The sequence below is a fragment of the Hibiscus syriacus genome, unplaced genomic scaffold (genome assembly GCF_006381635.1).
Source record: "Hibiscus syriacus cultivar Baekdansim isolate YM2019G1 unplaced genomic scaffold, ASM638163v2 tig00111099_pilon, whole genome shotgun sequence".
NCBI classification, from domain to species: domain Eukaryota; kingdom Viridiplantae; phylum Streptophyta; class Magnoliopsida; order Malvales; family Malvaceae; genus Hibiscus; species Hibiscus syriacus.
This window is the reverse complement of record NW_024062984.1, coordinates 1,261,994-1,333,395: the sequence shown is the minus strand read 5'-3', so window position 1 is coordinate 1,333,395 and position 71,402 is coordinate 1,261,994. Positions and strand designations below refer to the sequence as shown.

At 33.6% G+C, this 71,402-nt stretch overlaps 6 protein-coding genes and 3 pseudogenes across 8 annotated transcripts; 6 read left to right on the top strand and 3 right to left on the bottom strand.

Annotated features, from left to right (window-relative positions):
- Positions 1 to 13,156: 13,156 nt before the first annotated feature.
- Positions 13,157 to 14,245, top strand: LOC120153348 (annotated as a pseudogene).
- Positions 14,246 to 16,315: 2,070 nt separating this feature from the next.
- Positions 16,316 to 21,578, top strand: LOC120153196 (casein kinase 1-like protein 6). The gene is made up of 14 exons (XM_039165200.1): positions 16,316 to 16,816; positions 16,941 to 16,981; positions 17,586 to 17,655; positions 17,911 to 18,059; positions 18,142 to 18,237; positions 18,428 to 18,498; positions 19,192 to 19,253; positions 19,361 to 19,424; positions 19,582 to 19,666; positions 20,165 to 20,291; positions 20,430 to 20,503; positions 20,581 to 20,644; positions 20,844 to 20,977; positions 21,119 to 21,578. The coding sequence occupies exons 1-14, from the start codon at positions 16,741 to 16,743 to the stop codon at positions 21,386 to 21,388; spliced, it is 1,383 nt and encodes a 460-aa protein (XP_039021131.1). The 5' UTR covers positions 16,316 to 16,740; the 3' UTR covers positions 21,389 to 21,578.
- A 343-nt stretch (positions 21,579 to 21,921) lies between these two features.
- LOC120153347 (protein EMBRYO DEFECTIVE 1674-like) lies at positions 21,922 to 23,793 on the top strand. The gene is made up of 4 exons (XM_039165321.1): positions 21,922 to 22,201; positions 22,270 to 22,343; positions 22,720 to 22,864; positions 23,236 to 23,793. The coding sequence occupies exons 1-4, from the start codon at positions 22,088 to 22,090 to the stop codon at positions 23,791 to 23,793; spliced, it is 891 nt and encodes a 296-aa protein (XP_039021252.1). The 5' UTR covers positions 21,922 to 22,087.
- Positions 23,794 to 26,911: 3,118 nt separating this feature from the next.
- Positions 26,912 to 28,030, top strand: LOC120153269 (CRIB domain-containing protein RIC7-like; the record flags this gene model as incomplete). The annotated part of the gene is made up of 4 exons (XM_039165256.1): positions 26,912 to 26,991; positions 27,155 to 27,260; positions 27,469 to 27,547; positions 27,607 to 28,030. Coding segments are annotated over 4 exons (615 nt in total), but the record flags the coding sequence as incomplete, so codon positions are not given.
- A 7,584-nt stretch (positions 28,031 to 35,614) lies between these two features.
- Positions 35,615 to 36,431, bottom strand: LOC120153183. The gene has a single exon (XM_039165185.1). It carries the CDS (start codon positions 36,328 to 36,330, stop codon positions 35,893 to 35,895), a length of 438 nt encoding a protein of 145 aa, XP_039021116.1. The 5' UTR covers positions 36,331 to 36,431; the 3' UTR covers positions 35,615 to 35,892.
- A 4,507-nt stretch (positions 36,432 to 40,938) lies between these two features.
- On the top strand, positions 40,939 to 44,943 carry LOC120153205 (annotated as a pseudogene).
- An 8,885-nt stretch (positions 44,944 to 53,828) lies between these two features.
- LOC120153166 (BRCA1-associated RING domain protein 1-like) lies at positions 53,829 to 57,833 on the top strand. Of its 3 annotated transcripts, none has more exons than XM_039165163.1 (13): positions 53,829 to 53,983; positions 54,073 to 54,126; positions 54,219 to 54,286; positions 54,613 to 54,908; positions 55,085 to 55,229; positions 55,350 to 55,417; positions 55,500 to 55,600; positions 55,793 to 55,979; positions 56,100 to 56,242; positions 56,474 to 56,564; positions 56,851 to 57,016; positions 57,157 to 57,275; positions 57,363 to 57,833. In XM_039165163.1, exons 1-13 carry the CDS (start codon positions 53,889 to 53,891, stop codon positions 57,714 to 57,716), a joined length of 1,887 nt encoding a protein of 628 aa, XP_039021094.1. In that variant the 5' UTR covers positions 53,829 to 53,888; the 3' UTR covers positions 57,717 to 57,833. The 3 variants fall into 3 exon arrangements, with proteins under 3 accessions (XP_039021094.1, XP_039021092.1, XP_039021093.1); XM_039165161.1 differs by having other exon boundaries at positions 55,308 to 55,417; positions 57,363 to 57,832; XM_039165162.1 differs by having other exon boundaries at positions 53,830 to 53,983; positions 55,308 to 55,417; positions 57,366 to 57,831.
- Positions 57,834 to 57,940: 107 nt separating this feature from the next.
- LOC120153167 (protein NRT1/ PTR FAMILY 5.2-like) lies at positions 57,941 to 60,563 on the bottom strand. Its single transcript, XM_039165164.1, has 4 exons — positions 60,318 to 60,563; positions 59,930 to 60,147; positions 58,920 to 59,491; positions 57,941 to 58,850 (listed from the first exon to the last, which is right to left on the bottom strand). The coding sequence occupies exons 1-4, from the start codon at positions 60,460 to 60,462 to the stop codon at positions 57,956 to 57,958; spliced, it is 1,830 nt and encodes a 609-aa protein (XP_039021095.1). The 5' UTR covers positions 60,463 to 60,563; the 3' UTR covers positions 57,941 to 57,955.
- A 4,193-nt stretch (positions 60,564 to 64,756) lies between these two features.
- LOC120153346 lies at positions 64,757 to 68,911 on the bottom strand (annotated as a pseudogene).
- Positions 68,912 to 71,402: the final 2,491 nt, after the last annotated feature.

Genomic DNA, 71,402 nt, shown 5'->3' with positions numbered 1-71,402 from the left:
AAGTCTATGACTTAGTGAGGAATTAAATTTATAAAGGAAACTCTAAATGCTTAAACATGTATGAACATATTACTTCATGATGTTACACAATCATTATATATAATATAATGTACACATATACATATCACACATTATTTCCATCATTAATCTTATTCTATTATCCACATTATTATCATTTATATCCTTTAATCATACTTTTCATCAACATATGACTCATTCAAACCATACACACATCATCATATCAATCATATAATACAATTCATATCACAAAAACATATACTTCACAAGTATCATCTTCATTGTTATCTCTTTGTTTAGCCTATGTACACTTTTGAGAACTATAGATATGTGAGTCTATTGAGGTTGTACACTAATGTTGTCACCACAGCTCGTATAAATGCACCAAAGTGTCGCGTAGAATTACACCAAAGTGCCATATAAAATGTCCCTAAGGACCACGTAGAAAATTCCTTAAGAATCATATATATATGCAAAGGATCAAGTATGTGTCTCAAAAGACATCACACATGTTCCAAGGAATACATATATATCCCGAAGGATCGCGTAGACCCTCGACACTTGGCATGCCAACTATATCCTTAGCTCTCATGATACATAACATGGGCATTATTATTTATGTCATTTCACGTATTCACATAGACACATAATTCACTTTCACCTTTCACGTATCTTAGGTCATATACTTGGATCACATATACATATAATCACGTAGATCACTTCCACACAACTTATATTAACTTTACACGTCACCTTGCTTATATCTTATTCTTATGTTTTCTCATAGACATATATTCATATGTTCATATAAATATGTACTCATTTCATTTCACATATAGTCTCATAATTTATCCTAGTATAAATCATATAACATTATTCCAACTCATAGGCATATATATATAGTTATATATATATATATATCATTTTACCTATACTTATATTCACATGGTTTATGTTCTTCTTCTCATAATCACATATATCGTATTTAATAACTTATATAATATCATATATCTTAAGCTTCATTCTATTATATTTACCTATATCATGTAATCTATGACATACTTATAAACATGTATCACTTCTATCATTTCACTTATATATATATATTAATCTAATCTATTTACTTAGTTCAATTTCATATAGCTTATATGTCATAATTTTATTCAAGTAAATGAGTTTTCACCTTATAGCTTATCTTATATGTTCGTATTATCACTTATGTTCAAGCTTCCTAATTAATATACTATCCTCATTTCATTCAATGGTCAATCTTATTTAGCTTATCTCAATTCTTATTAAATTATATAATTATATTATACTAATGCATATAAATGATCACCTAATTATGTACTTACCCAATTCATGTTTCTATTGTTCATATAACTTTTATACATGCTTACCCAGTTCATATCGCTTTTCATAAACTCACTTATATCATATTCTTCTATTTTTACCTAATCGATCTTATATACATGTATTCACATAGTCTCATATTTAATTGTTATATGGATTATATTTTATTCTCTTATTTCTCTCTATGTACATATATTTACACGTCTCACCATTTATATGTATTTTACATTACATTTTCATATATCACATAATATTATTTTACATAAATCATATAGCACATACAAAAACATATCAATACATATAATCATGAATACATACAAATCAGGAAATTCACATACTTATATTCATGACTTAATGCACTACAACTATAGGAATTAGACTTATCGCAAGTCCAATTTCCACATAATCCTATATTAAAATAAGATGCACTCACCTTGGCATCACTTGCTATCAATTACTCCTATGGCTTTCTTTCTTTTCTTGATCAATTCTAACCTTTCAATCATTACAGAACTTGCTCTCGATCGATATCTACACAATCATGTATTTATACTATCAGTATCCCATTTGATATACTTAATCTATCCTTTCATAAACTAAAATAACGATTTATTCCATTTCCCATTAAAGTGCATCGATACATTCTATAGTGTATCGATGCATCCCTTAACATGTGCATCGATGCACTACCCATGAATCGATACACAAAGCACCTTCGTTGTTTTAATCTTAAGGGGGGTGTATCGATGCACTCCCTATGCATCGATGCACTAATTGCATTCGATATTTCCATTTTTAAGGGGTGCATCGATGCACTTCATGTGCATCGATACACACTGAACAATTTCTGGAAATTTACCCTTGATGCATCGATATAAGTTGAATGTGTATCGATGCACACTAGCCTAGAATTTCATTTCGTGCATGAAAATCCACTCAAATCAACTCAAATACTTCATCTTTCATCCTCTTTCATGTTCTTAACTCATATACACATGCTTAAACCAATTTATATCCATATAAACCATCTTTACCTTCAAAATTCTATTCCTCATATGTAACTCAAGAATTATACCAACTTTGCAACATGTTTTAATTCCAATTCTATGGCTTCTAACTTCTTAATTAGACCCTTGACAAGTCAACTTTAACTTCCAATTTAACTTATAAATAAAAAATCTTACTTAAAAATCTTACTTGTCAATTGACCATTTTACCCTTTAATTCATTCAATTAATTACCAAACAAACCTTCAACTATATTTCAATAAGTCATTAAACTATTAAACTATTATACTTTTATCACCAAATTTAAAAAATTCTCATTTTAATCACTGACCCGGATTTCGGGATGTTAGAAATCTCCCCTCTTTTAAAGAAAATTCGTCCTCGAATTTTCACTGAACATATCAATAAGAACATATATTCTAATGTTATCATGTTGCCTCCTTTACTTAACATTTTTTTCAACTACCTTTTTCCTTTATACATTCATTTACTATCACTTATCATTTAAACAACAACCAGTAACTTCAATCCATTTTTGTATTTCCTCTCCTTCTATTTGTATTTTCCTTTGACCATTTCTAAAATTTCATATAATGTCACCAATCACCTAGACAGTAACATCAATTTCCATCACTTAACCTCATAAATCTATCTCTAATTACCTTATAACAATAACCAAACTCATTTTCCATCATCATTTGACCAAGAACACAACCCTTAAATCTTCTTCAAATATGATTAAACATACACTTTAAAGAATCTTTTCACCTCACCTTGCACACTTTTCGTACTTCTATATCGAACTTATCATCTACACTTTCATACAACCTTTATCATATCTAATCCCTTAAACTCAATCATTTTCATTTCTTTATTCCATTATTCCTTTATTCATTCCAAATTGAAATCTCATTATACATAAATCATATTTTTCCTTTCATATTCATATTCTCTTGTCCTATCACCTATACTCATCTCTGTGTACCAATCTTCATTGTATCCTCGTAACCTTAATAACCCAATTTACTTATACAGAACTTCATTCTTTACCATCTCTTATACTTGTATTTTCCTTCTTTAAAGCTCCATACAATTACTTTTCTCCTTGTCTACATCATAGTTATCCGATCAGAATACACAACTATATTCAGATTCACATCATAATTAATTAATTCAACTTTATCATTTCTTCAAATCTTATAACTCTATCACCTTTACTCTGACAGCTAGTCAATAACATCTGTCCAATCTAGGCACAAGCCCTAGTCAACCCATCATATACATCATTTCCAATTGAAATTATTTAAAAATTAGTTTACTTAACTTATCAATTTCACCTTTATCCTCATACATCCGGTAATATTCGTTGTTCAAACTCAACATGCTGACTTCCTTTGTCTTATAAGCTGATCATTGATATACACATTCTTAAACTCTTCTGATCAATCCTTAACTTGTATCCAAATCCACTTCATATCTTTTATCTTAACCTGACAATATCTTATAATTTCGGTACATTTTTATCACATACTCTGGTTAGCCAATCGCTAACTCTTTCCATCTTAATTGCAAATCCTTATCATATACACACTCTTGCTTATACACAATATTATCCCTTCATTTTAAACCCATAAGCTTTGACTTTATACATCTTATACGCTTGTAACTAATACACTTATTCTTGAACTCTTCTACCAAATCTCACTGCATCATTTGATCTTTTAACGCTCTTATGGTAACACTTGTTCACCATATTCTATCTTATCCAAGGAATAATAAGAATACTTTACATCACTTTTCTGATTCAAAACTTGGAAAATCTTCTATCATTATTCTAATATGATTTCGACTTCTGAAATCAACCTTTGATTTTATGAGGCACTTCCTGGGGTGTCCATTCTTCATCCTGTTTGGCCAGGGCAGGTGAATAACTATAACAATCAGGAATATCACCTTTCATTTTATTTCAAAATTATTATAATCATACTTCTATTATAACTTAGCAATCTAATTCTATTAGCAAGACAACACACTCCTTACACTATTATATCATAAATTTTAACTTTATGTTGGCATGTACACATTTTTAAAACTCATTTGACTTCGGTTTAAGCCTAGAATCGGCTAAACCTTAGCTCTGATACCATTAAATATAACAACCCCAAATCATACCCGACTCGAATACGAGTCTGAGGTGTCACATTGACTTTTCAAACTTTGACTCTTGACAAAATTCAAAGAAAATTTAAAACTTTCATTAAAATAAAAGCGGTTTATTTACATAAATTGACCAAAATAATCAAAATAGATCATAGCATATTCAACTCCATCAATTAGTACATGCCAACTATATTCAAATTAACCAAACACATTTAAATCATCTATTTTCTGATCTGAAATTTTGTAAGGGAGATGCTGACATGTCTTGCTCTTCTTCGCTTCTTTAACCTACGTGTGAAACAATTACACGCTAAGTCTATGACTTAGTGAGGCATTAAATTTATAAAGAAAGCTCTAAATGCTTAAACATGTATGAACATATTACTTCATGATGTCACACAATCATTATATATAATATAATGTACACATATACACATCACACATTATTTCCATCATTAATCTTATTCTATTATCCACATTATTATCATTTATATCCTTTAATCATACTTTTCATCAACATGTGACTCATTCAAAGCATACACACATCATCATATCAATCATATAATACAGTTCATATCACAAAAACATATACTTCACAAGTACCATCTTCATTGTTATCTCTTTGTTTAGCCCATGTACACTTTTGGGAACTATAGATATGTGAGTCTATTGAGGTTGTGCACTAATGTTGTCACCACAGCTCGTATAAATATACCGAAGTGCCGCGTAGAATTGCACCGAAGTGCCATATAAAATGTCCCTAAAGGCCACATAGAAAATTCCTTAAGAATCATATACATATGCATAGGATCAAGTATGTGTCTCAAAAGACATCACACATGTTCCAAGGAATACATATATGTCCCGAAGGACCGTTAGACCCTCGACTCTTGGCATGCCAACTATATCCTTAGCCCTCATGCCACATAACATGGGCATTATTATTTATGTCATTTCACTTATTCACATAGACACATATTTCACTTTCACCGTTCACGTATTTTAGGTCACATAACTTGGATCGTATATACATATAATCACGTAGATCACTTCTGCACAACTTATATTAACTTTACACGTCATTTCACATTTCTTATCACCTTGCTTATATCTTATTCTTATGTTTTCTCATAGACATATATTCATATGTTCATATAGTTCACCATCTCATCATATAAATATGTACTCATTTCATTTCACATATAGTCTCATAATTTATCCTAGTATAAATCATATAATATTATTCCAACTCATAATCATATATATATATATATATATATATATATATATCATTTACCTATACTATATTCACATGGTTTATGTTCTTCTTCTCATAATCACATATCATATTTAATAACTTATATAATCTCATAGCTTAAGCTCCATCTATTATATTTACCTATATCATGTAATCTATGACATACTATAACATGTATCACTTCTATCATTTCACTATATATATATATATATATATATATATATATATATATATATATTAATCTAATCTATTTACTTAGTTCAATTTCATATAGCTTATATGTCATAATTTTATTCAAGTAAATGAGTTTTCACTTTATAGCTTATCATATATGTTCGTATTATCACTTATGTTCAAGATTCCTAATTAATATATTATTCTCATTTCATTCTATGGTCAAACTTATTTAGCTTATCTCAATTCTTATTAAATCATATAATTCTATTATACTAATGCATATAAATGATCACATAACTATGTACTTACCCAATTCATGTTTCTATTGTTCATATAACTTGTATACATGTTACCCAGTTCATATCGCTTCTTATAAACTCATTTATATCATATTCTTCTATTTTTACCTAATCTATCTTATATACATGTATTCACATAGTCTCATATTTCATTGTTATATGGATTATATTTTATTCTCTTATTTCTCTCTATGTACATATATTTATACATCTCACCATTTATATGTATTTTACATTACATTTTTATATATCATATAATAGTATTTTTACATAAATCATATAGCACATACAAAAACATATCAATACATATAATCATGAATACATACAAATCAGGAAATTCACATACTTATATTCATGACTTAATGCACTACAACTATAGGAATTAGACTTATCGCAAGTCCAATTTCCACATAATCCTATATTAAAATAAGATGCACTCACCTTGACATCACTTGCTATCAATTACTCATATGGTTTTCTTTCTCTTCTTGATCAATTCTAACATTTCAATCATTACGGAACTTGCTCTCAATCGATATCTACACAATCATGTATTTATACTATCAGTATCCCATTTGATATACTTAATCTATCATTTCATAAATTGAAATAATGATTTATTTCATTTCCCATTAAAGTGCATCGATACATTCTACAATATATCGATGCATCCCTTAACATGTGCATCGATGCACTACCCATGAATCGATACACAAAGCACCTTCGATGTTTTAATCTTAAGGGGGTGTATCGATGCACTCCCTATGCATCGATGCACTAATTGCATCCGATATTTCCATTTTTAAGGGGTGCATCGATGCACTTCCTATGCATCGATACACACTGAACAATTTCTGGAAATTTACCCTTGATGCATCGGTACAGGTTGAATGTGTACCGATGCATACTAGCCCAGAATTCCATTTCGTGCACGAAAATCCACTCAAATCAACTCAAATACTTTATCTTTCATCCCCTTTCATGTTCTTAACTCATATACACATGCTTAAACCAATTTATATCCATATATAAATCATCTTTAACTTCAAAATTCTATTCCTCATATGTAACTCAAGAATTATACCAACTTTGCAACATGTTTTAATTCCAATTCTATGGCTTCTAACTTCTTAATTAGACCATTGACAAGTCAAATTTAACTTATCAACTCTCATTCAAGATTTCATTTAAAAACTTCTAATCTTTAATCTCTCTTGACTCCTTTATCTTATGGTTTTAAGATAAATTAAGCTTTCCTTAAGCTTAATTATCATCTAATGATCAAAACCCCATCTTAAATTCGACTAAATATCAACCAACAAGAGATCTTACCTTTGCTTATGGCTTCACGTGAAGAAGAAGAAGAATAAAGGAGAAGAAGAGAACTCTGGAGAAATCTCTCCTCTTCCACGTGGTTCCCTTATCTTATAAAGGGAAATAAAAATCTTACTTGTCAATTGACCATTTTACCATAATTACCAAACAACCTTCAACTATATTTCCAATAAGTCATTAAACTATTTAACTATTCTACTTTTATCACCAAATTTCAAAAGTTCTCATTTTAATCACTGACCCGGATTTCGGGATGTTACATATACGGGTTGGGGGTGTTACAAAGGGATCGCCTGAAGAACGAACTTAATAAACACTTTTTTACCTCTCTGTGAAAGGGATCGGATTCACCACCCCCTAACTCTACTTTGAAATCTGTTTCGAATATAAACAAAGGCCGTATTTTTATTTCTACCCACTATGGCCAGTAACCCCATATATTTTTCTGGGTTCAAAGTACTCGAGACTCCCATTATACATCGAACATCCCAATTATTTTCTTCAATTACATTTGAGCTAAAGAGACCAGACTTATCAAAATTGATTGCCTGACGTGAACACTCTGTATCATGAAGAATTTCTTTGATTTAAACAACCACAGTTTTCACTACCTCGCCAAAGATTATACTGTCATCTGCAAGTAACATGTGAGAATCGACAAGGCATATCTATTAATACGAACACCCTAAAACAAACCCAATTCATAGATAACGAAGCAGAGAAGACAAACCTTCACTACAAATTACAATAAATATGGATGAGGGGATATCCCTGTCTCAAACCTTATTGTGGACTAAAAGAAACACCGACCACCCCATTTAGAACAACTAAGTATGTAACAAAACATAAACAATTTCTTATCATTTGCACCCAATGAGTGGAAAAACCCATTTTGTCCATTATTGCCCACAAAAAACACCACACCACAAATTACAATTTTTTTTTCTCAAACGATGAAAAATATTTTACAATTATTTACTACTTTTATAAAAATATAATTTTGTATTCATTATCTATCCGCTACTCACAACGGGTAAAATTTTTAAATCCACACTCTCTCAAGTGGATACATTCTCAAATCCATCCTCGTAACCATTATCCAATTGAATACTCACCACCCATCTCGTACTCATTTTGTATCTACCCTTACTCTTCAATTTGAGATAGAATAAATGACGATATTCAATTCTAAAAATATTTATACCCTAACAGTTAAATTACAAGTCATGTCTAATAAAATATTAAGATTTACATAACAATCTCTAAAATTATACCTAAATTCATAATGGACCAAAATTTATATAGTGAGTAGTTAGTGGGTGGAGGGATGTGGGGCTGTTAAGGTCTCAAACCCATCAATTACCCACTTCTCACTGTGTGTATGACTTTTTTATATCCACACCCGCCCACTACCCACTAAACTTATACCCATTCTCGCTTCAATTGGAGCAGGTAAAGTGCGAAATCCATGAAATTATACCCGTCTACATTCCTAATTTTGATTGGGTGATGGCTTGAAAATGGGGAAACTAATACCATCAATTACCCACTTCTCACTGTGTGTATGACTTTTTTATATCCACACACGCCCACTACCCACTAAACTTATACCCATTCTCGTTTCAATTGGAGCAGGTAAAGTGCGAAATCCACGAAATTATACCGTCTACATTTCCTAATTTTGATTGGGGTGATGGCTTGAAAATGGGGGAAACTAATATCTACAAGTATAAGCATCGTTGATTAAGCAGCCATGGATGTGATTGCGTAGTCGTAATAGCAATTCCGACAATTGTATTTCATAAGCTATTGGTAATCTTCCATTAATTAATTATCATTTTAGGTAATACACTGATTTAACTTGAAAAAGAAAAACTATCACTCAGCCATAATTACATTAACATACAATTAAAGGAGCAAAAGAGTTTAGGGTTCGGTGTAGTGATTGACGCGTATACGACCAGTGGTGATGTTGCATGCTTGATTTGGCTACAGCTGGACAGAATAATAATATGTACGATAAACGACAATAATGATTGAGATAGAAAATGAAATGAAGAAGAAGAAGAATTAGCAACTGGGGTTTGTTTGTTTGGTTTTATTATTGCAGAGGTGGCGTGTATGGAGAGAAGGTTTTAGGGTTCGTGAGGTGATTTAACTCGGTTAAGACGCCATCAATATTTTTAATTCGTTGAGCGCTGCAAATGTAAACGACATTGACTCGCTGAGAGGTACACCATTTTTGGAGTTTTGCCTTTTTTTTTGACAAAGGCAGAATCCCATGCATGAGCATAACTATCACATGAAGAGTTCTTAGTTTTGAAGCATAAGCAATCTGGATATTCCGGAGAAATTGACTAGGGGTTTACTGGATCTTGAAAACTATCCTTCACCTACATATATACACGTATGACTCGCTGAGTCATTGGCATCCGAGCTGTTGTTTTCACCCCCTAGCCCTATCCCTAGCCCTAGCCTTAGAAACTGGACTTAAACCCAGACATGTTCTTTTCATAAATAATTCGGCTTAGTAAGGATGTTATGAACAATTGATCCAATTATATGTATCCGTGAAGTTTAAGCTAAGAAAGATCATTAGTCTTCACCCATTTTCTTCTGTCAGCTCAAAGGGTTTTCTTTTTCCTTTTTAAAGATGAAATTTAATTATAATTTTCATCAACTGTAATTTTGTAGGTGAAAGACAAAGGAAGACGCGTGTCTTGGTTGTCAATAAACACCGACAAACAGTAACGGGATGTTCTTTTATCACAAGCAAAACGATTATGTCAATCAATCTTAAGAGATTCTGTGTAAAAGAAGCATCCATGAAACCGGAGGGACTATAGCTATACAGCTTGATAACATCTGCAGCTCTTTGATTGCACTTTGGATTTAACTCTAGGATCCATTAATCTAAACCACAAACCCTTATTATTACCCGAAACTCACCCATTTCTTACTTTCTTACACCATTAATGCTTTGTTTTTGGCAGATAGCTTCATCATCACATTCAATCAAGCTCGACTTCTTATCATATGAATTAGACTCTTTAATCTTGTTAGGGTCTTTGCTTTATATGATTAATTAAGATCAGTCAAGGTTATTCGTTATATAACATTAGAACTTAGGAGTAGGGATGTACATGGGTCAGGCAGGGCCGGATTTTCGGTCCACTCGACTCGACCAAAAAATTATAAATCATCCACTCGATCCGAAAATATACACCTTTCACCTGACTCAAACCCTACCTGTTTTTTAGATAAAACCCGAACCCAACCCGAACCCAACCCGACCCGAAATAATATGTTTATTAAAAAATATATTCAACATTATTCAAAGTATTTGTCAAATTTAATAGCTCCCAACATTATTCAAAGTATTTTTGTAAAGGAAAAAAAGCATTATTCAAGTATTTTGTGAAGTGCAAATGGAGGAGAACAAAACCTATATCATCTTCGAATGCCTATACCCCATCCATGAAAAGATAATGCTAGTTTAACTGTTGAGCAAAGACAACATAAAATCTTAGGTTGCGGAATCACGTTCTAAACTTGTATGAAGAAAAAAATTATCAATATGGTGGGAAACACACACATTTATCGGGCTCGGGTTTAATGAGCGGAACGAGGCATTTGGTTTTAACGTGGCTTTGTAACGGGAACGGCGAGACTAATGAGTGATTCTCACATCGATATTTCTCCCGCTGTTAATCATAGATTGAAGGTAGAAAACTTTAGGAATAGTCAAAACCCTTGAAATCGATGGGTCTTGACTCGATCTGATTTAGTAGGGGAGGTTTTCTTTTTAAAATTTTGGGGATTGGACGAGACGGGACCAGATTTAAGGTAAAAAATGACCCAACTCAACTTGGTATAAATTATTATTTTATCTTTATTTATATATAATATATATAAAATTATAGGGATTTTGATTTTTATATTATTAAAATATATTCTTTAATTATTAAAAATATAAAATTATTATAAAATATATTATTTTAAATTATTAATATATTCGGATCGAGTCGGATCAGAATTTTAATCTTAAATTCGAGACGAGATCGAAGCAAAAAAAATCTTAAATTTATCAAAACAGGACAAGATCGAATTTTTTTTGGCCGGCCTGCCCCGCCCTGTGCCCGTCCCTAGTAAACTTTCAAGTAGTAGTTTATATCTTAATTTTTTTTACTAACTATAGAATGTGGCTTGATTTTAGTAAGTGTTTAAGTTTCTTGGGCTGCAATTTGATTGATTTGAGAATGGGGCTTCGAGGTTGGTGTTTATCGACTTAATATTTTGGAAGACGTATTTTTTTTTGGCATGCCAGCAAAGGGAAAAAAATTTATCAAAAAATTATTTTATGAAGTAGGATGAATGCTACAGTAATAGTCAAACTCATACTTACGATTTCAAAGTAGCTCTACTTTATTTCGTCAAAACTTCATTTATGGTTTTGAAATCTTCCTGGTGGCGTCAGAGTGTAATGCGTCTGTAGTGTGTCGTTAGAGTCCCATGCGTCTTCGGTCATCTATTGTAACGTTCACCCATTTAATAAAATATTTTTTTGGATGTACTATTTTAGAATTTTTTTTTCCAGATGCATTATTTGATAAATTTAGCCAAGAACAAACACTTCAGTTGATGCTTATTTAAGAAATCTAGACGGTTTGAGTTCAACTAATGTATGGAATTAGTTACGAAACTAAAATAAAGATATTTTGGTACTTTTTCAAGAGTGGTTTGAGAATAACAAATATGTCATATTCATTGTTAAACATAGGATCACTTGTTCAATTGCCAAACATACCTAGAGCGTAGGTGTTCATGTTACTGTTCAAGCACTCTCATTTACAGCTGCTTTATTCTAAGACCAATATGCCATGTTCGTTGTCTAACTTGGTAACATTTAATATTGTATTAGAGAGGTGCCACAATCGTATATGCTACCCACATTTTTGATGGGCTGGAGACATGGGCAACGCACCTGGCTTACATCCAAGATGGTCAACTGAAGAGATCTTAGAAGTTAACCGAAACTAAGGAGTTGCTCTTTGTTGTTGAAGCCTGGCTTCGCTCTGAAACCAAGTCTGAGAAGAAGAAACCGTCGGACACCCTAGCCCAAGTTCGGAAGGCCTCGCCTCGTGCCACTTCTCCTTTCATGTCTTCGAGGCATGTGGCATACTACCATTGATCTCTCTGAATCCAGTTATTCTTCTATAACCTTTAAAGACCACAGCCAGGTATAGAATTAGCAAAGTTCTTTTGTATTCATCTTCTACTGACGTATAGTTGGCTCTGCCTCTGCTAGAAATTTTAAATTATGGTGTTATAATTTAAAAAATTAAAACATTTAGATAAAGTCATAAATTAATGCATAATATTAATACCCCGTAAATTGATGTATAATATGGCTAAAATAGAGGTGTAAAAGAATAAAACGTTGTTCGTGAATCGTTCGTATAATATTTGTTTATATTCATTGATTAATTTAAATAAATGACTATGAATAAATTTTTTATGTCCATTTAATAAATGAACGAACAAAAAATATGTGTTTAGTTCGTTTAGAGTGTGCTGCTGCTATCTCCATCGACAACCTCGGGGAAGCTCATAGAATGTTGCTTGAATTGACCCAAACGGCTTCTCCTTATGCTCTTTCTTGTGCCGAGAGGGTTGTCGCGTATTTCTCCAAGGCCATGCTAATATGGTTATTAATTCGTGGTTAGGGCTTTGCTCTCTGTTGATAAACTTCAAAAGCACTCATTGTGCTCTCCAAGTTTTCAACAATGTCTCCGTTTATCAAGTTCGATCATTTCACCTCCAACCAAGCCATCCTCGAAGCGTTAATTTCATCAACGCGATCGAGTTCATATAATAGACCTCGATATCATGCAGGGTTTGCAATGGCCGGCCTTGTTTCATATCCTTGCGACTCGTATGGAAGGGCCTCCGCATGTCATGATGACCGGCTTCGGCAGTTCGATTGAGCTTCTCGTGGAGACGGAAAACAACTCTCGAATTTCGCTAAACGCCTCGGGATGTCGTTTGAATTCCACCCGGTCGCGAAGAAGTTCGGAGAGATCGAGGTTACGACGGTACAACACGGAAGAGGGGAGACACTAGCTGTTCACTGGCTACAACATTCACTATACGATGCGACGGGACCCGATTGGAAGACAATGAAACTACTCGAGCAATTGGATCCGAAAATTATCACGTTGGTGGAGCAAGATCTGTCCCACGGTGGATTATTCTTAGACCGATTCATTGGGTCTCTCCATTATTATTCCACCATGTTCGAGTCCCTCGGGGCGTACCTACTGGCCGACGACCCCAACCGGCATCGCATCGAGCATTGCCTATTGTATAGGGAAATTAACAAAATATTGGCAATAGGAGGACCGGCTAGAAGTGGGGAAGACAAGTTCAAGCAATGGAGAAGCGAGCTCGCAGCGAGTAATCGCTTCGTGCAGGTGCCGATGAGCAGCAACTCGATGTCGCAGGCACAGCTGATATTGAACATGTACCCTCCGGCTCATGGCTATAGGCTCGTACTCGGAGACGGTACACTTAGGCTGGGCTGGAAAGATACTAGCTTGTGCACTGCTTCGGCTTGGACATCCCACTCCTCTCCATAGCTTTGTAAAATTCTCCTCCTCGTTCTTCAATACAAAAACGTTATTTAACGATTATTCTTTCACCAATCTTGTGGCTTTCATTTTTCAGCTTCCGATTCTCTTGCAGTCGGTCTAGTGGATGTAGTAAGTGATTGGGACGTGACGGTGAAATGTGAGGAATTGAAAGGCACAAGACGATGAAATATATATTATCTGCATAATTGGGGTTTTGAGAGGGAAAAAAACATCCCCTTTGCCTTTAAATATTGGATTTTTCGAATTCCGACACAACACAACACTCTCCACTACATAGTATTGTTTCATTCAACACTCCAATCATTAAAAAATTATAAAATGATTTTTTAATTAAAGGATATTATTTTTATAAACCATTCGACTATTAAAAACTATTCATTGTGATACAAACTTGTCATTTTTTGTTTAAAAAAATGATGGTAGTTTGAGCTGGATGTTAACCTATTGATTGGGATATGATAGTCATTTAAAATTCTGTGATCATATTACATCATATATCAATCAATAAATTAACGTCTAACTCAAATTATCATCAATTTTTTTATGAAAAAAAGAGATTTTAAAACACAATAAATAATTAGGAGATTATTTTATAATTTTTAATAATAATAGAATATAAAATATAATATTTAAGATATTTTACAACTTTTAATAATAGAAATATTCAATAAAACAACATATACTTTACCTGCAATTAAGAACTTGAGGTAAATGCAATATATTATAGGACTTCGGCTTTAGACAAATTGGGAATCTATGTCTACTTAGATATTGATGATTGTTTACCACCGCCAAACTGCTTTGTCACAATAATGTGTTCACATGGATATGTTTCAATATTTTGGGCCAAATTATGCTTTAAAACAAAATTTAAATTTTAGTAATTTAAATTTAAATTTTAGTAATTTAAATTTAAAGTAAAATTTAAATTTTAGTGCCAATATTTTTATTTTTTAAAAAATAAATCTTACTAATTAAACTTATAAATTTAAACTATTTCTCAATTAAAAATATTAGTTGCTTTTATGTATATTTTAAGCCTTACAGATTAAAACAATAATAATATTATTTTTTATTAAGTTAAGATGATTACAAAATAATATATGTTTTAAATACTCTCAACCATTTGAAGGTGAACTCTCAATCACTCTCATGTAGTCACTGGTGCTTGAATACATAACCTCTAAGAATAACAATAATTTTTTTAATAACGAAGTAAGTTGGTTTGTGCTATCATTTCAAATATATAAAATGTGGTGGTTAATAATAAGGGTAAATTACAAATTTGATAACTAAACTTTTTCGTCTCTCTTATTTCACTCACTGTACTTTAAATCTTTCAAATTTTCTTACTGAACTTAATATATTGAGTTTTTTTGACACTCAGTCGTTTCTCACTAACGACGTTATAAATGGGCTTTAGTATAGATGCAAAATGACGTCATTTTGTTTTTTTTTTTAAATGATTTCATTTTAACACTATTAACTATTTAACGACATAGTGACAAAAAAACCCAATGTATTAAGTTTAATGAGAAAATTGAAAACTTTTAAAATTCAGTGAGAAAAATAAGAGATAAAGTAAAGATTAGTGATGAAATTTGTGATTTACCCTAATAATAAAAGATTAAAGAAAATCGAGAGTTGAAAAGTGAGAAGGGAAGAAAGGGTCAGAGCAGGCAGAACACTTTCAATATTATAATGGGTAAAATACATTAAGGGCCACTAAGCTATTATAAAAATAATATTTTGGTAAATTAATTTTTAAAACTTACAAAGTATTCATTAAATTTGTTAAAATATTATAAAATAGTAATTTTGCTTATTAAATTATATACTTATAATAAAGTTACAGTGGCTATTTTATATCATTTTGATAAATTTAACAATTATTTTATAACTTTTAAATATTTATTGATCAAAGTAATTATTTGAACATAGTTCAACGGCCTATGATGTACACCCTATGATCAAAGAAATATATATTATAATCTGCTACTGTTACTTTGTCTCTTTCCCCTTATTGTCAAATCTCATCCCAGAAATTTCATCTTATTTATAATTTCCGGCAATTTCTGATTGTTCAAGCGTTTTTTTTATTACTCCATTTGATTACCGTTGGACATTTGGATTTGCCAGCTGAACCCTCAAGTCAATGTAGCTGCATTTTTCTCCTTAATTATGCTTTCCGTTTCAGATTTTGGGGATTTGGCTTTCGAAAATCAAACTGTGTAGTTGGTAAAGCTGGATATGGATCTCCAATTTCTCCTTTGATTTTTAAGCTTTATTTTTCCCTAAGGTTTCATTTTTCTTCTATAGTCAAAATCTTTGCCTTTTATTTTTGGATCTATTAGAGACTTGGAGTAATCAATTTGGTAAATCACTTAAGCTTTGAGGAAGTATTTAGATTATCCAAGTGAAGTTAGCTTATATTAAGCTCTTTAGGTTGTTATTGAAGATTGTCCCCTCTCCCTTTGAGAATGGATAATGTGATTGGTGGCAAGTTCAAGTTAGGAAGGAAGATTGGCAGTGGCTCTTTTGGAGAGCTCTATTTAGGTATAATATTCCAAAGCTCTCTTTGACGGCTTTCTTATTAACGGATAATATGTGTTATTTTTCTTTGATTTCTTTGTCAGCTTGTGCCCTTTTTTTCCTCATTTTTATGGGGTTTTTGTTGAAGGTGTAAATGTGCAAACCAAAGAGGAAGTTGCTGTCAAGCTGGTATGATGATATTTTCTCAAGGATGTGTTTTTGGTAGTGTTTTATGTTGGTCTGCTAATGGACTTATTTCTAGTTCTGGTATTTATAGTGATGATTGTGGATCCTTATACCCATAAATAAATCAATCTTTAGTTTTTCTTATCTTTGCTTTGTAATTCATTGTCTCTAAAATGCAAAAGAACAAACCTTTGGACTTTAAATTGCATTAAATCTTGGACATTGGCTAAAAGAACGATCAGTAATATGCCCTTTAGTTTAGTGATTGCTTTTGTTTTAGAAAAGGAGAAGTGGTTTTACTAACGCACTTATTAATTTGGTAAAGAAAGCTTCTTTTTCCAAGACATTGTTTCCTTATCTAGCCTTGTTAAGATTTATATTGTTTATCATTTAAGTATGAAGGGAAAGGACATTTGTTATTGCACCCATTTCCATTCTGAGAAGAAAAATGTTTCTTTTTTTGATAAAGAAGACATTGTTTCCTTATCTAGCCTTGTTAAGATTAAACGATTGCGAGGTGCATTTCCATTCTGCAGTTACTTAATCAGTTAATCTTTTTCCATTTGTTTTACCACCTTGACCTTTTTCTTCCTCTTCCTATTTTCAGGAATCTGCAAAGACCAAGCATCAACAGCTTCATTATGAGTCAAAATTGTATATGCTACTTCAAGGAGGAAGTAAGCATCTATTTTTGCTTCGCCCCCGCACCCCTCTGTCTAAAAAAATGATTTGGTCCTACATGACTTGACTATGGTCTTCTTTCCTTTACATGATTTTCACACCACTGGTTTAGGCTTGAAACAATTTGTTCAATAACATATTACAGATCCTTTTTTTTGGAACATGCTAGCATGTTATTTTTATCTCAAGATTATGTTGCTAGTTGTTTCTTGGATAAATCTTTAACTTAGCGAGGGTTCTCATTGATACAGCGGGTATTCCCCACCTCAAGTGGTTCGGAATTGAGGCTGATTACAAGGTCATGGTAATTGACCTTCTTGGACCTAGTTTGGAAGATTTGTTCAACTACTGCAACAGGAAACTTTCATTAAAGACGGTGCTGATGCTTGCTGATCAACTAGTAAGTATAAGGCTTTTTTTACAAAGGAATATGAGTTCTATCATATTTATATTCTCCCTGTTTAACTTTATTTATTTTTCAGATTAATAGAGTAGAATATATGCATTCAAGGGGATTTCTTCATCGTGATATAAAGCCTGACAACTTCTTGATAGGCCTAGGACGCAAGGCTAATCAGGTATTTAAAATTAGTCTTTTCTTGTATGTAATGTTAGCAGATAAACATATATTACATTGTTGGCACAGCCACCTTCAATTTTGAATTTCTGGTTATGATAAAATGTTATTTCATTTCTAGGTATTGGACTTTGTTATACTTGTAGAGTATAAAATATTATGGTATTAATTTTTCATTTTTATTATTACAGGTCTATATCATTGACTATGGTCTTGCAAAGAAGTATAGGGATCTTCAAACTCATAAGCACATCCCGTATAGGTGATTATTTTTTTGTTGACTTGTTAATTCCAAAATTCAGAGTTGAAGATCTCAAGATTGTATAGTTTTCGTCATCATGCATGACTATTGAGTTAAGATACTAGATAAGAGTTAAGGGTGTTACTTCTTGATCTGTTTTCATTTTTGGCTTTTGCTTTTCTCGTGGCTGCAACTTGTTATATTACCTTAGCATGTTGTACAATCCAAGGAAGATCATAGTGAAAGTTTTATCAGCTTTCGGAGCCCTTGTAAATAAAGAAAACTGACACTTGTGGCAATACCCACATCATGTGCTATTTTTTCTTTGGATGGCATTTTGTTAGCTATTTAACCATGCATGCTGCCTCTTTGGAGTGAGATCAGTCTGACTTAATGGAATTGACTTCGATACAGATAAAGTCATAAAGGTCTCTTTTGTTTTCGGTGGATTTGACCATGGAGTTGGTTCATATACTCTTGACTCTTAACTGGTTATAGATTCCAAATTGCCAGTCAAATTAACTTATCTTCCATCTGTACACTTATACTTAGTTTCCATCAATTCTCACTATCTTGTTTGCTCAATTTTCTCTCTTTGCCAAATTACCTCCTTTATATTAAGTTCATAGTCGGTAAAGGTGTACTGAGTATATAGTGCAACCTTGTACCAAATGCATTTGTCTGTGAAACAACTCATCAAAATCTTTGCTGCAGAGAAAACAAAAACCTTACAGGCACTGCTCGTTATGCAAGTGTGAACACTCACCTTGGAATTGGTGAGTCATGTTACTTCTGTGACACAACTAATAACATTGAATCATATATAATGGATGCAAGTTTCCTTCTTTCTTTTTATTAATACTATCTTCTCTTTCATTGGCAGAGCAAAGTCGCAGAGATGATTTGGAATCCCTTGGTTATGTCCTTATGTATTTCCTTAGAGGAAGGTTGTTTATATGATAGCCCCATGCTGATTTCATTCAGAGTTTTATGCATTTCCGATGAATAATGTTTGATTTTTTTCTTGTTACTGAATCTTCGTTCTTGGTTTTCCTTCATATTGATTTTGATTTTAGTTCAGTTTGCACAATTTCTTTGCTTCAGTCTTCCTTGGCAGGGGCTAAGAGCTGGCACGAAAAAGCAAAAATATGATAAGATCAGTGAAAAGAAAGTCTCAACTCCTGTAGAGGTGTGTTTACTTGCACCATCCTTAGACAAACTGGTTTCCTTTGGGAAATCCGATTGAGTTTTACTAGCCTGGTGTAGGAATTGCTAGTGCTTTATCTGTATCTGTCTCTGGTCAGGATTGATATTTGTTGTTCTCCCGTCCCATTTTTATGGAATGTTCAATGATATCACTATAAATCTTTTTTAAGCAATTTGAATTCTTTGATGATACATTGTTCTTCATGAATTGATGTTTCGATAAATAGTTTTGAGATTCCTGTTCTTTTGAGATAAGATTAATGCAAAAGGCAGAGAATTAAATTCTTTGATTTTTATTATGGTGAAGTTTAATTTTGACTTAACTAGTAAATGGAACGTTTAAGGTAAAAATTTGATAAAGGGAATACGTACATAAGGCTAAGTTATGGTTCTCATGTGGTCCCAAGATTTCAGTGTTAGTCCATCTTATGATTATTATTCTTTATTCGTTGAGTAACATTGGTGTATACATGTTTTACAGGTGCTATGTAAGTCATATCCATCTGAGTTTGTATCATATTTTCACTATTGCCGTTCTTTGCGGTTTGAAGATAAACCAGATTATTCCTATTTGAAGAGGCTTTTCCGAGACTTGTTTATAAGAGAAGGTTAGTTATCATCATTAGGTTAGTTATCATCATTGTTTCTAATTGCTATGTAGCCTGTGTTCTTCTTCTCTTTCTTCATGGAATGTGAAGTTCGAATCCCCCTCCCTTTAGTTGGTTAAAAAACTCATATTGCTGCAGGTTATCAATTTGACTATGTTTTTGACTGGACCGTATTGAAGTACCCGCAGATTGGTGGCAGCACCAAAGGGCGGGTAAGCGCTTATAAACTTCTTGCAGTCAGTTACCGTCATCTCGAGAATATCACTCAGTTTTTCCACCTGTTTCTCAGCACTCCAGTGGAAGAGCAGGTTTAACTGCAGGAGCAGCCATTGGAAAACCAGAAAGAATCTCAGGTTTTATTTGTTTAAAAAAACTAGATTTCTCGATAGGTCGTATAATCATATACCTTTTTTTGTGGAACTCAATTATTTGATACTGAACTATTTGGTTTACAAGATGGTCATGCATTAACTATTATGATGTTAAACTAGCCTCTATGCATTCATTTTTTGGAATCTCTTATGGGCTATTCCACTTGATAACAACATTCAGTGGGAAGAGAGATTCGGGATAGATTCTCCGGTGCCATTGAAGCATTTTCCAAAAGAAATGTTTCAAGTACTAGCCCTCGTCGTGATCATTCTAGACACAAGACTGCTGAGGGTGCAACATTATCAAAGCATGCGGTGAGCTTTAATTTCCAGTCACAATTTTCTTTATCTTAGCCTATGCCTTGTTTGCTGTTTCAGTGCATTATATGATTAGATGGCATTAATAACAACAATCTCTTCTTTCCGACACCCTAATCTCCTGTCTCCTATTTTCAGCAACCATATTCAGAAAAAAGACGCAGTTCTTCTCGGTACGGTAGCATTTCAAGGAAAGCTGTAGTAGCAAGCAGGCCTAGTTCGTCCAGTGAACACAATGACATCTCGCAAAACCGGCAAGTATCAAGTGCTGGTCGCGCGTCTACCGCACAAAGACCCCAACTTGCCTTCGAGTCCAAAACATCCAGTCGCGCCGCTGCTGTTAGAAGTAGCCGTGATGATCACCCTCACCCTCTTCGAAGTTTTGAGCTCCTCTCGATAAAGAAATGATGCAGCAGTTTATCAGTTGTAAGCCGATGTTTTCAAGAACTTCCGATCTCGGTTGTAGACACCTTACTTCGACCAACATCTTTCGAAAACTTTATTCCTGAAAATGTCGAATCGAATTACTAGATTGATTCTCTTTTCGGCTTAGTTCGGTGTTCATTTTAATTTGCTTAAAAAGCAACCCTAACTTCTGTAATTCATGGTTCAATTCCAATAAGCAACAATCGAGATTTGTGTCTGGTACTCCATTTGGAATCCATAAACTTATATAAACACTTTCAGAAACCCTTGCGACTAGAGAGCCCAAGACACGAATGGCCGAAGATGGGCAAGAAGGAAATCCAACGGCTAAGCATCATTCAAAACAATACTAGTAAATAATTTTCATCTACGGATGTGATTACCAATGGCTAACCCAAGTAGACCGTATGTTATACACACACACACTTCAAAAACACTGAAACGCTCCACGAGCTTCGTTGTTTCCTTGCTATATTTCCTCTTCCTTCACCTCTCCTCTCCACCCATCGGTTTCCTTTCTCTTTCTCGCTGTAAGAAAATTACGATCATGCTAATCCTTTTGTACTTCTTCCTTATTATTAATTTATTGTTCGAATAGAAATAGCTGCGGCGATATTTCTATCCACCGCTGTTCGAAACGGTAGTAGGCAGAGGAGTTGCTGCCCGGAGTAAACCACCGAAATGGGGAAAAGAAAGGAAAAGAGGAAATATTCTAAAAAACCATATACATCGGACCAACTCGTCCCCGTCCCCATCGCCTCCCCCACTCCTCTTGTTAATTTATCCCTCAATTCTGTAAGTTTTTGTTTTTATTTCGCTGCACTACTTTTTCATTCTAATAAAAAATGGATATCGGGTTACAGGTGTTGCTTTATGATTGGTGGTTGTGCACGGCGAAGCCCCGAGATTTAGCTGTTGGAGGGTTTGAATGCAGAGGGTACCCTTGATAACTTTCCCTTTAGTTTTTTGTTCTTTTCATTTCAATAAATATGCATATACTAATATCAGTAGGAAAGAGGAGAAGGGATTTACTTTTTATCTCAAGCACATGGATTTAAATTGCGGTTGTGTTTATCGGTTCCAGACATAGCCGGTGCTATTACGGGGATTGCATATATCGCAATCATCCAATAGATGGCTCCACTACCCCTATATGACGGTTGCTAATTGCTATTGCGATAGCAGGCCACTATTTATATCCCTGCTCAAGCATACTTGTTAGACATAAAACACTTGTAAATTTCGTATGAAAAGTTGTTTTTGTGTAGTGGCTTTTTAATAATGGTATTAATGAGGTAATGGATGGCAAACAGGAGACAAGGACAAAGAGTGATGTACTCGGCAGCCATCGCCAAAAGACATGATGCCACCACTCTTGAAACTACCGATGGCATCATGGTTGCTATCAGCGGCTTCATCAATACCTCTCGTACACTTGAAAATGGCTTTTCACCTAAGGTCGAGTTTCTCCTTGCGCTGCTATTCATGCTTATCCTGTTAATATTTGCCAATAATATCATCTTATCATATCCCTATGCTTGAAACTGCCGATGGCATCACAGTTGCCATTAGTGGCTTCATCGTTACCTCTTGTACGCTTGAAAATGGCTTTTCATCTAAGGTTGAGTATCTCATTGCACTGCTATCCTTGCTTATCCTGTTAATATTTGCCAACAATTGCATCTTATCGTATCGCTAATAATAATACTATACTATATTATCTTCTTTAAACCATGCTTTTGCTTAAATTTTTGCTTCTTTGGGACATCTCTGTTTCTCCCTTTAGGCAAGAATTGGAGCTCAAATTTCTCGATCTTAACCTCTTGCAGGTTTGCGGCCATTTCCTTTTTGGGTTTCCATATGATTGGGAGGAATACGCATCACCTTCAGAAGCTTGTTCTTCTAATGAAGAATCTGTTTGTCATGGCAGCAGTGCAATTTCTTCCCTGCCACCTTCTTTAGACAAGCTCCATGTCCCTGCTGCTAGGATGCGCGATCTTCTGATGTTTTCTGCTGGAGACTCTCAAAAATTGGTTTTCGATCACATGCTGCAGAAATTGAGCTCCCATGATTCTCAAAACGCAGTTATTACAGTCGGTTCAAACACTGGAAATAAACATCCAGAAGTACGTCCTTATTCTGCTGCTGATTGTGAAAATTCGAATTGCCAAAAGAAGGTTAAGGTTATCGAGAATGATAATAATACGTCGTGTTCAAGGAGTAAAACAAGAGTGGAATCCAAGGAGGTTCAGTCAAGGATTGGCGTAGGCAGCATTACTCAAACTATAGGAGTTAAAACCAGAAGCTTGATACGGTTGAAGCAGAAGAGAGATTGTCTTCATTCATTGGACTCCCAAGAGAAGAGCATTGCAGGGAAAATCTACTGAAAGATAAACATGAATTAGTATTGTGTCTATCATGTAAAGAAGTAGGCTACTGATACCACAGAAAACCAATTATCTCGGTATGGCAGCACTTCGAGGAAAGCTGTAGTAGCAAGCAGGCCTAGTTTGTCCAGTGGACAGAATGACATCTCGCAAAACCGGCAAGTATCAAGTGTCGGTCGCATGTCTACCGCACAAGACCCCAACTTGCCTTTGAGTCCCAAACATCAGTCGCGCCTCTGCTGTTAGAGGTAGCCGTGATGATCACCCTCACTCTCTTCGAAGTTTTGAGCTCCTCTCGATAAGGAAATGATGCAGCAGTTTATCAGTTGTAAGCCGATGTTTTCAAGAACTTCCGATCTCGGTTGTAGACACCTTACTTCGACCAACATCTTTCGAAAACTTTATTCGTGAAAATGTCGAATCGAATTACTAGATTGATTCCCTTTTCGGTGTTCATTTTAATTTGCTTAAAAGCAACCCTAACTTTTGTAATTCATGGTTAAATTCCAATAAGCAACAATCGAGTTTTGTGTTCGGTACGCCATTTGGAATCCATAAACTTATATAGTACTCCACATTCAGAAACACTTGCGACTAGAGAGCCCAAGACACGAATGGCCGTAGATGGGCAAGGAGGAATTCCAACGGCTAAGCATCGTTCAAAACAATATTAAATATCATTAGCCAAACGGATAAACTTATAGAAATTATGGTTAACGGTTAAGGTTACTGTTACGAGTTTTGATAAACGGTTAACCGTTAAGAAATTAAATTTATAATTATATTTCTAATTTATTATATTTTTACACAAATAACTTAACATAGTTTTCTATTATTTATAATTTATATATATTTAATAAAGTTTGTATACAAATAATTTAATTTATATATATATATATATATATCATTTTTATTTTTATTTTGAAAATATAGAAATTTTTTACACCAATATAATTATGTGTTTAATGTTAGGTACATATTTGGAGATGTATATAATTACACTGATGTAAGTATGTGTTAAGTGTTATATTTTTTTATTTTATTTACTTATAACGGTGTATGGGTTAAGTTATATATTTTATTGTAGTATGAATTATTAAAAAAATTGATAAATAATTGTAATAGCTTAACCTACAATTAACCTACAACTGAACCGTTAATAATGATTAACTATTAGCAGTTAACCGTTTCTTAACAGTTAGGTTACGGTTAGAAAAATCTCATAACCGTTATAACGGTTAACCGACCGTTTAGGCTAAACGATACGGTTAACCGTCCATGAACATCCCTTATACAACTTCAATAGGAGTGCATTCCCATCTTGGTACACTTTCACGGGTAGTTAAAACTATTGACCCTAAGCTTCATCAACACCTTGGTATGTTATATTAGTTCGATTTACCGTTCTACTTAACACTGACCTTTTTTTGCCATCTTTGTAGTTTACACTTCTTACTACGTTCAACTAAAACCCCGATATATTTGTGTGACAGAGGGGAATATTTGTTAGCGTTTCAACTATTAAAAGTTACAAAATAATCATTTGATTATAAAATATTACTTTGTTAAGTCTCTCAACTATTAAAAGTTATAAAATAACCACCTCATTATTCATTATGTTCCAAAATCGTCTTTTTCGTAAAAAAATATACATACATAATTTAAGACGTTGTCACTCCTTTCACTTAACCAGTCAAATGATGTTACATATAGCCATAATTAATCTTAAACTAAATTATTTTCAGCAAGACATAAAAGAAAGAGTATAAATATCTTTTGTCAAATTCTGTCATCAGTTCATATATTATGTATATAAATTTATCCTTTATATTTTAATTTAGTCAATTTTAATATCTATACTTTTTAAAATTTAAAATTTCAATCATAACTCGAATGGTACAATATAATATAATTAAAATGCATGAACTTAAAATGATCGAAGAGAAAAATAAGAACTAAATTTATAATTTATGCATAATCGAGAGACTAACAAAGAATTTTGTTTAAAAAAAAAGTTAATTGTTAATATTTGGGTCAGGACTAAAATTCCAAAACCTAAAATGTACGAGATTAAAAATATTGTATAAAAATACAATGACGAAGTTCACAATTTATACTTAAAACGATGACTAATAAAAGGGTTTAAAAATGGTAAATTATGCATTTAGTACCTAAAATATCGATTTTAATCCATTTTAGTACCTAAACTTTTACCTTTTACAAAACAATACCTAAAGTTTAGTTTTTGTTTCATTTTAGTACCCCATTCAAAATTTAACATTAAGTTTTGATTTTTTTTTTGAAAGTTTAGGTATTAAAATAGACCAAAACTGATAGTTTGGATACTAAACGCGTTAGATTTTTAACGGCGGTACTAAAATGAAACAAAAACTAAACGTTGGGTATGATTTTGAAAAAAATTAAAAGTTCAGATTCTAAAACAGACCAAAACTGATAATTTAGGTATTAAATGCATTGTTTACCCTAAAAATTGTATCCGAAACAATAATCTGTATGTTCTTACTAAATAAGACAATTTGTTAAAAACTTCCGAAACATACATCTTCTGATCCTAAACCCTAAATTATCGTTAAGTCATTGTTATTTAAGATTGCATTTCCATTGAATTAACGCACCTTTCGCCTTAAAACAGAAAGTTCCCTTCCTAATAAGCACACATTTTCCCTAAACAGTCCAACTTTCTGACCCAATATTATCATTTTTATTATTATTTTTCCTCTATTTAAGGTTCAAGAAACAAAATCACCGTCCCCCCCTCATTTGCATTTTAAATTTCTTTGCACACCTGCATGTGTTTTTCGCATGCATGAAGACCAGGCATGCTTGTTCTATCACACAACCTTTTGTTCCTTCCCTGAAGGTGAAATGTGTTAGCAGGGCAAATGTTCCAAAGCTGTAAGAGAAAAATATATATGTATCTCCTGTGTTATCTGAATTCAAGAATCTTGTACGGATATGTTCGTTTTTTTAATGTATTTGAAGGATCATGCCTTCGTCGATATGCGAATATATGGAAGATATGATGATGATTTTTCTCTTTTTCTCAGTTTTCAGATTCAGATTTGAAAGCTTGATTTGTTCCACATCCATATGCTGATCTAGTTTAGATATCATTAAATCAAACATGATGAAAGGGTTGCTAAAAGGTCTTAAATACTTTACTAACATATTTGGTATGTATTTCCATCTCTCCTTATGACACTATAAGAAGCAAATATATATATACATACACACACATATATATATATGTATGACACCAAGAGCAAAGAACCACTGGATTAGTTTGGTTTTTGAGTGGTTGGTAATAAAGGCAAGAAGTGGGTGAAACTTGTTTTTGCAGAAAGCGAAAAGAGCCTGAAATGCAGATTGGTCTGCCAACAGATGTAAAGCACGTGGCTCATATAGGATGGGATGGTCCTTCAACAGTACAGTCTAAACCTAGCTGGGTAGTTCACTCAAATCTAACTATAATTATATTACTACTTGGATGGATATAACCTCTAAAGATCCTATGTTCGATACTAACCCGTCCCATACTTGCATCCATGTTCGAGTTGTAAAAGTGTTCCATCTTGTTCTTATAACCACAAAATCAGAAGTTGTCAATACGATGAATGGTTATATTTCTGACTCTTTTTCTTTAATTACATGCAGATGAATGAGTTTCAAACACCAGCAGGAGGGTTTCAGACACCACCTTCAGCTCTTCGAGGTACAAACAAGAAATATTTTGGTTGCATCATTTGATTCATTTGTATATATGCAATCGTCATTTTGGATATAATTTTACAGATAACAATAATTTGAGCCGGAAAGGCTCGAGGGGTAAAAGTTCTGCGGCAAAAGACTCGCCACAAGTGCCAAAATCATCGAAGCGCACTATATCCACAAACGGGAGTGGAGCCTCTTCAACAAAGGAGAAAACAGAGAAATCAAAGCAATCAAAGAAGACTAGAAAACCCAAGGACTCGAACCAAGCTACCGAGTCAAAAGAACCAAAGAAAAGTAAGCGAAAGAAGGTGAAAGAGTTGGTCGGTGAAGGAAGCTCGAGGCGGTCCAAGGTCACAGAGTCGGATACTTTTTCCGAAGCAGGGTCCCAATTTAGTTTTGTTTCGGATTTAACAGAAGGGGAGAACAATTGAGTTGAGGAGTTTTTTGGTCAGGGGGGGGGGGGGGAGTGCTCTTTTGGTTGGTATATAAACATATTGGTAAATTTTATGACTAGCTAGTGTACCAGTCTCTTTTTACTGCAGCAGAAACCAAGAAGAGTTACAGATTCTTCCTTAACGTTTTAAGTTTCTTCTATTCATGTCTCCCACATGCGGGAAACCTTGTATGATAACAGAGTCTGGGGGTATTCATTTTAAATATAAACTCGTATTTGATATTTATGCGACATATATCTGAGTACTGGGGTAAGATATGATTAATCTTCAAATGTTTAGTAATTAGAAATCAAGAGTATGGAAAGCATTACTTGTTTATGCTTCCCTGACTCAACTTCTGCTTTTTTGCATAGGCGTCCGTTATCTTCATCGAGGATAAGGCTTGGGGATTACCTGCCTTGAAGCATATAAAACCCCTGGTCAAAAGGATTACAAATATTATTATTCCAACCAAAAACATAAGCAAAACTCTAACACCCTAGACCAGTACGACACACAGTCGACCTATTTAAGGTGCTATACGGAATCACCGACGTGGCTAACCAACTTATTCTTACTTTATTGCACTTTAAAACGACTCTTTACATCTGAGAGCCCTCAAAATATATGGATACATATGTACTGACTATTAACTGACTTTACAACTCAATACAACTGAATTTATTAATATACATGTCATTTAAGAAACTTGTGACGTACTCTGCTCTACACTGGATCTGGACATCGATCTCTCTAAAGCTTCTCAACTGTTGGATTTGGACATCAATCTCTCTAAAGTTTCTCAACTGCTGGATCTACTAATCTGCCCACGGAAATATTCGAAAGCTCAGCGTCACACTTAACAACTAAAACATACTAAAAGTTTGTCACTGAAATGCTCAAGCTACTAAGTATGCTGTTATCCGGTCAACTGGTTTGTTTTGTTCTGCTTTAATGAGTATACTCGTATACTCATTTTTTATTCTATGGTAGACATCATGGTGCGGCTGAGGGTTCTGCATCTCGTAGCTCGCACACCCCTCTAGTCTACCGAATATGGCCTCCGTAATCTCTGCATCGGACACCACACTCTCAACTAGCCCACTCCTTGAGTGTCGGACCTTGCGCCCAAACTAGTCAACTTAAAGTGCCTTGTGCACTTCCTAAGTATATACAGATTGAATCTATACTTTCGACTCTGCTATATTTTCTAAAGGAACCCGGGTGTCCTGGTCGTCTTCCCGAGCATTCAAACAAGGCTAGTCTTATTTTACCCTTCTTTATTCTCGTTTCTACGTTTGAAATTAAACATTAATAAATGTTCTCACTTGTAGTCTTATTTGAGAGAAATATAAGCTTTTGGGAAACATCACTTACATCTATACTTTCTCTTGACTTAAAGCCCATTTCTCAACCTTAGTATCGATACTCTCGCTTGCCTCTACACTTACTCGTGCTTTAAAGCTCAAACCATACCCTTAGTATCGATACTGGTCGTACAGTATGAATACCCTCTCTGCAGTATCGATACCCTACAGCTATTTCATCCATTTTAACCCAACTTTAAACACCTTCTATAGCACTTATTCTAGTGTTTTACATCTATTTGATCCCATTTATGGTCATACTATGGGTATAGAGCCTCTCGGGTAACGTTTTGGCCAAAATAAACTGAAACTACCGATACTAGCCCAAGAGTATCGATACTCCTGCAAAAGTTTCGATACTTTATATAAGTACCGATACTTTTAAACATTCTATTCTGCCCAGTTTCGAAACTATGACCCAAAGTTTCGATACACTTGCCCAGAAACTCACGAATTTGCCCAAAACAAAGAACAAATATCGATAATATCCCTATAATATCGATACACTACCTGCAAAAGTCATAAAACACATACATAAATGTTATATTTCAATCTCAAAGACCCTAGTGAGGCCCCCAAACATTCTTTAAAGTCTTATGTGATTACAAGGAGCATAAATAAGGAATTGTTGTTATTCCTGATGACCCGGGTTTAAGCATCATAGATATCAGATGTGTAAGCGTTTAATGTTAAAAGGTTGAGAGTTATCTTCGAACAGATAATGCCTTTTACTTACCCCAAATTATTAATAAAAAAACTTATAATCCAAATTTCAACTTCTTTTTAATATAATGTATGTAGCAATTAAATTATACGCTTCACTTTAATTCATCCTCTTATTTTGTCAAAAAAATAAATAAATCATCCTCTTATAAATTATACTAATAACAGGTTAATTAAATTAAATTCAATCAATTATTTAAATTTAAAATTAATTTATATAATCAAATAAAAATAATATTATGATTTTATAATAATATTTAATCATTAAAATAACTAAATTGATATTATATTTTGTATCAATAAAAAAATTATCTATTTGTAGGAGTCATCGGATTTTAAATTTTCATTGTGTTATCAATTTTTTTATTTATTTTAATTATATTAACTATTTTTTTAGTTGTGTGAGAAAATTAATCTAACAAAAATGAAAATAAACAATATTTTCCCTTCTCATTATTATTACTTTTTGAATATTCATTTATTCAATTTTATGATCAAGAAATATCAGTATACTTTTTTTAAATAGTATGTAAAAAATTTATAGCATTTTTTATTAATGTAAAGAATATTTAATAATATTATTTAATTATATACTTTTATTAATTAATTATTTTTTTAAATTGATAGCTCATAATTTATTCATAGCGTAGTTCAAACAGGATTCGATGAACTTTTAAACCTTATTAAAAAAAATAGGTTAGATGGTACAATAAGAAACAAACATTTTAAGAAATAACAAAACTTTAAAAATTAAATACATATTTTTATTAAGATAAAATGGATGAACAAATTCTATTACGTAACCTAACGATCGTAGATCTTGTATATATTTAGAACTATGAGACCTTATTAAAACTAGTTGAAAAAAAACTAATCCCTAAGAAAATAAAATAATTGATCCTAATAAAATTGAGAGCAATGTAGTTTGAGTTTATAAATAAAATATCTATATCGCCTAAAGAGTACACCACAAATTTCATATGCCTCCCAAAAAGCATCACAACAATTTTTATCAACTTCATTGAAAACATCATATGTTGTTGCTCTCCAAATCTTTTCAAAGCACTCATTGCGATAATTCTCCGTTGAACACCAACACAACTTCCTTCTTTTCACGAAATATGGAGCATTTATTGGTACTTCACACTGGTTTAGAGGAGTCGATGGAATTGGACTAACTATTGTCGTAATTGGTGGTGCTTCAGTAGATAAATTTGATTTAGGCACTATTGGTGGTTGTGGCGGCTGTAGGTTTGATTTAGTCATTGGTAGTGGTGGTGGTGATGGTTTTGGATGCGGATTTGGTTTAGTCATTGGTGGTGACGACGGCGGTTGTAGTGGATTAATTTGAGATGGTGGAGGTGGTGACAAACATTGACAACTACAAATCTTAATGCACGTTCCATTTACTATGGTTTGATAGAGATAAGGATGACAAGGTGGGTAACAAGTACATCCTGCGCTAGTTTCATCACAATTTGATTGTGCATCCCCACGGTATAACATGGATGCCAACAACATCAAAACTGACAAAGTAATAACTATGTCTTGCGCCATCATTTTGTTTTCAGTTCTTCCACTCAACTTTTATTTTTCACACTTTTAATTTAAGTTTTCTTCTAAAACTTTATATTTATAGACAAAAAAAATACAAGTTGTTTACTTTATCTAAAATGTTAATTTTTAATTTTTAAATTTATTATTGGAGGTTAGATTTAAAATAAAAAAATTATTATCATTCTTTTATTTTTTTTATAAAAAAAATCTATTCAGTTAAATTTATCTTTTTCTCAATTAATCTACTTTTATATTTAATTTTACAAAAATAATATTTCATAATTTATAATAATTATATTTTTATGTTGTAATAATTATGATGAAGAGTATATTTTTAATGATAATTATTTAACATCTTTAATAATCTTAAAGTTTGATTTACTAAAGTTCGGTTCCATTTAGTTATTTAATTTTTTTATAAAAATATTTAAAGTTATAGTTAATATTATTTATCTAAAATATTATTTAAATTTTAATTATTTTATTATTTAAATATAATTTTTAGAAAAAGTTAATTTTAAATTCATCAATTATTTTTGAAATCATGATCTATATTAACTCGTATTTTATTTTTTTTTAATTTAATTATCGATATTCAATCTACTTATCGTATATTATAAATTATATAAATTGCTATATTACATCCTTCGTTAAAAATATATAAAGTCCTAAAAAAAGCCTTCACAACTCGTAAAAATTAGATAAAACATTAATTAGATTCGATTGAATTGAATTTTTTATATGTTTATTTTGGTTGGATTCAAATTCTCAATTTTAATATTAATTTGTATTTTTTATTTTATGTTTTTTTACATTTTTTTGATAGAAAGTATTAAAGAATCCTATATTTCTTCTGTCCCACAAAATAGGTATCCTATTATCTTTTAAAAGGTAAAAAAAGATTTAAACTTTGATATTATTTTAAATATTTCAAACAATTAAATTTTAGGCTCAAACTAATAAAAAGGTACTCAAACTATGTCATTTTTATGTTTTAAGTATCTAAATTATTTTTTGGTTAAACTAAATCCTTAAATTATTATATGTAACTACTTTAGTACCTGAACTATTTTTTGGTCAAAATAAGTATATAAACTATGACTTTTTTTTTGCTTTAAGCCCCTAAATTATTTTTTTGTCAAAAAAAGTACCTACTTTTATAAGATTTAAAATGATTAAATATAATAATTTAAAGACTTAATTTGACCAAAAATAGTTTAAGCACTTAAACTGAAAATAATCCATAATTTGATTACTTATTTTTTACTCTAAGCCTTTAAAAATCATCTAAACATGTGTGATTATTGTTTAATTGATCATCTAAACTGGGATTACTCTTCGGATTGAACTTTTGAGGTCGACGACTGTTGGAACGACAGGAGATGGATAAGAAAGCGAAAGAAAAAAAGATGGCGTGAAAAAGGAAATAACGAATGAGGAGATGGGGAAAATTAACGTTTCAACTTTTTTCAGTGTTGTTGAACGAAGTATTACGTGTCACATCTTAATAAGTTTAAAAAATTTATTATAGATTTTATTATTTTTTAATAAAATTAGTTAAAATTACCGGAAATATTATTATTTTCATCTAAAATATTATTGAGCGCTTTATCGGGATTAGTAATATATCTAGTAAAAAAATAATATTTTAGGTAATATTTTATCAGATATATTACCAAACTCGGTAAAATACTCAAAAATGTTTTAGATGTAAATAATAATATTTCTGAGAATTTTTATTGATTTTGTTAAAAAAATAAAAAATTAAAAATATTTTTTATTAACCGTATATTAAAATTATCGTACGATAAGATTAAAGTTGGGATTAGATGAGGCGTAAAAGGCGTTTAATAAAATAAATTAACTAATTAATACTTTCCCTTGGTGGTATTATTTTATTCAAGACATTCTTACTGTATCGGGTCAGATAGTGGGTCCCACAGACACATAAATGCCGCACCGAGGAAGCCGGTCCATTTGCCTCTTCTAGTTAACTGCATTTGCCTCGAACCTTCCACGTAATAAAATAAAGGCAAAACCCCAAAAGAGGTCCCTATATAGTTTAAAAAAATTAATGTGACTTTTGTATTGTTTTTTTATTTTAATGTCGTATTTCAACTTTTGAAAAAATTCAATGTGATCATTTGGTTAATGTTCTTCATCGTTGACTATTACAATGCTCACGTGTATTTTACAGTGGTGACATGATAGTCTATTGTGACTGATGGGCTAAATTAGTTTTTTGGTTTTGTTCGAGTGTCAAATTAGCTTTTTTTAAAAAATCAATGGTTTCTTTAATTTTAAAAAAATAAAAATATTTTAAATTATAAATATAAATTCAACTATTCAAAAAATAAATATAAAATATTAAAATAAAAATTAAATTACTAAAAACGAATATACATATTAAAAGTACTAAAACTATAATAAAGAATTAAAAAATGAATATATATAATAAGTTATAAAATAATTACTTATAAATTATTAAAAAATAAAAAAATATTTTTAAAAAATATATTATACATAATATATACATGTAACATACATGCATATTATCAACACTTATAAAAATATTCTAACTAAATTAATCGTGAATTACAAAATTTAAATTAACCGAGACTTATAATTTTTGAATTAGTCAAAGCTTATTATGTTTTCCAATTATTTTTTTGTAAGTCTCGATTAATTTAAAAGATAATTATATAATAAATTTTGACATAAAATATAATTAGAAAAATATTAAATTTCTACTAATCTAAAATTTGTAAGTTTTGATTAAATCCAGTAAGAATATTGTGTATAAATGTTGATATGCATATATGTCACATGTTTATATTATGTATAATAAATCTTTTCAAAAAAAATGTAATTTTTTAATAATTTATAAGTTGTCAGTTTATAACTTATTATATATATATATATATTATTAAAAAATGTTAATTTTTATAATAATTCTAATATTTTTAATATAAACATTCATTTTTTAAATATTTTTATTTTTAGTATTTTTATTTTTAGTATTTTGAATATTCGAATAATTTTATGGTTAAAATTTAAAATAATTTTTATTTAAAAAAATAAATAAGTCCTTATACTTAAAAAACAATTTGACCCTCGAACAAAATTAAAAATTTAATTTAACTTATTTTTTATAGCATCTGTCATATCATCAATCACTATTAATTGTCACGTCAATATCATAACCATCAATTACGTAAAAATATTGGTCAAAAGATTACATTGAACTTATTTTCTGAGTTGGAATGTCATATTGAAAAATAATACGAAACCTCATTGGTTTTTTTAAAATACATGGACCTTTGATTTTTTTTTACTAAAATAAAATATTCAAGCTTTTAGTTTGAGACTAAATCTGATTTTAGTCCTTCTACTAATTCTGAAATTTGAAATTTAACCACTTGATTGACATAATTTGCTATCTTCGGTATATTTAAATCAGTAACACAATCAATTATTGTCATTAAAGTCATGTCAGTAACGCAATTAATAATTGTCAGTATATTTCAAAGAACATGCAACTTTAAAAATCCAAATAATATATACATTTATTAATTAAATATAATTAACCTAATAACACTCAATAATTTCACTTTAAGAAAATGAATTCTTATTAACAAATATTATAAATACTCATGAAATAATTTCACTTTAATAACCAATAACACACTATTCACTATGCATATATAATTAAATAATTGGTGCTTTACCATTGGTATGAAAAAACATGATACACGACATGGGAACATAAATAGTTTGATCTAGCTAACCCGTGCTTATCGATGGCTAATTAGATCATTAGATCTCAATCTTGCAATCTCGAGTTTTTGTAGATTTACTTTATTTATTAGATTAGCTAGAACCGATGTCGGATTCTGATTAATTTGAATGCAAAGTCGATCAAATCTGATAAAATGTTTGAAAAGCAAACTGAGATTGATCTGTTCTTAAACAAAAACAGGTATTGGGTTTTGATTAACCTACAAGCATTATGAAATTCCGGAATTATCATTTGAATTGTTCATTAAGAACATAGGCGAAAACATCAAATGCACAACAAGAAAAGGGAAACTAAAGAGCTGTGCTTACGAGTTATAAGTTATGGCTACGCATATGCCACCGAGAACATCTCCGGTATGAGCAAAGACGGAGAAGAAATCGAAGAATGCTCTAACAAGAATTCAATCTCGTTGTTGGAACTTTGGCACTTGGGGGGGGGGGAACCTACGTCCAATGAGATGTCGCCACGTATGAAAGAAAAACCAACCTTACTTCTCTAAGAAACGAGATAGCTGGCTCGGGTTGACGATGCCGGGAACGTGGGTCCCATCGGTCTTCAGCAAACTCGCCACTTCCACGTATCTTTGACGCTTGTTCTCCTCCCTCGGCTCCGGATCCGGCTCGGCGTCACCCGTCGCGGATCTCTCCATCGGCTCGGCTTTTCCTCCGATTGTCATCCTGGATTCGGCGGCCGTTTGCAACGGTCGTGTCGAGTCCCATGGCTGGCCGAGGAGCGTCCCGCGGGTGAGGAACTCGTGGGCGAGGTATCCGGCGAGAAGCTGGTTGGGTAGCATGGGCGGTTTTGTGGGCGGAGGAGGGGTTAACTGTGTGAGGTCAAAACCGTCTCTCTCTTTGCGCTTATTGTTGTTGTTGGGCATAGAATCGGATACCCGTCGGGGAGGGAGACGCATCGTTTTGGTGTTCATTTGTTGCGACTTATTTGATACACGCCACGTCAGCACCAAATATCTACTACAAAATAGCCATCCATATATATATATATATATATATATATATATAAATAATGTATCCGGATGGATAAAATCGGATTGTTTGGGTAAAAAACAAGCGGGGAAATGGAAAAGGGTAAGAAGGTAAAACAAAAACAAAAGAAGGTTCAGATTCAGTGACCGGAATCTGGATTTACAATATTAAAATTGTCGCTATTTATAAATAAGTAAAAAAATGAAGAAGAATTGGGGGAGAGATTGAAAATTTTAGATTTTAGATCGGAGAAAAATGGGCGGAGTGAGGAGAACGAAAATCTTCTGGTGGATTGTATGAGTTTATAGAGAAGAGAACAACCTTTAGCCTTGAAGATTAAGGAAATTACTAAGTTTGCCACGGAGATATTAAATGACTAACCAACGCTCATGTAATGTTTTAGGTCCTTAAACAAAAACAAAAGTTTTAGGTCCAATCCCGTAAAAGAAGTCCCATGTACCCTGCACTTATATCGCATTTAGTCATTTTACCACCCATTTGATGATTTTTAGGATTTTTTTAATATTTTTTGAAGTATGTGTTTTTTTTAAATAGTAAGAGATTACTAATTATAAAGTTACATTTATTCATAATAATTTTAAATTATTGACAATGTATATATACCTTATAAATATAATTATTCGAATTCGAGTTATCAAAAAATAATAATATTTCCTTTAACTATTTAATAAGATTAGTCGAATTCGAGTTATCAAAAAATAATAATATTTCCTTTAACTATTTATATAAATGGATTATGTGTTTTTCCATCTCTACTCTTTACTATTCACTTATATCACGTTTGACGATTTTACCATATAAACATGCTTCGGTAAATAGTCTAATAATGTAGTATGATGATAAAAGTTGTATTTGAAAATATTAAAAGTTGTAACCATCCTAAATTAATCAATAATATACAGACATAAAAAAGTTGTAATCATCCTAAATTAATCAATATATATATATATGCGTATTTCAAAATAATAATAAAAAGGAACGGTGATTTTTTTGTCAGATGTTAGTAGGTTATTAACATAACTCAATTTCATACGTGGGGAGCATTTAACAATTTAACGTTATAAAGAAATTATTTAAAAAAATTAAATATATAAGGATGAAATACACATATACTATAAATAATTCTTTAATATTTTTTAGGAAAAGACCATCATCCGATCAAAATATTGGTAATTTTATCTCTCATCAAGGAGTTATAAGTAATTTAATGGTTGCATTAGAATTATTAAAACATTTTATCAGTAAATTTATAAGTGACTTGGCACAAAATATTTTTTTCCTAATAATTACATAAATTTTAAATATATTTGAATTTAAATTTAAATCTAATCGAATAAAATATCAATTTAATTTACAGGTTTCTATCATGGGCCAAGGGTAAAAATTGTCACCTAATTGAATGTAAAAATGTCAACTCATTATTGTCATTAAAATAAAACTTTGGACAAAATTGGAAAAAAAATCTACACACTGTTATATCTTAGATGGGCTGAGATATTTCTTTGGGCTATTTATTTTTTTAGGTTAACTTCACGGGCCTTTGTTTTGGGTGGATTTTATGTTTTTTAAAGAGTGTAGATGTATGAGATTGAACGAACAAGATTATGTTTATGTTCGTTTGTTTATTTTTAAGGTGTTCATATCCGGTTCATGTTCGTTTAAAATTTTATTATCATGTTCGTGTTCGTTTTTTTAATATGTTCGCGCTCATTTATTTATTGTTCACGAAAGTGTTCGTTTAATGTTGTGAACGTGCTTGTTTATATGTTAATGAGTGTGCTCATTTAGTGTTCATGAACATGTTCGTTTAGTATTCATTTAATGTTTATTTTGCATTCGTTTATCATTCATTTATATGTTCACCAAAATAAAGAAAAATGGTAAAATTATGCCAATAGTACTTAAACTCTTTAAAATTCATAGTTTATATTTCATTTTTTATCATGTGTACAATCTAGTTACTACCTTCACTAATATTTAAATGTAAAAAAAGGAAAAAGAAAATTGGGTAGACGAACTTGTTCATGAACATAAATAATTGAGTTTATAAATGGACTCATAAACGAGATTAAAAACGAGCTTGTTCATGAATATAAACGAACCAAACACACTTCTATTCGTGTTCATTATTTTATTAAATGAATATAAAAAATATTCATTCTCGTTATTTAACTTAATAAACAAACATAAACGAACGCTATACAAACGATTCATAAACTATTGACCAAACATTTTATTCATTTACGCCTCTAATTTAATTTTTTTCCTATTGGTAAAGGAATCTGAAGCTTTTTCAGCAGACAGATAGGTTTAATCTTAGTGCAGCAACGAAACTAAATAATAAGTATAAGAAGCATGGAAAGTTTATTTTAAAAAATAAAATTTGATTAAATGATACCATGGGTTTTGCATTGTACTCGTTCCAATTAGAGCGGGGATGGGTATAAGTTTAGAAGATAGTAGGCGGGTGAAGATAGTAGGTGGGTGTGGATGTAAGAAGTCATATCTACCGTGGGTAGCGGATAAGTGATGGGTTTGAGACCTTACCTGCCCTGCATCTGCCCGTCCACTAACTACTTACCGTATATATTTTGGACAATTATGAATTTATATATAATTCTAGACACTATTCTGTATATCTTAAGATTTTATAGGAAATGACTTGTAATTTAATCAAATGTTAGGATATAAAAATTTTTAAAATTGAAGACTGTTATTTATCCTATCTCAAATTGACAGGTATGGACGAGTATGAGTAGATACATACGGGTATGAGATGGATACTGAGTTGGGGATGAATTAGAGAATGTATCCGCATGAGCAGGTGTGAATTTAAAAATTTTACCCATCCTGAGTGATGAGTAGATAGTAGATACAAAAATATTAAGTCGATATAGGGAAGGGGACACCTACTTCGCTTGTTTACCATCCCTAAATTGATACCAATGATAAAAAATAATATTATTTAATTTGAAAATTTGAATTTAAATAATTATATTATATCTTTAGCATAAATATGTACTACCTTTTAATTAACAGCTACTATTAAAAAATGTTGTCCATTCTAATATTTTTTTCAAAATAATTATAACTAATTTAAGAGATAGATAAATTATTATTATATTTTGAATAGTCTTGGTGATTATAAGAAATGGATGCTCTTATTCTTTTTAAATAATCGATTACGTATATCTTGGAGACGTGATTGCTCAAACTCAAATTTTTTAAAATGAACAATACACTCTTTTACTACTAAAAATCTTTTCTTACTAAGACAAAGATAAAACATGTCTTTTAAAATTTTAAAAATCAATATTAAACATTTAAAAAGCTTCATTTTTTTAAAATTTTAAATTTACTACATTTTAAAAAATGAAAATTCTCGTTAAATCCCCAAACTTTTAAATTTCTAATTATAAATTTTTAGATTAAATTCTTTAAAAAATTATTTTTTATTTTTTTATGAAAACTTAATTGTTTTTTGTATTGTCAAAATCCATGAACGAAAAAGCGGCGAACTAAAAATAATGGCGTTAATAACCGGCAAAGTCCAGCACTGAAACATATGAACAAGCATCACACGTGGCATAAAAATTGCTCCACCAGCGAGGCCGCCATCTTTAAGGTGGACCCAGAATCTCATTTCCGACCAAAATTACCTATATAATTGGATTCTACATTTTAACTTTTATTAATCGATATCTTATATTTTACATTTTTATAATTCAATCCCAAATCTTTTCTCTTACCATCCAATTCAGGACATTCCATTTTTATTAAGGTGGACCCAGAATCTCATTTCCGACCAAAATATATATTCACTACATTTTAACTTTTATTAATCGATATCTTATATTTTACATTTTTATAATTCAATCCCAAATCTTTTCTCTTACCATCCAATTCAGGACATTCCATATTTTTAGTATAACATTGAAGAAGAAATTTCCAGGTAATCGAAAAAGGGAGATAAAGAAACCAAAAGAAATAAAGAACCAAACACTTCAATTTCTTCAAGGAATTGGCTTTGGATGCTTACTTGATCGAGTAATTTTAATATTCAAAGCGACGATCTTGTTTTAAGAGGAAGCCTTTGCTGGGTTTGAAGGAGCAATCTTCAAAACCAGTTGGGTGGTGTTGCTTTTCTTTTCTTTCGAGAAACAAAAGGCGCGCTCCTTTTTCTTTTCCCTTTGATATATAAATTTGCCTGAGAGTTCGATTATACTGTCAATTACTTGAATTGGGGATGCTTTTTTTTTTATATATATAAAAAGATTAGGAGTTCAATTCGATGTCAGGCGAGAGTTTGAAGTGGGGTTTGAGAAATATTGGTGGGTTTTTTTTACAAATTTTGATAATTGAAATCTGTTTAATGTGCTAAAATCTTGAACTTTATTGCTTATTGATTAGTGCATTGCTTTGATGATCATATTGTGTATATACTTAGTATTAGTTATTTTTCCTTTGGATCTATTTTAACGTCCTGTTATTGTTATTTTTTCTTGTAGATTTTGGGGAGGTGAAACAGTATGAAGACTAAAATAACGACTGAAAAGCCTAGGAGTGGACTTAGGTGTGTTTTCGGGGCAGAAAGTGGAATGTTTATGCACCGGTGATAGTGAGAAAAATCCAGATAATAAGAAAATAAGACAAAATGATATCAGAATCCCTTGCTGCCAAACATCATTCATGGAGAGGTTTCTCTTCCAAAGTTGGTTATAGTGAGAAAAATCCAGATATTAGTAATATAGAAGAAGTTGAATTGTCTCTGCGTGAAAGTAGCTCACTGAATTATGAGGTTTGCCTCTTCATTCCTTTCGGATTTCAAGTTGGTTTCTGTCGTAGTTTTGTTCGCCGTTGACATTTTGAGTTGTGGGGTCTGCATTGTTGTTGTGAAAGTTGGTGGTGGCACGTCGATTTATGTATTTTCTTTTAAAAGTAACCTCACGAGTCATGACTACTCAAATCTAGTTTGGGTGGGTCTGATGTCTATTCCAGCCTTTGTTTAGGAGATTTTCAGGTTTTCTTATTCGTTTATAAGAATTATAGGTTGAAAAGAATACTCATGTGGTGATACCTCTGGTTCACTTTGTTGTGGCTTAGACTTGAAGTTATTAGTTTAACATGAAATGCCATACACTTTTCTTTCATTGTAAACTCCGAAAATTATGCAGATTCTACTTGGTCATATTGTCCTAATAAAAGCCGGAAGTTGTCCATTCTTATAAAGCCTTTTGATGAGTAACTTCTTAACACTTGAAATTGCTTTAATTAAGGGCATTTCTCCTTTTAACTCGTAAATTATTGTTTCCATGCTATATTATTGCTTCTTGCATTCCTAGGTCACTTGTCATTCGTCATGGTACTCGTGTATCCTTACCCTTGTCAAAACTGATCACAGTACATTCATCTGAAGTTTGCAGTTATTTATGCTGTCTATTATCTGGATGATTCTATAAATGCTTTTATTTGTTTTCTTTTCCTCTGAGGTGTTTGCAATTTGCAGGAAGCTAGAGCATTGCATGGAAGAATTGAATATCAGAAAGGAAATATAGAAGCTGCACTACATGAGTTTGGTGGAATCAATATCGCAGCAATAACTCCCAAAATGAAACTTACGCTTTCAAGAAGAGTAGAACAGCGTAAGAGACGATCTCATGACCATGCTTCTCCACAAATGTCTATCCATGCTGTTAGCCTACTACTAGAAGCAATATTTCTCAAAGCAAAATCATTACAGCATCTCCAGAGGTTTAGAGGTAATGTTTTATGTATTAGTACACAGATCTCACATCAACTCTGACATTGTATGGATGAAGTTAAGTCCTATGTTGACTCACAATAAATTGTTCATTATAATATTGATATTATAATGTTTAATATATGCGAGTAAATTGATAAATATTTGCAGTATATGTGTATTATTGTCATTAAAATGCCCGCTTTGCTTAAAATTCTCTGCTACAAATTTGATCTAACAACCTTTCTGTTATAGTGATCGGCATCTTTCCAAATTCCTAGTGGCCAGCAATTTTTCACCAAGAGCACTGTTATAAAACCTAGGTTCTATGCTTCTTTTCTTATGTTTTATGGTATTAGCTTCTTTGCAATTTGGAATGTGGCTCATCAAGTATGTTAACTACATATTCAACGGATATATTGCCCTTCATTTTTATCATTGAGCACAATTCAATCATCGCTGCATGGCTAATTTCCATTTTCAATCATTCTTGCAGAAGCTGCTCAGACCTCCGAAGTTATTCTGGACATAGTTGAATCTTCAATACCACAAGGCTTGCCTGAAAACTTTGGTGCCGACTGTAAATTGAATGAGACTCTAAATAAGGCAGTTGAGCTGCTTCCAGAATTATGGAAATGTAGTGATTCACCACGTGAAGCGATCTTGTCCTACCGACGGGCTCTTCTTTATCAGTGGAATCTTGATGTTGAAGCCACAGCAAGGATTCAGAAACAGTTTGCCATTTTTCTTCTGTATTATGGAGGTGAACCGGTGCCTCCATACCTCCGCTCACAGATGGACGCCTCCTTTGTCCCTAGAAATAACTTAGAGGAAGCTATACTCTTGTTAATGATACTATTTAGAAAATTTTCTTTGAAAAGAATTGAATGGGATCCATCAATACTGAATCATCTATCATTTGCTCTCTCGTTGCTTGGGGACTTGAGGGCTTTGGCTAACCAAATAGAAGAACAAAGAAAGATACCATCATATAGCTCTGTGTTACTATGGAGCAGGTGAAGATTTGGTTGCTTTGAATCTATTGCGGAAATTGTTTAGCATAGAGGATCCATGTTGTGTTCCAGCATTGTTAATGGCATCAAAAATTTGTGCGGAAAAACCTAATCTTGCAGAAGAAGGGATTAATTTCGCTCGTAGAGCCCTTGAAAGCCTGGATGATAAATGCAGTGAGTTGGAAGGTACTGGTAACTATTTATTAGGTGTGGCTCAATCAACACATTCGAAGTCAGCAGTATCAGATTTTGAGATGGTTGCCAGCCAGTCTGAGGCCCTTCAGGCCTTGAAAAGGGCTGGGAATATTACAAGTATGAAGGACCCTAACATTCTTTATTATCTCAGCCTGCAAAATGCTGAGCAGAGAAAGTTGGAAGCAGCACTTTATTACGCAAAGTCATTGCTTAAACTTGAAGGTGGTTCGAACATTAAGGGGTGGTTATTATTGGTCCGCGTATTGTCAGCCCAAAAACGTTTTGCGGATAGTGAAACCATTCTCGATGCTGCCTTGGATCAAACTGGCAAATGGGACCAAAGAGAACTATTGCGCACCAAAGCTAAGCTTCAAACTGCACAGGGACATCTCAAGGGTGCTGTTGACACATATACTCGACTTCTAGGCATTGTTCATGTACAGAGTAAAAGCTTCAGTTCTGGGAAGAAACTTTATAAGGTATGTTAATTGTTTAGCATTCATATGCATTACCTATGGCTGTAGTTGATTTCTATGTCACAGAAGAATCTAAAAGGTTCTTCCTACCAAGTTGACTTAAGGAGATGTATCAGTTTTCGTTATTAGATTGATAGATTTCAGATATGCTTATTGGAAATCATCTTTGTTGCCGGTATGACTTGTTATTACTTGGATACCCGCGCATGATACAAGTTTGAGGCTTGTTACTGTCAGAATGGGTAGTTTGTGATCTGCTTAGAACAGGAAATCAGAGTTTGAAGTTGGAGTGTTAATGCTTTTCCGTCATTTTTCGCGAATAACACTTCCCGATAAACAATTTTAAAAGCTGCTTACCTTTTCCAATGATTGTTTACAGGATCGTGGATGCTTTTCTAGAAGTTTTGAACAGGAAATATGGCATGATCTAGCTTATCTCTACGTAAGCTTGTCACGATGGCAAGATGCCGAGATTTGTCTTTCAAAATCCAAGGCCATCAGTTCTTTCTCTGCTGTTAGAAATCATGCCACTGGTAAGTTAGTAGTCCCTTGGTTTATCTTATTTTCATTATCTTATATTAGTACTAGAAATTTTCCTCTATATATACCCAGTTTACACATTTTCATGTATAAACTCTGGTCTTTTGAAATCAGCACCGTTCATATACTCGTAATACGATCCTTATCATAAATTAAAAATTGAAAAATTAGTGCGGTTTGGTGTTAATCTTGTTGGGGTGGAAATAAACCAATAAATGAAGGATCCAAGACAATTTTGTTTTGCAGGTGTAATTTATGAAAGAAAAGGCTTACCAAAAGAAGCTCTCACCGCTTTTTGGAGCGCTTTGGATATCGATCATGATCATTCCCCAAGCTTGATATCTGCAGCTGGCCTGCTCAGAGACCTCGGGAGCCAATCTGGTGCAGTTGTAAAAAACTTGCTGATGAATGCTGTCGGAGTCGATAGAATGAATCCCTTGGCATGGTATAATCTCGGTATGCTTCTCAAAGATGAAAACACTCCATCTTCCCTGGAAGAAGCAGCCGAATGTTTTCAGGCTGCTGCCATTCTTGAGGACTCGGCACCTGCCAGTTGATCCCTTTAGATAAACAGCCCTCTGCTGCTATGCCCGATTCTTGTTCCCTGTAACTATCATAAACTAGTCTCAATACACCGATACTTGTAATCGTTCTATGTTCTTTTATCTTGTGAATTTGCACATCATAAAGCATATTCAAAGTCAAAGCGGATATTACTTCATAATTTATGAATGGATATTCACATGAGCAAAGTATGAAATATTATTATAGATCCATGTTGGTGTTTTCCCCCCCAATGAAAGCTAGATTGATGGATGATGTTTTGTAATAATGCTAGTGTATCTAGGTTTAGGCAATTTTATATTAAGAACCCCAAATAAATAATTATTTAAAGAAATAGGTCCCTCCAAAAATTATTTGGAAGAATAATCCTCAAATCGTCCACATCGAACGACCTCACGGCCTGTAAATCGCGTGTTAAATCCTCGCACCCTCCAATACGAAATATACATCCGACGTGGGTGCACTTTCCAGGTAAGCCAATAAAACAAATGGATAAAATGACCTCACGCATTGCGAAGCGCGAGGTAGCCTTTATGATCTAAAATATCGCTAGATTTATGGGGGATCTCGCGTCCTACAAAGCGCGAGGACAATAGATTCTCTACCCTCCCTTTAGTGTCCATAGCCTTGTACGGATACTATTTTCGGGTGAAAAGTTGAATTTTCTTTTAAATTTTTTTTATAAACGCATAGTGTTGCAATTTATCTTTAAGGTGACTATAATATCAATATATATAAGACATTTTAAGCAGGGTAAAAATAGCGTTGAAAATTGTTAGAAATCATGGTTTTGTGAAGGAATAAGAAAAAAATGGTTTGATAGACATATTAGAGTGTTATTTATGGCTTGTAAATATGAGTAATATGTGTTGTTAATTAAAAAATAAATAATACAAAAAACCCATTTAATTAATACGTGGACATGAGCGATTGAGACATTTGTTCTTCGTGTGTCCGAGATTCTTACATATAACATAATTTCGGTTGTCCGATTCTTTCTTGATGTTCGACCAAATCCTCATCACAAAAAATCCGGGTTGACAATGGACAATCGTTTTTTTTCGTCTTAGTGCATAATATGACCATATTGTAGGTTCATCATCAGTTTCATCCGGATTTCATTCATTTCCAATAGGAGAGAACTTGTATTCCTAAACCTTGAATATAGTTTCAAGTAAGTAAACCCGATCAACGAATCTCATGTAGGGTATCCGAACAGAAGAAACAACAGCAATGGTGTGCGCACACAGGTATTTGAAAGTTTAGAAGAATCCTCACTCGCATGTTTTTTCTCGTAAATTAACCACATATGCGTTGTGTTGTTTGTCTTCCAATGACCTCACAAATTCTGACACGAAATAATGACATTTCGCAAGAGAAGCATACGACATTTCGTTGAATATCCGAAGCTCTTGATAGCCCTATTACTGGGCATAGGCTCGTGTGATCGATGAGTGACGGTTTTGTTTTGATTTATTGCTTTACCATCAGTTGATTGAAATGAAGGAATGCTGGGAACTTTTTCTCCTCAACGAGAACCTTATGTGCACGTTTTCGATGAAGAGACCACACCGTCCGGGGTGCTCGCAACGGGAACTTACTCTGCAAATCTCAAGGTATGCATGTATAAAGCAAGATTACGATGTTTAGCAACAGGTTTCGTGTTGTTAAATCTTGATCGACTTAAAAGCGAAAAAGTTCATCTTGGTTACAAATTTGACATACCAGTTTTCGAGATGGATTATAGTCATTGTATATATAGATGTATTAACAAGGTTCTGTGTTTTGCTTCCCGGCTTCTCCGTTGTTCTCGACTTTAGACATGTTTCTTGACGACATTTCATGAACCTCAAGTTGAGGAAACAGATATCGTCTTTTATGTCGTCGATACACATAAAAATTGCACAAATCAATTGGATCGAGTCCGGGTTTTTTCGTGTCCGTTTAATGCGTCTGCTAACCAGTGACGGTATGAATTTCACACTTCCCTGCAGTTTGAAGACGATGACAGAAGATGTCACATGCAACTCAAATACCCCTATGAGATAAAGAAGAGCAGCTAGGTATGTTGGTTTATCCGTGTTCGATTCGATCTCGTTCGGTTTTTCGAGGGATTAGATTACTGCAATTTTAGCTAATCGGTATCGATCGATGTCGTGGTACCGTAATTCGAAGTTGGATCAAAGGAAGAACTGTTGATGGTGACTCAAAACTGTCTCACGTTGCTCGAGTACTCTAGACGCATGCCTAATGCTATATCTGGAAACATAAATTTGAAGATTTTGATCTAATTCATGTGGACTAGATGCTGTTTAAATTAATTAAGATTTTTTTTATATAATTATGATCTTGAAAGATATTGAAAACAAATATTTCAAATTCGCCATTAAACAAACATCTAACAAAGTTGTATTCCGAAATTTTAAAAATAATTGTAATTATTTTAATACTAATCTAAAAGGTCATCTTTTAAGTCTTAATCATATCGTTTTCCCATTTTGTTTATCGGGTTTGAACAGTTGCGTTTGTTATGTTTGTATTGTTCAAAATATTAAAAATTTTATATAAGTTTAAAGATTCAAATTCTAATATCATACAAAAAAATTAAAATTATTAACGTCGCCTATAATAAATTTTTATAATATTTGATTAAATCAATCCATCAATTAATTAAAGGGTAAAATAGATGTTTAGTACCTAAACTGATCATTTAGTACCTGAAATTTAATTTTTTAAAACCATTCATAAAGTTTAGTTTTTATTTCATTTTAGTACCTTGTCATTAAAAAATTTAGTGCCCATTCAAAATTTAACATTAAATTTTGAAAAAGAAAATAGGTACTAAAATGGATAAAAAAACTGATAGTATATATACGCGTTAAGTTTTTAACGGTAGATATTAAAATGAAAACTAAATATTATATATGGTGTAACAACCCAATTATTAAGGCCACATGTATATTGGTTGGTATTGATAATTATTTAGGTGTGTTAGGCCAAATGTCATTTTCGGACACCTAAGGCCATAGCAATTATTATGTTTGAATTTAGCAGTTTATCAATCGAGCCCATAACCGGGTTTTGTTCTTTAAATTCTATTTTCTACAGCAAACGCACTTCATAGGAAACCCATATCTGCACCGGTCCCATGTTCCACATATATGGATTCGAAGCTTTTGCCATCGGGAAGCTCGCGAACGGAACCAAGGTCTTGATTTTATTAAAGTTCGACATGAAAGAAATATTGTCGGCGGTTGAGAAGTACCGTGCCACTTGTCTTCCCCTTGTGCCACCTATACTCTTGGCATTGGTGAAGGATATTGACGAGATAAGAAAGAGGTACGATAGCGTAGGGTTGTTACTACCGCAACTCTGTTTCAGTTTCACTGCCTTTTTCGACAGTTTGAGGTCACGACTGGCCTAGAAATGAGGTCGCCGGATCTGTGTGGCTACTGCCCCCTAATTTTGACGCGGCAACTCCAAGTTCTTGAACTGGAAGATTATATTATGGCTCTGGTTAAGAATCACAAGGGCGTATGTTAGTGGAGGGCGGTGGGTGTCGACGGGAATGAAGGGGATGAAAAAAGTAGAGGAATGATGCAGGGTTTTAAAAAATGGTCCGCGACTGCGATTTCGGCCGCGATATAGCAGTTTCGCCGCTGTCCGAGTTACCCGCGACGGCCGCAATAACGCCCGCGACGGCCGCAATCACGGTAAATCCGAAATAACCGAAAACGCGACCGCAACCACAATTTAAAACCCTGGAATGATGTATAAAGTCCATGGCTAACCTGCGTAGAAGATGAGAGGTGAGAGATGTTTGAATTTGTGTAGCATAATTCGTTGATCAAAATCAATGGAGATTTTGAAAACAAATAAATTAATAAATAATTGTAAATTGGTTCAGAGTGCACATGGTTTTGGAAAGTGAAAAAGGGAGCAATGTGGAGAATTGTTGATAACATGCAAAAAGGGGTAAATCACAAGGTATGTCATCCAAGTTTGGTGAGATCTTTATCTTGTCTCTTAGTTTTCAAGTGGTTATAATTATGACATAATAGTTGTTACAAGATCAATTTAGTCCATGATGTTAGTAATTAAATATTATTGGCTCCTCAAGTTTTTAGTTATGCAAATTGGGTTTCCAAATTATTAATTAGATTTTAGTAAGTTATTTTTTTATGGCAAGGAAAATTATTGGAAGTCGTATTTGTACGATAAATTATCCGTGTTCGTTAGAAAAAGATTGGAAATTAGAAATCAGGTTGGTGAGCTGGAATTTAAGACTAATATTTTGGGTTTTGTTGATGTTCCGATTTTGAGGTCCGTTTTGCTAAATTCAAATCCGGTAAGTTATTTTTCACTGATTAATCACCCGATTCGATCCGTTTTTCAGAATTAAGCTCTGTTTTTTTTTTATAAAATTTATGTTATGTATATGAGGAATTATTGGAAGTTGAATTAAAGATCGAGGGCGTTCGAATGGAATTTATATTGTCGATCAGTATAGCTCGAAAATTGAGGTAATATTTTACTACCTCTTTATGCTTTATGGAATATGTTGATATTGATAAATGCATGAATAAAAAAATGTTTGGCCTCATTTGTGTAGTTAGTTAATTTCTACAATCGATCTGAATACAGTAAAAAAGTGATAACTGAATATGATTCATATGATTAATATAAGAAATTGGAGGACAGTTGGAATTAAACTACAAGCTTTGTGATTAAGTGATAAATGAATCAGTCTGGTTATGTAAATTATAATTCATTTCATCAAAGGTACTTGGATTGGAAATTATGAGAATACTCCGGTAGGGTAAAATTATAAAAATACCCTTATGTTGAAAGATGACAAGAATTGTCCCTGGAAGTTGGTTAAAAACTCTGAAAAGGCATATTGATCCGATAAAATTACTAATGTGCATAAGAAATGCTAGTTTTGCTTTGAAATTTGGATAACTGGTTTTTAACCTCAAAAGGGTTTGTACAAGATGCTAGAAGTCTGTTAAGGAAATCATTTCAAGATCAGAGAATGTTCAGGAAAGCAATTAACCATAGGATCTCTAAATTATATTATTCTCGTTAAGAGTAATACCGAAATTATTTGGTTAAGAAATTATGAAAATACCCTTGAGAGGTAAAAATAGTCCGAGTTGACACGAAATGAGAAAGTACTTTGAGGATTTGTACTTAACTCGATAAATTACGGATTTAATTGTTAAGATTTTGTCTTTGTACAGAAAATCCTTAATAACCTGTTGGTAACTTCTTAGAAGACAATTGACCTAAAAATCTCCGAGTTAAGAATAAATTATCAAGGGTGCTCTTTTGTCAGAATTGTTCGAAAGGTCTGGAAAAGATGATATGTTTGAATTAAATAATAAGATCGTACGGAAGTATGTAACACACTGGATCTGTAAAATGACCAGGATACCCCGATAATGGAGGACTAAAAAATATCACCAACCCCAGGAATGAATGGACATCTTCAAGCTTTGAAATGAATGGAAAAAAAACGTTGAGCACCAAAATGACCAAAACACCCTTATGGCCTAGAGTAAGTAAATGTTTTGGATTAATTAAGGAATCCAAATAAACATAGGTGTTGTACTACCCTTAAAAGTTATGGAACACAACTTAAGTGAGTTGATCAACCTTAATGATATGTCAGTACCTGAACTGCATAGATGTCACTTAAATGCGTGTTCGACTTCTCAAGTTTGGCTTGATGATAATTTTGGAAGTATTCAGCTCAGCTCAACTCTAGATCGCATTCAGTACTAAGAAGTGGATATTCGTTAGACAAATCAACTACGAATACCAAATTGAACTAAACATAAATGCAATATGTATTTAAAATTCATAAATGTCTGAATTACTCTGGAAAACTCTGAAGTAACCTGGATAGAATTGATTGTTAAATGAACTAAGTAACATCAATGACTGAGGATTAAGTAAGTGATTTGGATAAGTCTGGAAACTCTGGTGAGTTTATATAGTGTACCATTACTATGGGTGATAAACCACAAATCAAATACGTCAACATTTCTTGATATTGTTGAAATGTGGAAATGAAATAAAGACCATTGGAAGATCCACTCAACGATGATTATGGGGATGATCTATGGATATGCATTATGTATTAAAGAGCGAATACCCTGGAAGGATAATGAATTGACTTGTTGACATGCATCAATTTGGGAGTTTTGTAACTCAAGTTGTTTGATAATACGATTGATAGTCATAAATTGTAGATGACTTCAATCTCCGATTCTACATTTTCATCTAAAATCACTTCGGACATGTTTGAAAACACAAGTAATGCAGAAGGAAAAGATTCTGAATACCCCATTTGGTTCAATTGGGCTGAAATCCTATGAATTCAAAGTATATTCCTGAATACCCCTGATTATTTGGGTAATGAAATCACTCTCAGTAAATCGGAATCTAGAATTATTTTTTATAAAGGTTCCTGAACACTTTCCTGATGCATATGAAAACATAGTGGAATTCTAAAGTATCAGCTTAAATGTTTGATTAGATCGGTTAGTAATCGATTCTTTTCAATAGGACCTTGTTCCTGGAATACGAACAGATTGCATAAGTTCGTGCTATCCATACTGATGACTACAAAATGTCTCTGCAAAATACTTGGATTCTCTAGTGTGTTCCCTATACATTAATAAAATATTTTATTGTTTTAACATGTGGTACACTAAAATCTATAATTACTGTTTATGGATGCACCGACTTAACGGTGATGGTTTATGGATTTGTAACATGGTATAAATTGTATCTTGGAGATACATATTTGTAAAGTACAGCTCTGATCAAACTGAAAAATTTTTATGGACCTAATGTGACTTTAGGTAGGCTCTGCGGCCCTGAGATCATTCTCGGGTAGGCCTTGTGGCCCTAAGATGTGTTCTTAGGTAGGCCCCGTGACCCCAAACTTTCTTGGGTGGGCTCTCAGGCCCTAAGATGTTCCCTTAGGTTAACTCTTTATAAGATGATTTAAAAATATGAGTTTAAAAAGCTTCACTACAATATGGTTAATGTGATTTACTGAACTATCATTTGATTAGTGTACCTATTATGATTTTATCGTACTGATGGAACACACTAGAAAACCTATTCTGATCTCTTGAACCTAGACATCCGAAATATTTTCATCTGAAATGAATACTATTTGTTTAGAATCTCTGCTCAGTATAAAGATCTGTAAATGTCTGAATCGATAAGGAAAAATATGTTTATCTGTATCTGCACGTTCTTCAGCATCATCTGGTAGTTCTGTATTACTGAGCTTTCCGAAGCTCACTCTATTACTCACCATTGCAGGTTAAAAGAATTGTACTAGTGCAGTTATCGACATCAGTAAAGGAATTCTTCCGGGGTTGTTTCCAGAGAATGATACATGTGATTATGGGGCATGTAATTGTATTTTGTTTTATATACGAGTCCGAAAATCTATTTTATTTTTAAATAGTGACAAATGATTTTATAAGTTTACACGTTCTGATAAAAAGTTTTAAATTTTCCGCTATTTTTACAGTGGGTCGCTCTGGTGACCCTAATGTGACACTCTAGATCGGATCGGGTTACCCGCATCGGTCTGAGGGGGTTACATATGGTTTTGATAAATTTGAAATTTTAGGTGTTAAAATGAATTAAAGCTTATAGTTTAGGTACTATATACGTATTTTACTCATAATAAAATTTGTAAAATGGGAGAAAGTGAATAAATAAATACGCGGGAAAACCTTGTTGTCATACGAGGAATCGGTTCAAGATCAACGAGGAAAGAACCAACAAAACTTCTATTAGGACAAATCATGGTCGTCCACGTGTATCCATATCCACACACATCAATCCATTATAAAGATCTCTTCTCCCTGTCTTATAGGGATTTATCTGTAAACCCTGAAAAAGAAAAAACCTCTTAAATAATGAGTCATTTTTAATTAAAAAAATATGTTTAAATAATGTTTTGAAAAAGATTTAAGTGATTAAGGAATTTTTTTTGTTAAAAATTAATGTTTAAAGTTTTTTTGGTTATATTTTTAGATATTTACTATAAAAAAATTAAATGAGATGTATCATGTTTAGATTTATTTTTAAAAATAAAATATTATTTAAAAATATTTATAAAAATATTTAAACTTGAAATGTGCAATTTAACAAATTTTTTAACATATATATAGGCTTGTAAACGAACCGAACGCACATGAATGGATGTATGTTCATGTTCGTTTATTTAATAAATAAACAAATATAAACGAACACAACATAAAAGAATATTTTTTTTTATTTTCGTTTATTTAAATGATAAACGAACATAAACGAAAAATCAATCATAAACGAATATAATAAATGAATATAACGAACAACACAAACACACAAAAAAACTTATTCGAACACAACAAATGAATGTAAAAAATGTAAACGATAAGAATAACAACTTAAATTTCTTTAATATAACCTGCAACTTTAGAGTTAATTTATTCGAATACGACAAAACATACATAAATCATAAATAACCTATATGAATATAATAAAGTCTTAAAGTTAATTTGTTTAACAAAACAATCTTCTTGAAATTCAAACAACTTCAATAATCTTTGTAACATATTCAACTTGGCATCAGTTCGAACATAAATGAACGAACATAACCAAACATATAATCGAACGTTCACGAATGTAAATGAACGAACGAGCCATTTGTTTGTGTTCGATCATTTAATTAAACGAGCACAAAATCTTATATATGTTCGTTCGTTTAACATAAACGAACTTGGTTGATTGAAGTTTAAATCGTTTAGAGGCCTACGTATACACCTAAAAATTGTTTAACACCGAAATTAGTTTTGAGCATGGTTTTGGAACTCATTTTTATATTAAGCCTCTCATTTATCAGACTTCCCCTCATTTTTGCTTTTGAGCAAATAATGAGTCTTTCAACTAAGCAGAGTGTTAATAGAGCTATGAATCCTTGGGCTCTTCATCTTCAAAAACTGGGTCTGGAGCTTAAATGTCCTCTCTGGTTTGTTCTCTCTCACTGTGCTGCGTTTTCTTTGTTTTTTTAATTTGAGGTTTTGAAGTTGTTATTATTAAAAATTGTTATCGTGGCAGTTTGAATTTGTTTAAACGGCCATTATTGATGCCGTGCGACCATCTGTTTTGCGAGTTAGTGCCATTTCTCCTTCTATCTTTATCTTCACTTCTGATTTTTTTTGGTTTTCATTGCTTTCTTTTCATTTTTTTTGAAATTGTTACAGTACGTGCATAGCCAGAACTGAGTTTGGCTCAGAGTGCCCTATTTGCAATGCCCAATCTGCAGATCGAGGTATTTTTCATTTAATTACTTCTATTTGGGTTTTGTTTTTGTAAAACGTTGTTGGGAGCTAACTAAGGTTAATATCTGGGTTATCTTATTTCTAAACCCTATTATTTTTGTGGGTTTCGTTCGAGTCCATTGATGGTTTAAATTTTTGGATTGATTTCGGTTTCATGTATTTGGATTCTGGATTCTCGTTTAGATAATTTTGGGTTTTGTTAATTTGAATTTCGCATTTGGATGAGAAGGTCTCTTCTTTCTAAAGACTATTTGGAAATTGTTTCCAGCTTTGTTTGAGTTTCGTTTTATAGCTGAAAAAACTATGATGCTTGCAGATCTAAGGCCTGTGACCTTCATGGAGAATATAGTGGGAATCTATAGAAGTTTGGATGCTGCATTTACTGCAAATATTTCTCCTTCGCCCGTAGCCAGTGTTGGTAAAAATGATAAATTTGATAAGTGCATAACTCAAAGGTGTATTGGAGATAAAGGGTATGAGACTCCTAACAAAGATGGGGTTGCATTTGATAGTTCTGGGAATGTTGGTTTGCATGTTAATCAAGTAGATCAAACATCTTTTGGCCCTTCTTCCTGTGGCTATACAAAGGCTTCTGATACTGATAGTGAACATGTAAGAGTTTGCCTTTCTTCTAATCCCATTATGCTTGTAGTTGTATGATTGTAAATCAATGCTGGTTCTTCCTAGTTACTTTTGTTCATAGTAAACTTTCATTTGTCTGTTCTGTGTTTCCCCATATGACTCGTCACTTGGTGTTAGGTTGCTGATGTTTATACTACTATTTGCAGTCTCTCACTAACTATTCAGTCAAGGGAGTTGGCAAGAGAAATTTTGATGATATGACAAGTCAAAAGCAGTGCAATTCCGCTTTAAGGATTGACAGTCATTTTTGGGATTCCAAGAGTCCGAAGAGGTTGAACCATGAACAATTAGGTATGGTTGTCAAACCTATGGATCATTGTCAACCTGTTCTGAAGGCTCAAAACATAGTGACTTTTGATTGTCAATTAGGATCTCAAATTGAACCATCTCTTGCTGGTACAAATCTGCCAGTGACATCAGACAACATGTGTGGAAACAGTGCCATTTGTGGATTTTGCCAGTCCTCTCGAGTCTCAGAGGTAAATCCCTAAAGAGTATTATTTGATTATTCCTTTTATTGAAAATGTTCTTTATAAGTAACTTTTTATCAAACATTTTCAGGCCACTGGGATGATGCTCCATTATCTCAACGGAAAACAAGTAACAGGAGATGCATCATTCAGCTCAAATGTTATACATGTTCACAGCTTGTGTATTGAATGGTATTTTTCTGGAAATTTTAAATTGTAGAATATTTAAGTAAAAGGGAAATTATGGGTTTTTGCTGGGTAGGTTTGGAGTTTTAGTGAAACCTGTTTATATACTGTCTGGTTATGTTTCATTTTGATACAGTAACTTTCTCTTTCTGTTGTTTCTTGCTGCTAGAAATTCATTGATATTGTCTTAAAATATAGGGCGCCCCAGGTGTATTATGTTGATGAATCTGTTAAGAATCTTAAGGCAGAACTTGCAAGGGGTGCAAAGCTGAAGTGCAGCAAATGTGGGCAAAAGGGGGCAGCACTTGGTTGTTATGTGAAGTCTTGCCGCAGAAGTTATCATTTCCCTTGTGCAAAAGAGATTCCAAAATGTCGATGGGATCATGTAATTGCATTTGCACCATAATGTATATGAGATATTATTTTATTCTGTGGTGTTCTGCCTTTACCTTCTATTTGGTTCACTTGACAATTTTTGCTCATAACTTTTTCTTTCATCTCATAGGATGACTATCTCGTGCTTTGTCCTGCCCATTCTTCTGTTAAGTTTCCAAGTGAGAAGTCTACAAATGCCCATTCTTCATCCAAGTTGTTGACTGAGAAGTCTGGAAATTGTGTGTCTGCTAATGATGGCATACCTACTGAAAGGTAATTAAATCAATGGAAACGTCTTAGATATCTTTCAGAGGTCTATACCTTCTATGCGTACTTTTTGAAGAGCTGCTATTTTATGCTTCATTTTCTCTCACTTTAGAAGAAAAATGGCAAAAGAAGCCAAATTATTTGATTTTTTTTGGGTATTTTTCCTAGTCATGGAGAAAGTCTTAAACTGATTATTGAATTGTCTGGAGAGTGATCTGATTGTAATTCTGCATGCAGTGGCCGGCTGAAATCTTACACTTTCTGGGGCCAGCCAGATGATAAAAAAATTTGGGTTTTTTGTGGCTCTGCTTTGCCTCCTGAGGAGAAGGTTGGTTTCGATAAAACTCAATTTTGTTTTGACCCATTTATAAGTTTTGAGTAGTTATTTTTTATGTACTGTATCTTTGAATTGTTTGTGTTTTATCGTGTTGAAAGGTGAAACTGATATATTTTTCAAGCATTGATTTCTTTTAATCGATCTTTTTGGTGTTGGAAATGGACGTATAGTATCTAACATGGAGATTATTTCGTTGATAAGATATCCTTGAATAGGCTTTTTATTTTAACAACAATGTACCCTTATTGTATATATTTATTGTTTTACCTTGTTGCAGTTCCTTTTGATCAAGTTTGCGAACATGATTGGTGCAACTGTATCCAAGTTTTGGAAGCCGGATGTCACTCATGTGATTGCTTCTACAGATGGGAATGGTGCATACACCAGGACACTTAAAGTTCTCATGGCCATTTCAAACGGGAAGTGGATTCTTAATATAAATTGTAAGTTGAATTGTTCCTTTTTCCACTCTATATTCATAAGCATCTGTTCTTTTACTTTGTTGAATGTGTGCTGGTTGAAGTTCAATCACTAAAACAATAAGTTGTATCGTCACCACTGATATGTAAGCTTAACTTTACAGGGGTAAAGGAGTGCTTGAAAGCCATGCATCCTTTGAGTGAGGAACCTTACGAAGTTAGTCTCGATAACCACGGGTGTTGTGATGGCCCTAAAACTGGAAGACTCAGGGTATTGAATGATGTAAGTCTTTCTTTTATGTCTGCTAGTTTTTAAACTTGGCAACACTATTACCATTTGCTTTGCAAGCAAAGTAACTTGTTCCTCTAGCAGGCACCAAAGCTCTTTGATGGCTTTAACTTTTATTTTGTGGGCGATTTCGTGTCTGGTTTCAAGGAAGATCTTCAAAATCTGGTTGTCACCGCGGGTGGTACTGTTTTGATGAGAATGGAGGAACTAATTGAACATAATAACAACGGTGATCAGACATCTCAAGCAAAGATGGTTGTTGTGTATAACCTGGATGCTCCCCAAGGATCCGAGTTAGGAGAAGAGGTTTCAATTATTTGGCAGAGGGTTAGTGAAGCACAGGATTTAGCCTCAAAAATTAGTGGACTAGTCATTGGTCATACATGGCTTTTAGAATCAATTGCAGCATGTAAATTGCAGGCTTTTGTCAATTAGCCAAAGATTGAAAATTTATCTTTTTTAGCTAGAAAATGACCAGTAATTTATCAACCTTTACTTGTTTTAGAACTTGCCTTGGAGTCTTTCTGTTGTATTTAATTTATACATATGTAGTTTATCTTTGAATTTAGATTGGAATAGACGTACGAGCTTTTTTCCAACTACAATGCATTAACAGCCATGAATTGAAATTTGCATCTTGCATCATTTGTAAGGAGAAATTACATGGGATACTATCAACTTGTGCCGGCTTTCAAGGCATCGACCATGTTTGAAACTTTATTCGGTGAATCATCAATGGGTTCGTTCAAATCACTTTCGGATCGTTTTGCATCCGCGTTATAAACATAAAGTCTGGCCACAACAAAGAAGAAGATGAAGTTTAAGAAGCCTAGGACAGCCAAGAAAGCGAAATAATAGTCTAGGCGTGAGATGTTGAGGTTGTTCAAGATCCACCCTCTATGTCCATGTCTCTTGGTCATATCCGAAACTGTCGTCAAAACAAAAGTACTGATGAAATGGCCAATCCCAATGCTGCTACTGTAATACGAGGTTCCAAGGCTTTTCATTCCCTCTGGTGCTTGATCGTAGAAGAATTCTAGCTTTGCAACTTCTGCAAATGCATCATACACCCCTGCCAAGGCAAACTGGGGCAGCAGTATGAAAATACTGAGAGGAACCGTGTCATTTATACCGAGTTTCTGATGATCTCGAGCAACGCTGAGTCTCTTACTTTCGGCAAAACAAGCAATTATCATAATGATGATTTGCAACATAAAGCCGATTCCCATTCTTTGAAGCAATGTGATCCCTCTGGGGTTTTTGGTGTAACGCCTCATTATCGGGACGAAGCAGCGGTCATATATAGGAATGGAGATCAACATGAAGATTGTAACAAATGCAGAGAGACAAGCTGGTGGGATATCGAAATGTGGACCCATACTACGATCAAGGGTGGTTCCTTGTTTGACAAACAGTGTTCCGCCTTGCGCTATTATGGTGCTTGGTATGAATGTTCCCACCAAGATGGGGATCATTTTTACTATCTGCTTGGTTTCTTCGACTTGAGTCACTGGACAAAGCATCCATGCCGAGGTTGGTCCGCTCTTTACTGCAGCTTTGTCTAGGAATCTGCAAAGAAAATGCAGTGTAATCAGCCAATCTTAATGTTCTTAAGAAAAGTGTTTATAGAGAATCAACCTTAACGAAGGGGTATGATCGATTCTGAATTTCTTAGATTTTGAGTATTCCTCCAAGCTAAGCTCATGTAGCTCTTTCGGGTTGGTCGGAACCGGCACATTCCGTTTCCTAATAGCAGCAACAAGCACTTGGAAAATCCTACTAAAAGGACTACCCGAAGGCAATTTGTGTCTATAAAATGGAGTTCCCACCAAGAACACCAAGACTGAGACCAAGAGACCAACTGTTGGAAGGCCATAACCAAGACTCCACCCCACATTGTCTTGTATGTAGATCAAGAAAGTGTTGGAGAAGAGGGTGCCAAAGAAAATGCTAAACATCCACCAGTTGAAGAAGGATAGCTTCTGAACCCTTTCCTTCGTCTCGAAGTTGTCGAACTGGTCCGCACCCATGGTGGATATGTTAGGCTTGGTGCCACCGGTTCCTATTGCGATGATATATAGTGCACAGTAGAATATTCCTTCTTGGAAAGCCGAGGCTCTTCTGTTGCAGTTCACTCCTTTGTGCCCATGACCGCACGATGGAGGCCTCAAGGCAGGCACCGAAACTGCTAGGGTTAAGAGAGCCATTCCCTGTTTATTTCCCCATAGATGTTAGAACAAAATAATTATCATAATCATCAACATCCATCTAATATTCAAATGAAAATCATGGATTACTTGTGACAGAGGTAACTAAAATGACTTAAAAGATCCATATGCTATCAATAAGGTTATGGTAGAGGGAAAAAAGAGCCCTAAAGTCATGGGATATGCAGGAAGTAAACGTCAAGTCGTCAAATGCATTAATATGACAATCAAACAGTTTCCGGTTTCACCGGTTTCATAATTAAAACCTTGTCTCAGTATCGTAAAACACTTGTTCCCCACAACCAAGAAATTATCAGTAAGTCATGTCTCCGTATACGTGTCCGATAATACATGGATCATGCTCGGCCATCAACGAACACACCAGCAAGATATCGAATGAGTCCGATAAATAATACATGTGTATATGTATACTATACGTACAGCGAGATAAATGGCAGATGAAATAACAAAAGTCCAGTAGCGACCGAGATGAGCATCGGCAATGTAAGCGCCTAAAATAGGTGTCATCCACACAGTTCCAACCCAGTTGGTAACGTTGTTTGATGATTTTACCGTTCCTTCACGGAGCTCCCTCGTCAGATACAACACTAGGTTCGACGCTATTCCGTAATACGCCATCCTCTCAAACACTTCATATCCTGCGATCCAGAAATATTTTTAAGAACAGACAGACATGTTCATACACATGGATCTTCGAAACTGGTTCGAAATTTCCAGGTTTTTCTCGAAGACCAACATATACACACACATATATATATACACATATATATAGCATTGATTTTGTAATATATATGTATATAGTGCTTACCAACAATGAAGGAACAAGCTTTCCATCTACCGGTGTTTGATCTCAAGACAGGCCTGCCTTTGAGATCAACACTTCCATCTTCAGTATAACCGTCGTCTCTTCCATCTGCAGATCCTTTTTCTTCTGCTAATACCCTTGACATCATGAAGACGGCAATTAAGGGCTGTGTTTGTAGGTGTAATCAAAGATCATGTGATAACCCTTCACTTTATATAAAGTTGAGAGGAGATAGTTCAACGACCTCTAACTTGCCAACCCAACGATATCTCTGTAGAAATGGGTTTAAAAACACAATTATTAATTCCCCACTCGGCTGACAGTAACGGGGCACAGTGGCAGGTACAATGACATGATCGAATGAAATCATACACTAAAACTGAGAAAATCTTAATAAGATATTGCATTTGTTCATTCTTTCTTCATCACTGCTATAAACTAAGTTTCCCTCTCTATTAATTTATTCAATTCGAGATTTGGATACATTTTTCTTTTGTAATGTAATCTTAATAAGGAACACTTGGGAAAAATATGAAAATTACTTTGTAAATATCAATTTTGCATGGTTTTTCACTTTTGATCTGTTCCCCTTGTCCTTGAGCAGCCTTGTAAAATTCCAAAAAGCTTAGAAATAAGGGTTAATTGCGTTAGACACAGCCTAGATTTTGATTTCCTCTTTAAATTTTAAAGTATTTTAATATAACCCCCAAAAGTAAGTTTTATAACACGTCTTTCGGTTAACATAATCATTAACTTATTATTAAATGATAATTTAAATATGATACGGAAGCATACCTGATTTAATTGATAGGCTGAGATCTTAAATCTTTCTTCCGTTGCGATTTTCCAAGAAGATAAAAGAATTCTCTTGAGTATAAATTTTCTGATAGGATGAGAGAAAATACAATATAATCTATTTTTTGTGACCATAACCCTTTATATAGATGATTTAAGAATCAGTTATTGTTTGTAGTTATAACTCTGTACCTCATCAAATTATAAATAAAACTTTAATAGTATCTACACTTTTATTTCCATAACACTTCTAATATCTTACGACTTTATATATAATTGGTCACTTAATTTATCTCATATTTTATGATAATAATATACATTAAAAATATATACTTACAATTATGAATTTTAATCCAACGTATATTACATCAGTAGTTTGGACCTGAGGTGATAAAGGAAATAAACAATGTAGATAAAATTTAAGAGAACTATTTCTTCTTTTTTAACACATCAAATCTAAATTACCTATTCAATAGATATATTCTTTTTACGATTTGTTCTACGTGCTTTAGATCATAAGTAAGATTTGAATTGATATTTAGTATCTAAATTAATAGTTAGCAAACAAAAAGGTTCAAGTAATATAATATTAATATTTCGAGGACTCGTTTATAAATTATTTTATTCCTTTACCATCAAGATCACTTGGTTCGTAGACAAAGAAAAAATAAAAGGGCAACGAATGAGTCAGTGACAGAGACAATACTATAGGGTTAAGACAAATGCAGCATTAAAGACAAGGGCTCCCTTCATTTGAGAAATACAACAATGGAATCAAAGATAAGGAATGAAAATTTTTATAAAATTCAAATTTAGAATAAATCAAAATAAATTTTATAAAAATTAAAATTATATCGGATCGAATCGAATTAAATATAAAATAAAAGTACTTGATTAATTAATTCTAAGATAATTATTATAATTTTCCTATATAAAAATAATTCTTATAATATCTCTTCTCCTCTCATTATTAAATAAAAAGATATCCATATTGAACGGAATTAAATCTTTATACTACGATGAGTTGAAATTAAGGGACATTCACATGTATTGTTTCCTTCTTATTTTTGGACGTATACTAAGGATGGAATGTGCTTTTCGGTCTGCACCTGAACAGCTTCACTAAGCCAAGAGATGATTAATAGAGGCATATCGAAGTATAATACAATCTTCAATGGTGGGGCTTCGGCACATTCTTTGAATCAATTGTGACTTAACCACTCACATGTAGTACTAAAATTTAATTATATTTCGTCTGGGGTGAGTATTCGATCGAGTCGAGTTAAAAAATTGAGTTATTTGAGTTGGCGCGTCGAATTTTACATCTCGAATTTAACTTTAAATTTTTTCGAATCGAGTCTAAGAAATTCGAGTTCCTATACTAATTTTATTATAATTATTTATAGTATTATGACAAGTATTTGTTCCAATTTTTTGACTTTCTCTAACCGCAATATACATATTATATTCTTTTCACATTATAATTTTATTTAATATATCAAATACAATCTTAATTTTTAAAATATATTAATTATATTTTAAAGAAAGTATTTTGAGAGTAAAATATTGATGGGAAGAAAAAAAGTACAAACAATTGTAGTCAAAAGACCATGTGGCTACATAGTTATTTCATTGTGGTAAATGAGCATGAGGTTCAAATTTGGTGGAAAACGACTTAAAATAAAGGATGAAATGAAGAAACAAAGAAATTATGAAAAATTGAGGGACTAAATTGACAATTAGAAAAATTGAAAGTACATATGTATTCTATGATGGTTTAGGAGCATGTGGTTCAAATTTGGTAAAAATGAACTTAAAATGAAGGAGGAATTGAATAAATAGTGAAATTAGGGATTAAATTGTAAAACTGTCAAAATACTTAGTCAAAATTTTCGGTTTTTTGAGTAACTCGAAATTTCAAAATTTCAACTCGAATCGAACTCGAAAACCAAATTTATAATTTGAGTTGACTCGAATAACTCAAAATTGAAAAAAGATTGATATCTCGAGTCAAGTCGAGTTTTGTTCACCCTTAATTTAGCCATTGATAAGTTTAATAAAAAAACCCTTTTTAATCACATACGTTAACATTAGTATTTAAGTATAGATTATTAAAAATAATAATATAAATTTAAGAATATTTTTACGAGAGTGGGAGGAGGAAATACTTGCAAATTGATATTAAGGACGAAATTATGATAGACTATTAAGATGAAACAAATTATTAAACTTAAAACATGCAAAGAACTATTAAATATTTATATTTAAATTTTAAAAGATATTAAAAATTACTTTATGTAATAATTGATTTTGCAATGGTCTAAATTATGATTAGACAAATAATTGAAGAACCAAAACTCCTCCCACTCATTATATTTTTTAAAGAATTGTAATTTATAAATAAAAAAATATTGTAGACATTTTTTAAACAAAGAGAACTGAATTTTATTGAAAATAGAATAAATCAAAATTACAACGCACTAAAATATAGAGATAAAATTGGAGATAATATTCACTAAATTACTTATACAAAAATATAATATTAAACCTAAAGATACGAAGAAAAGCAAAACATTCAATTGAGAATGACAACCAACATAAAAAAAACAATAACCTTCATAAAAATTTATTGTTTCAATCGAGTGAACGTTTTATGAAGTGATAAAGGAGTGGTGAGCGTACCAAATAATCTGGTAAGCTGTTTCGCCACACAATTCTGATTAAATCGGCAAACGATCTTTTATCAAAGAGGGTAGTCGACAATATGCGACCGCTGAAAAACCTATAAGAAAATAAATATCGTGATGATTTTTGTACGAACACCAAAACAACCGCAAATATATGCGAAAAAAGTACCAAAAATCATAAGGATCGTGTCACAAGAGTAGAGAAAATGTGTGCTACAGGTACAAAAAAAACTTGTCACAATGACAGAGATTCTTATTCAAAATTAAAAAACCTCAAGAAAAAGGAAAATAAAAGATATAGTATAAAAAAACAAGAGAACTAATAATTACTGACAGTCGGTAACTAACATTAAAATTAGTGTTACCGTCATCTTAACAAAAATAAAAGAGAGAAAAAAGATGGCACAACATTATTAAAAGAAAATTAGGTTCAAGAAAAATAAGATAATATATATAGCTTTAAAGAACAGATTGTAGACATTAAAATTTTATTTTAGAATTTAGAATTCTATTATATGGACCAACTATATTAATGAATTTTGGTTCTAGGTTAAATAAAATGAGAAAGGAACTGGATTTTCAGATATTTGGGCTTTTAAATGTCTAAAGACATGTTTGGGTCACAAATTAAGTTATGCCGGCTCACAATGACTATAGCTAGGTAAAATTCACTTAATAGGCCATGCGGTTAAAAAATAGTTCATTTTATTATTTTACTAATTAATTTTTTAATTTATTTATAATGCACATATATTTTTAAAGAAGACGTTGCTCGAATTTAGAATTTTGACAAAAATAAATATTTTTTATCACTTAGGTTATTTAATGGCTTTAGAATTCATTATTAATTATACACGAATGATAATTAAGTTGAACAATGCATGAAATGAATGGTCAATTTATTCCGTTTTGAACAAGTATCAAGTTGTACAAAGCATAAAAATTTCCCAGTTGGTATGATCAGCACTCGACTCCACATTGTTTGAGGACAGGACCTGTTTGCTTGGGCAAGAAAGGATCGATCCGAACCCAGACCAACGAGAAGATCGATGCAAGAAGTATAGACCACAATACAACAATGGTTGGGGTCCTGTTTTGCCTTCCCATCAAACCTTTGAGGAACGAATAGAGGTGAACGATGACCCAGAAGGCAAAGAATAGCTTGCCAAATAAAGGACCCCACGAACCATAACCATTGTTGGTTGCATCAGAAACCCCGGCCACAACCCCCACCATGTTCAATACTATTAGAGTCGACGGTGGTATTAGAAGGGTGGTCCATTTGAAGAGGTAAAGCTCACCGAACTCGGTATCTTCGGCGGCTTTTGTTGTTATAGTGAAGCTGGTGTCGACTCCAGCAAGGACTTTTAGCAGGGCCTTGGAATACGGCAAAAAGATGCGCCGAGACACCACCGATCACCCAGAATTGCTCGTTGCGCCACCAGTCTTGGATGCTAACTCCTCTTCATCGGAGTTCAAGAACACCGGTTGCTATGATGGAAAGGAAAAGTGCCAGGAACCATACACTTGTAAGGTTGCTTAGCTGCCAAGAAAACAAAAATGGTAAAGCTTAAAGAATCCAACATGTTAAGATTCTCCAGGGCCTAATGAATAAATCACTTTCGGAATGTTTTTACGAGTAATCCAGAATGAAACTTACAGTAGGGATGATAAATTTTCCGGTTAGGAGACAAACAGCTGGAATAGTACAGTAGGCGAGTAAAGGAATAGAAGTGAAAGGGTAGACAATAGTGTTTATGTAGACAAGCCTCTCCAGCCATTTCAGTTTTCCGGCATAGCCATACCAAAGCGGGCAGTGACGACTGAGGAAAATTTCTACCGAACCAAGAGCCCATCTCAAAACTTGGTGCAACCGATCCGATAGATTGATCGGAGCTGACCCTTTGAATGCTGTTCTTTTTGGTCTACAATAGACCGACTTCCATCCTCTACAGTGCATCTTAAAACCAGTTAATATGCCTTCCGTGACCGACCCGCAAATCCATCCGATCTGTAAATCAAACAATCTTCAACATTAGTAAGTCACCACAATCACTCTAGTATCAATGTAATGTTGCTTACCTCTTTTCCCCACTCTGTTTTCTCTTCATAGCCACAGCTGATTACATGAATGGCCTCCTTAATGAGTGATGTGGTATTAGTTCCTTCAGGAAGGCCACCATTTTCCATCAGGGTTGAAGCAATGAAAACTGGCGATTGCCCGAATCGTTTCTCGAAATTCTTCTGTGACATTAGTGATGATTTCTCCAGTTCCTAGTATCCTTCAAGGCCTTCTTCGATTTCTTCGAGATCAAAGACCGGGGCAGACCCTTTTCTCATGTAGTTCTTTCCCATCATTTTCTTCTTCTTGGACCGTAGAAGACCTCCAAGGAAGCTCTTTTTCTCTCCTTTATTCTTTGCCTTTTTCCTTGACCCTCCACAGCAACAGCAACACCATGTTGGCCAGCAGTCGCAATGCATCTTCGGTCGCTTCTCGGAGATTGGTGGATCATAGCCATACAGTGCCTGCCTGTTGAAGACACACCCTGTGCCTACATACACAGGGCCTTGAAGCCCGTCTAGGCCTAACATGTTGATCTATAACCAAAAAGTAGTACTGTAGTTATTATGTACGAAATGTAAACGAAGCGAAGAAAAGTAACTTCAATGACATACATCGAAACATACGACGTTTTGGTTAGCATATCTATCATGACGATCAATGCCATCGAATCTCTGCGGAAACTGAACATAGCAAAGCTTCTTTCCAAACTGAGGATCCATTAAAAAGCACATAGCTTCCCTTATGGCCTTGCTGTTGTTAATGTAGTGATCACAATCCAGATTCAACATGAAGGGTGCATTAGTAAGCACTGCAGAGACTCGAACCTGGCAAAAACATTCATGATGAAACAATAGGCAAGATTGACCATAAACGTTCATCTTTCTTGAAAACAAACAAGAAATTAGGCAAAACAGTGCTCACCAAAGCATTCATGGCACCGGCTTTCTTGTGATGCTGATAACCGGGCTCTCACGAGATACGTACACCAGACGAGGTAGCTCCTTGCCATCCACAACAAGAGCACCAGCACTTCCTAGATATACCTGTAAAGTAAGTAGATTAAGATTTACACTATGTATGTGCCTAATTCCAGGGATAGAAAAGATACTTGATGATCTTATATCAATGTACCTGAATCATCCCGGGATGATCACGAGTGTTATTTCCGGGCCATGGGGTGCCAGCTTGCATCACCCGTCCTTCTGGTTTCTTCTGTGCTTTTGCCACTAACGCATTGACCCTCACTTTAAACTCTTCATATTCCCTCTGCAAGTACACCATAAGCAAAGTATGTTTAAAACCTTGGTTTTAACAAGATGAGGACATTGGTAGCACCTAAAATGTGAATAACAATTTGGCAACTCACTTTCATGGCTCTACGTTCTTTGACAAAGCTAGGATGAACCTTGTCTTTCAAGTAATCTATCTTCTCAGAGAAATAAAACTCGGGTGCCCTCGGCTCTACGTTATGCTTCTTGCAGAATGGTACCCACCTCCTCGCAAACTCAGCAGTTTACTCACGAAGACATCAACCAAGCCTAGTTGATTTGGCTCTCCCCCACGCTCAAACCTCAAGGAGAGGCGATCCAGGTAAGTTTCACGAGTAATGGGGAACCATTTGGGGAACTGATCGAGTATCCATGAGAAAGCAAACCATACTTCACATATAACAGAGATGAGCCATAAAGGAAAGGCGTCATATGCCAGTGTTAGAATACAAAACCGGAGGAAAAAGACGAGTACGATGAACCGAAGGACAATGACGATCTGATAAGGGCTGATCAGGCTTGAGGGAATCGGAACTTTTCTCTACAGAGGTTGTCGAGCTTCAACCATTCTAAAAATATCCAAAGAATTAAAAACAAGTGTTTAATTGTAGTTTACAGGGTTTAAAGATCAAAAGAGGAGCATGCAGGTAATCTTCCTCTTCTTCTTCAGCTTGATCATTTCCTGCATCATAATTGCTCACCAAACGTCTTTTTTCTTGCCTGACTCTCCATTTCTCGACTCTCTCTTTCCATTCTGAGTTGCCATAGATCTCTTTGTCCCCTTCATGATCCTTACCAGCAGCTGCAACCCCATACGCACGTAAATATATAAAACTAAATCAGGGTTTTAAAAGGAAAGCCAAAATAAATGAAAACATACTGCTTCCTTTAACCGAGAAAGCTTGACCATTAGGCTGACATTGCTGGTTATTATCGTCCCCGTTTTCCTGCAAAATTGATAATCTTGTCTTTGGAGGATCCGGGTCATCCTGGCGGTTCTTAGTCTGAAATTCATCATCAATATCATCATAGTTGTCTTCTTCATCTCCTGCAACTCTCGCAATGCCTGTTAGATAAGAATAAAAAGTTAATGAAACAAACATGTTAGGAAACTTAGAGATAAAAAAAAAGGGGGAATCGAGTCGAGAGTGAACCTTTTTGACGCTTGTAGCGAGTGTTGCACTGCGGGCAACACTGAGTTCCGTCACTCCTCTCGTACTCATAACACGGCCGGCAAACCGGGAAGCCACACACATGACAAGCCCCGAACAACTCTCCGTCTTCCTTGTATCCAATATTATCCCCACAAACTCTGCATATCTTTCCCGAAAATTGCCGAGCCGGAGCCAGGTTCTGCAATCCGACATCATCAAGCTCATACTAAGAAACGCATCATATCACAAAGAAAGAAAGGAAGAAGAAGAAGAAGAGTACCTGGTCGACAGCAAGTGAAGTGAAGCCAGCCATGGTGGTGGAGGCCACTGCAATCCGAAAAGGATAAAAGAGATTGAAGATGATAATGTGGTGAGAGTGGTAGCAAGGAGGGTATTATAAATGAGGGGGAAAGGGAGAAACGTGAGGGAGGGTCTACTACCAAACTGTGAGTTGAGAGGTCGTAGGTTTGAGTCTGAGAGACGTTGGAGGCCAATGGGGATGAACAATATTAAGTAAAAGCTTCTGGTTGGTTTCTAGAAATCCGCCAAACGCACTGCCATTTTGTTCTTGAATAGCTTCCACTCCAAGGCAGGGGCCATGCTGTGTTGTCTGGTCGCTCCAACTCATAACGTTCCTTCCAAAATGAACTCCAACATTGAAGTATGTTTAACTAATCGTTTTTAACGTTAAATTCTAAAATATATAAATGTTGAAAGTATTAAAATGGTTTTCAAGTTTAGTAACCAACTTTGAAAAAATGGTTTTCAAAGTTTGGTAAATGTTTCTTTGAATATGGTTTTCAAAGTTTGGTAAATGTTTCTTTGAAAAATAGTTTTTCAAAGTTTGGTAGATGTTTGTTGAAAAATGATAATTGAATAATCACAATTAATCCCTAGGTTTTAGGGTATTTACAAGATTAAGTCCTTAAGTTTCAACTATAAATACTCTAGCTCATTTAGCTTCAAAACCATCCCAAAAATCATTTTCTTTCTCCCAATACTAGAGAGTTTTTTTGTGAGTAGCGAGTGTTTTGTAAACACCTGTAAATTTTCTCTCTTAGTAAAAGATCTGCAGCAGTCCGGAGACGTAAGCACAATTGGCTGAACTCCGTTATCAATTTCGGGTATTATTTTTCCGCTTTTATTTCGCATTCTCACTAATCTGATTATAGGAAAATTACTTGTTACTCGTTTATTTCCCAACAACTGGTATCAGAGCTTTTGAGTTGTGAATTTTGTCAATTTTTTTGCGAGGTTACTATTCGGGTTACTATTCACGTGAATAGTGAATTTCGTGAATAGTGAAATTCGGTCGGTAATACAAGTTTGTCGACGGAGGTGTTCTAATACACGGCGGTTCGTAAAAATTGTCAGAAACGATCCAAACGAAGCCAGATTCGAGTGGGAGCGATGGCTGCAGACGAAGGGAATGTGAAAAATTGAAAAGTTCGATGGTGCGGACTTTGGATTTTGGAAGATGCAAATTGAATATTTTCTATACCATAAAAATCTATATCAACCCCTCTCAGGAAAACAACCAGAGGACATGAAGAATGAAGAATGAAGACTGGGCTCTTCTCGACAGACAAGCCCTCGGAGTTATCCGACTGACGTTATCCCGCAATGTTGCTTTCAACATAGTAAAGGAAAAGATCACGGCGGGTCTTATGATTGCTCTCTCCAGTATGTATGAGAAGCCATCGGCCTCAAACAAAGTTCATTTGATGAGGCGATTATTCAATTTGCGGATGACGGAAGGGGCATCGGTGTCACAACACCTAAATGAACTCAACACAATCACAACCCAGTTGAGTTCAGTGGAAATTGAATTTGATGATGAAGTTCGAGCTTTAATTCTCTTATCATCTTTACCAGACAGTTGGAATGCTACTGTTCTAGCAGTCAGCAGTTCGTCGGGAAACAACAAATTAAAATTCGACGATGTTCGGGATTTGGTACTGAGCGAAGAAATTCGACGGAGAGAATCAGGTGAAGCATCAACCTCCTCAGCCTTGCACACGGAGTCCAGAGGGAGAACTTCAGAAAGAAATTCAAATCGTGGAAGATCGAAATCCAGAAGGGGAAAATCAAGAACAGGAAATAAAGATTTTACCTGTTATAATTGCGGCAAGAAGGGCCACTTCAAAAGAGATTGCCGAGCACCGAAGAAAAATACCTGCGCATAGGAATCTGCCAACATGACGGAGGAGACAGGTGATGCCATGATTTTAAGCGTCAACAGTCCGATTGAATCATGAATTTTGGATTCAGGGGCATCTTTCCACTCCACGCCATGCCAAGAAATCATGAAGAACTATGTCAGTGGTGATTTTGGGAAGGTTCATCTTGCTGATGATGAAACCTTGAAGATCGTCGGAAAAAGAGACATCCGACTAAAGCTGCCAAACCAGACCACCTGGAAGCTGACAAGAGTGAGACATATTCCTGGTCTCAAAAGAAATTTGATTTCTGTAGGACAGCTTGATGGAGAAGGATACAGTACAACCTTTTCAGGTTGTGAATGGAAGATTACCAAAGGAGCACTCGTCATTGCTCGTGGTAAGAAGACTGGTACTCTCTATGTAACCTTAAATTTAGAGAATATCATTGCAGTAGAAGATGCTGATGGAAAATCAAACCTATGGCACCAAAGGCTTGGCCATATGAGCGAGAAAGGGATGAAGACACTTTTGTCAAAGGGGAAGCTGCCGGATCTAAAGAATATAGATGTCGGACTATGCGAGGATTGCATCTTTGGCAAACAAAAGAAAGTCAGCTTTGCAAAGATTGGTAAGACACCCAAGGCTGAAAAGTTAGAGTTAGTTCATACTGATGTATGGGGACCATCTTCAGTTCCATCTCTTGCAGGCTCATTATATTATGTCACCTTCATCGATGATTCTACAAGGAAGGTGTGGGTTTATTTTCTGAAGAAAAAATCAGAAGTCTTTGATACCTTTAGAAAATGGAAGGCCATGGTGGAAAATGAGAATGGTATGAAAGTCAAGCGGTTGAGGTCTGACAATGGAGGAGAGTACAGAAATAGGAGATTCAGAGATTTTTGCGCAAATAATGGGATCAAGCTGGAGACAACAGTTCCCATGACACCGCAGCAGAAT

What these genes read in the sequence shown, in the direction of transcription:
- LOC120153196 (XM_039165200.1), top strand. Translation starts at nt 16,741, where the DNA reads ATGGATAATGTGATTGGTGGCAAGTTCAAGTTAGGAAGGAAGATTGGC. An exon ending in TGATGCTTGCTGATCAACTA is followed by an intron (nt 18,060 to 18,141) that starts GTAAGTATAAGG and finishes TTTATTTTTCAG; the next exon opens with ATTAATAGAGTAGAATATAT. An exon ending in GTGGCAGCACCAAAGGGCGG is followed by an intron (nt 20,504 to 20,580) that starts GTAAGCGCTTAT and finishes CCTGTTTCTCAG; the next exon opens with CACTCCAGTGGAAGAGCAGG.
- LOC120153347 (XM_039165321.1), top strand. Translation starts at nt 22,088, where the DNA reads ATGGGGAAAAGAAAGGAAAAGAGGAAATATTCTAAAAAACCATATACA. An exon ending in TTAATTTATCCCTCAATTCT is followed by an intron (nt 22,202 to 22,269) that starts GTAAGTTTTTGT and finishes ATCGGGTTACAG; the next exon opens with GTGTTGCTTTATGATTGGTG. An exon ending in AAAATGGCTTTTCACCTAAG is followed by an intron (nt 22,865 to 23,235) that starts GTCGAGTTTCTC and finishes AACCTCTTGCAG; the next exon opens with GTTTGCGGCCATTTCCTTTT.
- LOC120153183 (XM_039165185.1), bottom strand. Translation starts at nt 36,330, where the DNA reads ATGAACACCAAAACGATGCGTCTCCCTCCCCGACGGGTATCCGATTCT.
- LOC120153166 (XM_039165161.1), top strand. Translation starts at nt 53,889, where the DNA reads ATGAGTCTTTCAACTAAGCAGAGTGTTAATAGAGCTATGAATCCTTGG. An exon ending in TGCGACCATCTGTTTTGCGA is followed by an intron (nt 54,127 to 54,218) that starts GTTAGTGCCATT and finishes AAATTGTTACAG; the next exon opens with TACGTGCATAGCCAGAACTG. An exon ending in CAAAATGTCGATGGGATCAT is followed by an intron (nt 55,980 to 56,099) that starts GTAATTGCATTT and finishes TTCATCTCATAG; the next exon opens with GATGACTATCTCGTGCTTTG.
- LOC120153167 (XM_039165164.1), bottom strand. Translation starts at nt 60,462, where the DNA reads ATGATGTCAAGGGTATTAGCAGAAGAAAAAGGATCTGCAGATGGAAGA. An exon ending in CATCTGCCATTTATCTCGCT is followed by an intron (nt 59,492 to 59,929) that starts GTACGTATAGTA and finishes GGAAATAAACAG; the next exon opens with GGAATGGCTCTCTTAACCCT. An exon ending in GATCATACCCCTTCGTTAAG is followed by an intron (nt 58,851 to 58,919) that starts GTTGATTCTCTA and finishes TTTTCTTTGCAG; the next exon opens with ATTCCTAGACAAAGCTGCAG.